At 35.5% G+C, this 72,089-nt stretch overlaps 3 protein-coding genes and 1 non-coding gene across 10 annotated transcripts in view; 3 read left to right on the forward strand and 1 right to left on the reverse strand.

The window, feature by feature from the left end:
* Window positions 1–4,958: 4,958 nt before the first annotated feature.
* On the forward strand, window positions 4,959–5,066 carry LOC130953566 (small nucleolar RNA R71). The gene has a single exon (XR_009075735.1). It is a non-coding gene; the product is annotated as a small nucleolar RNA R71 (small nucleolar RNA).
* Window positions 5,067–17,036: 11,970 nt separating this feature from the next.
* Window positions 17,037–49,741, forward strand: LOC130948450 (uncharacterized). Of its 6 annotated transcripts, none has more exons than XR_009073060.1 (3): window positions 17,037–17,526; window positions 21,248–21,262; window positions 30,468–35,625. XR_009073060.1 is itself a non-coding variant. In XM_057877190.1 (3 exons), exons 1-3 carry the CDS (start codon window positions 17,228–17,230, stop codon window positions 49,354–49,356), a joined length of 444 nt encoding a protein of 147 aa, XP_057733173.1. In that variant the 5' UTR covers window positions 17,037–17,227; the 3' UTR covers window positions 49,357–49,741. The 6 variants fall into 6 exon arrangements, 2 of the variants coding, with proteins under 2 accessions (XP_057733173.1, XP_057733174.1); XM_057877190.1 differs by lacking the exons at window positions 21,248–21,262; window positions 30,468–35,625 and adding exons at window positions 49,108–49,201; window positions 49,306–49,741; XR_009073057.1 differs by lacking the exons at window positions 21,248–21,262; window positions 30,468–35,625 and adding an exon at window positions 49,306–49,741.
* Window positions 49,742–66,799: 17,058 nt separating this feature from the next.
* LOC130948048 (PRA1 family protein D) lies at window positions 66,800–67,927 on the reverse strand. Its single transcript, XM_057876757.1, has one exon. It carries the CDS (start codon window positions 67,721–67,723, stop codon window positions 67,187–67,189), a length of 537 nt encoding a protein of 178 aa, XP_057732740.1. The 5' UTR covers window positions 67,724–67,927; the 3' UTR covers window positions 66,800–67,186.
* A 3,939-nt stretch (window positions 67,928–71,866) lies between these two features.
* LOC130947343 (probable aspartic proteinase GIP2) overlaps window positions 71,867–72,089 on the forward strand; it is a 2,284-nt gene continuing 2,061 nt past the window's right edge. For both annotated transcript variants that reach the window (XM_057876018.1, XM_057876019.1), the window contains exon 1: window positions 71,867–72,089. This exon is cut by the window's right edge. In XM_057876018.1, the coding sequence (XP_057732001.1) occupies window positions 71,917–72,089 (173 nt within the window). In that variant the 5' untranslated portion in view covers window positions 71,867–71,916.

The raw sequence follows: 72,089 nt of genomic DNA on the forward strand, positions 1-72,089 counted from the left end.
TGGAATTTCTGAGGCCGGATTGCTTCGCGGGTTTGGGCCATCAAATCTTGGATAAAGTATGGACTATTATATATTGCTGGAAAGCCCTGGATGTCTACTTTCCAACGCCGTTGAGAGCGCGCCAATTGGGCTTCTGTAGCTCCAGAAAATCCACTTCGAGTGCAGGGAGGTCAGAATCCAACAGCATCTGCAGTCCTTTTTGGTCTCTGAATCAGATTTTTGCTCAAGTCCCTCAATTTCAGCCAGAAAATACCTGAAATCACAGAAAAACACACAAACTCATAGTAAAGTCCAGAAAAGTGAATTTTAAATAAAAACTAATAAAAATATACTAAAATCTAACTAAAAGATATCAAAAACATACTAAAAACAATGCCAAAAAGTATACAAATTATCCGCTCATCACAACACCAAACTTAAATTGTTGCTTGTCCTCAAGCAACTGAAAATCAAATAAGATAAAAAGAAGAGAATATGCAATGAATTCCAAAAACATCTGTGAAGATCAGTATTAATTAGATGAGCGGGGCTTTTAACTTTTTGCTTCTGAACAGTTTTGGCATCTCAATCTCTCCTTTAAAATCCAGAATGGTTGGCTTCTTTAGGAACTCAGAGTCCAGATAGTGTTAATGATTCTCCTAGTGAAGTATGATGATTCTTGAACATAGCTATTTATTGAGTCTTGGCTGTGGCCCAAAGCACTCTGTCTTCCAGTATTACCACCGGATACATACATGCCACAGACACATAATTGGGTGAACCTTTTCAGATTGTGACTCAGCTTTGCTAAAGTCCCCAATTAGAGGTGTCCAGGGTTCTTAAGCACACTCTTATTTACCTTGGATCACAACTCTTATTCTTTCTTTTTCTTTCTCTTTTTTTTTTTTTTTTTTCGATTTTTTTTTTTTTTTGAATAGCTTTTTCTTGCTTCAAGAATCATTTTATTGATTTTTCAGATCCTCAGTAACATGTCTCCTTTTTCATCATTCTTTCAAGAGCCAACATTCATGAACCACAAATTCAAGATACATATGCACTGTTTAAGCATACATTCAGAGAACAAAAATATTGCCACCACATCAAAATAATTAAACTATTATAAAATTCAAAATTCATGCAATTCTTCCTTTTTCAATTAAGCACATTTTTATTCAAGAAAGGTGATGGATTCATAGGACATTCATAACTTTAAGGCATAGACACTAAGACACTAATGATCATAAGACACAAACATGGATAGCATAAAGCATAGAATTCGAAAAACAGAGAGATAAAGAACAAGGAAATCAAGGAATGGGTCCACCTTAGTGATGGCGGCTCTTCCTTGCTTTTGAAGGTCCTATGGAGTGCTTGAGCTCCTCAATGTCTCTTCCTTGTCTTTGTTGTTCCTCCCTCATGATTCTTTGATCTTCTCTAATCTCATGAAGGATGATGGAGTGTTCTTGGTGCTCCACCCTTAGTTGTCCCATGTTGGAACTCAATTCTCCTAGGGAGGTGTTCAGTTGCTCCCAATAGTTGTATGGAGGAAAATGCATCCCTTGAGGTGTCTCAGGGATCTCATGATGAGAGGGCTCCCTTGTGTACTCCATCCTTTGTTTAGTGATGGACTTGTCCTCATCAATGGGGGTGTCTCCCTCTATGTCAACTCCAACTGAATAACAGAGGTGACAAATGAGATGAGGAAAGGCTAATCTTGCCAAAGTGGAGGTCTTGTCCGCCACTTTATAGAGTTCTTGAGCTATAACCTCATGAACTTCTATTTCTTCTCTCATCATGATACTATGGATCATGATGGCCCGGTCTATGGTCACTTCGGACCGGTTGCTAGTGGGAATGATTGAGCGTTGTATGAACTCTAACCATCCTCTAGCTACGGGCTTGAGGTCATGCCTTCTTAATTGAACCGGCTTTCCTCTTGAGTCTTGCCTCCATTGTGCGCCCTCTTCACATATGACTGTGAGGACTTGGTCCAACCTTTGATCAAAGTTGACCCTTCTAGTGTAAGGATGCTCATCTCCTTGCATCATGGGCAAGTTGAACGCCATCCTCACACTCTCCGGACTGAAATCCAAGTATTTCCCCCGAACCATAGTAAGATAATTCTTTGGATTCGGGTTCACACTTTGGTCATGGTTCTTGGTGATCCATGCATTGGCATAGAACTCTTGAACCATCAAGATTCCGACTTGTTGAATGGGGTTGGTAAGTACTTCCCAACCTCTTCTTCGGATCTCATGGCGGATCTCCGGATATTCACCCTTTTTGAGTGAAAAAGGGACTTCGGGGATCACCTTTTTCAAGGCCACAACTTCATAGAAGTGGTCTTGATGCACCTTTGAGAGGAATTTATCCATCTCCCATGACTCGGAGGTGGAAGCCTTTGCCTTCCCTTTCCTCTTTTTAGAGGTTTCTCCGGCCTTTGGTGCCATAATGGTTATGGAAAAACGAAAAAGCAACGCTTTTACCACACCAAACTTAAAATGTTTGCTCGTCCTCGAGCAAAAGAAGAAAGAAGGGAGTAGAAGAAGAAGAAATGAGGAAGAGGGAGATGGAGGTGTATTCGGCCAAAGGGGGAAGAAGTGGTGTTTAGGTTGTGTGGAAATGAAGGGTGTAAAGAGGGGTTTATATAGGAGAGAGGGGGATGAAAGTTCAGTCATTTGAGGGTGGGTCTGGGAGGGAAAGTGGTTTGAATTTGAAGTGTGAGGTTGGTGGGGTTTTTGGGGAAGAGGTGTTGAGGTGATTGGTGAATGGGGGAAGAAGAGAGAGTGATTGTAGGGTCCTGTGGGGTCCACAGATCCTGTAGTAGGGTCCTGTGGGGTCCACAGATCCTGTAGTGTCAAGGAAAAGGCATCCCTGCACCAATTGGCACCAAAATCCACGTTTTGGGCCAATTCTGGCGTTAAACGCCGGGCTGGTGCCCATTCCTGGCGTTTAACGCCAGGTTTTATACCTTTACTGGCGTTTAACGCCAGTTTGGTGCCCCTTTCTGGCGTTAAACGCCCAGAAAGGTGCCAGACTGGGCGTTAAACGCCCATCTGCTAGGCTGACTGGCGTTTGAACGCCAGCAGCTTCTTCCTCCAGGGTGTGCTGTTTTTCTTCCTGTTTTTCATTCTGTTTTTGCTTTTTTTCATTATTTTTATGACTTCTTATGATCATCAACCTACAAAAAAGATAAAATAACAAAAGAAAATAATTAATTATAAATCATTGGGTTGCCTCCCAACAAGCGCTTCTTTACTGTCACTAGCTTGACAGAGGTCTCTCATGGAGCCTCAGAAATGCTCAGAACCTTGTTGAAACCTCCCAACACCAAACTTAGAGTTTGAATGTGGGGTTTCAACACCAAACTTAGAGTTTGATTGTGGCCTCCCAACACCAAACTTAGAGTTTGACTGTGGGGGCTCTGTTTGGCTCTGTTTTGAGAGAAGCTCTTCATGCTTCTTCTCCATGATGATAGAGGGATATCCTTGGGCCTTAAACACCATGGATTCTTCATTCACTTGAATGATCAACTCTCCTCCATCAACATCAATCACAGCCTTTGCTGTGGCTAGGAATGGTCTGCCAAGGATGATGGATTCATCCATGCACTTCCCAGTCTCTAGGATTATGAAATCAGTAGGGATGTAATGGTCTTCAACCTTAACCAGAACATCCTCTACAAGTCCATAGGCTTGTTTTCTTGAGTTGTCTGCCATCTCTAGTGAGATTTTTGCAGCTTGCACCTCAAAGATCCCTAATTTCTCCATTACAGAGAGGGGCATGAGGTTTACACTTGACCCTAAGTCACACAAGGCCTTCTTGAAGGTCATGGTGCCTATGGTACAAGGTATAGAAAACTTCCCAGGATCCTGCCTCTTTTGAGGCAGTTTCTGCCTAGACAAGTTATCCAGTTCTTTGGTGAGCAAGGGAGGTTCATCTTCCCAAGTCTCATTTCCAAATAACTTGTCATTTAGCTCCATGATTGCTCCAAGGTATTTAGCAACTTGCTCTTCAGTGACATACTCATCCTCTTCAGAGGAAGAATACTCATCAGAGCTCATGAAAGGCAGTAGTAAGTCCAAGGGAATCTCTATGGTCTCAGTTTGAGCCTCAGATTCCCAAGGTTCCTCATTGGGGAACTCACTGGAGGCCAGTGCACGCCCATTGAGGTCTTCCTTAGTGGCGTTCACTGCCTCTTCTTCCTCCCAGAATTCGGCCATATTGATGGCTTTGCACTCTCCTTTTGGATTTTCTTCAGTGTTACTTGGGAGAGTGCTTGGAGGAAGTTCAGTAATTTTCTTGCTCAGCTGACCCACTTGTCCTTCCAAGTTTCTAATGGAGGATCTTGTTTCATTCATGAAACTTTGAGTGGTCTTTATTAGATCAGAGACCATGGTTGCTAAGTCAGAATTATTCTGCTTAGAACTCTCTGTCTGTTGCTGAGAAGATGATGGAAAAGGCTTGCTATTGCTAAGCCTGTTTCTTCCACCATTATTATTGAAACCTTGTTGAGGTCTCTCTTGATTCTTCCATGAGAGGTTTGGGTGATTTCTCCATGAAGAATTATAGGTATTACCATAGGGTTCTCCTAGGTAATTCACCTCTTCCATGGAAGGGTTCTCAGGATCATAGGCTTCTTCCTCAGATGAAGCATCCTTAGTACTGTTTGGTGCATTTTGCATTCCAGACAGACTTTGAGAAATCAAATTGACTTGTTGAGTCAATATTTTGTTCTGAGCCAATATGGCATTCAGAGCATCAATCTCAAGAACTCCTTTCTTCTGACCAGTCCCATTGTTCACAGGATTCCTTTCAGAAGTGTACATGAATTGGTTATTTGCAACCATTTCAATCAGTTCTTGAGCTTCTGCAGGCGTCTTCTTCAAATGAAGAGATCCTCCTGCAGAGCTATCCAAAGACATCTTGGATAGTTCAGAGAGACCATCATAGAAAATACCTATGATGCTCCATTCAGAAAGCATGTCTGAAGGACATCTCCTGATTAATTGTTTGTATCTTTCCCAAGCTTCATAGAGGGATTCTCCATCCTTTTGTCTAAAGGTTTGGACTTCCACTCTAAGCTTACTCCATCTTTGTGGTGGAAAGAATTTTGCCAAGAAGGCATTGACTAGCTTTTCCCAAGAGTCCAGGCTTTCTTTAGGTTGAGAATCCAACCATATTCTAGCCCTGTCTCTTACAGCAAAAGGGAATAGCATCAGCCTATAGACCTCAGGGTTAACCCCATTAGTCTTGACTGTGTCACAGATTTGCAAGAACTCAGCTAAAAACTGATGAGGATCTTCCATTGGAAGTCCATGGAACTTGCAATTCTGTTGTATTAGAGAAACTAATTGAGGCTTTAGCTCAAAGTTGTTTGCTCCAATGGCAGGGATAGAGATGCTTCTCCCATAGAAATCAGGAGTAGGTGCAGTAAAGTCACCAAGCACCTTCCTTGCATTGTTGGCATTGTTGTTGTTTTCGGCTGCCATGTCTTCTCCCTTGAAGAATTCGGTCAAGCCCTCTAAAGAGAGTTGTGCTTTGGCTTCTCTTAGCTTTCTCTTCAAGGTCCTTTCAGGTTCAGGATCAGCTTCAACAAGAATGCCTTTGTCTCTGCTTCTGCTCATAAGAAATAGAAAAAGAAGAAGAGAATGTGGAATCCTCTATGTCACAGTATAGAGATTCCTTGAAATGTCAGAGGAAAAGAGAAATAGTAAGAAGAAGGAGAAGGAGAATTCGAATTTTAATAGATAAAATTCGAATTGTGCATTTAGAAGGAGTAGTACTCCATAAATAGAAGGATGTGGGAAGGAGGGAAGAGAATTTTCGAAAATTCAATTAAAAAAATTTGAAAACATTTTGAAAAATGTTAATTGATTTTCGAAAATCAAAGTGGAAAAGAGATAAAGTGATTTTTGAAAAAGATTTTGAAATTAGAAATTAAAAAGATTTGATTGAGAACTATTTTGAAAAAGATGTGGTTAAAAAGATTTAATTGAAAAGTTATGGGTTTAAAAAGATGTGATTGAGAAGATATGATTTGAAAACATTTTTAAAAGATATGATTTGAAAACAATTTGAAAAGATATGATTTTGAAAATTGATGACTTGCCTAACAAGAAAAGATATGATTGAAACATTTAAACCTCTCTCAACAGAAAAGGCAACAATCTTGTGATGTTCAATCAAATCATTAATTGTTGGTAAGTATCTTTTTAAAAGGAAAGAAATTGAATTTGAAAACATTTGATTGAAAAGATTTGATTTGAAAAAGATTTGATTTGAAAAACTAAGAAAAATTGATTTTGAAAACAAAATCTTCCCCCTGGCACCATCCTGGCGTTAAACGCCCAGAATGGTATACATTCTGGCGTTTAACGCCCAAAATGCACCCCTTTTGGGCGTTAAACGCCCAACCAGGTGCCCTGGCTGGCGTTTAAACGCCAGTCTGCCTTCTTCACTGGGCATTTTTGAATGCTCAGCTTTTTCTGTATAATTCCTCTGCAGTTGGTTCTGAATCTTCAATTCCTTGTATCATTGACTTGAAAAGACTCAAATTAAAAATATTTTTTGGATTTTTCTATTAATCAAAATGCAACAAGAATCAAATAACAATGCATGCAAGACACCAAACTTAGCAGTTTGTGCACTACTGACACTAACAATATGAGAATGCATATGAGACACACAAAATACTTCAAGTCAATAGAATTCAAAGATCAAAACAAGAAATATATGCATGAATTCGAAAATTATAACAAAAACATGCATTTGACACTAAACTTAAGATGAGACTCTAGACTCAAACAAGAAACATAAAATCTTTTGGTCTTTTTATGGTTTTATAAATTTTTTTTTTTGTGTTTTTCGAAAATTAAGTGGAAAAAGGCATCAAAATTCTTAATGAGAATTCCAGGAATCAGTGCAATGCTAGTCTAAGACTCCGGTCCAGGAATTAGACATGGCTTCACAGCCAGCCAAGCTTCCAAGGAAAGCTTCGGTCCAAAACACTAGACATGACCAAAGGTCAGCCAAATCTTAGCAAATCACTGCTCCAAGAGCAAGATTGATACGAAATCAACAAGCTCTTGTGGTGATAAGTTGAAACCTCGGTCCAATCAGATTAGACATGGCTTCTCAGCCAGCCAGATTTCAACAAATCATCATGAAACTCTAGAATTCACCTTCAAGAATTTCGAAAAAAAAAATACCTAATCTAAGCAACAAGATGAACCGTCAGTTGTCCAGCCTAAACAATCCCGGGCAATAACACCAAGAACTTGATGTTGTTGCCGGATCTTGGCATCTGATGTTACCACAAGCTTGCTCAAAACATGAACAATCCCCGGCAACGGCGCCAAAAACTTGGTGCGCGAAATTGTGAACAATACTTTTTCACAACTCAAATAATCCCCGGTAATGGCTCCAAGAACTTGGTGCGCCTAATACCATGGCATTACACAACTTCGCACAACTAACCAGCAAGTGTACTGGGTCGTCCAAGTAATAAAACCTTACGTGAGTAAGGGTCGATCCCACGGAGATTGTTAGTATTGAAGCAAGCTATGGTCATCTTGTAAATCTTAGTCAGGCAGACTCAAATGTATATGATGATGATGAACGAAAATAACAGAAAAGGTAAAGATAGAGATACTTATGTATATCATTGGTGTATGAGCTTCAGACAAGTGTATGAAGATGCCTTCCCTTCCGTCTCTCTGCTTTCCTACAGTCTTCATCCAATCCTTCTTACTCCTTTCCATGGCAAACTTGTGTAGGGTCTCACTGTTGTCAGCAGCTACCTCCCATCCGCGCAGTGAAAGCTAATGCAGAGCACTCTGTCACAGTGCCGCCAATCACCGGTTTGGTTCCCTCCCCTACCGGAATAGAATCACTCTTTTGCGTCTGTCACTAACGCCCAGTAGGTTACAGGTTTGAAGCACGTCACAGTCATTCAGTCATTGAATCCTACTCAGAACACCACAGACAAGGTTAGACCTTCCGGATTCTCTTGAATGCCGCCATCAGTTCTTGTCTATACCACGAAGACTCTGATCTCATGGAATGGCTGGCTCGTTTGTCAGACGAGCACTCGGTTGTCAGGCGATCAACCATGCGTCATGCAATCAGAAATCCAAGAGATATTCACTAAAGCCTTGAATGCTTGTAGAACAAGAATGGTTGTCAGTCATCTTGTTCATAGGTTGAAGAACAAGTGATATCTTAGATAAAGAACAAGCGGAGTTGAATGGAAGAACAATAGTAATTGCATTAATACTCGAGGTACAGCAGAGCTCCACACCCTTAATCTATGGTGTGTAGAAACTCCACCGTTGAAAATACATAAGAACAAAGGTTAGGCATGGCCGAATGGCCAGCCTCCCAAAGGTCTAAGATAGCATAAAACAAAGATAGCTACTCAGATGTCGTCTCCAGACTCTCTGACTCAATAGTAAAAGGTCCTACTTATAGAAAACTATTACATAGATGAGTAAATGACATAAAAATCCACTTCCGGGCCCACTTGGTGTGTGCTTGGGCTGAGCAATCAAGGAAATTCGTGTAGAGACGTTTTCTGGAGTTAAACGCCAGCTCCCATGCCAGTTTGGGCGTTTAACTCCAACTTTTAATCCTGTTCCGGCGTTTAACGCTGGAATTTCTGAGGCCGGATTGCTTCGCGGGTTTGGGCCATCAAATCTTGGATAAAGTATGGACTATTATATATTGCTGGAAAGCCCTGGATGTCTACTTTCCAACGCCGTTGAGAGCGCGCCAATTGGGCTTCTGTAGCTCCAGAAAATCCACTTCGAGTGCAGGGAGGTCAGAATCCAACAGCATCTGCAGTCCTTTTTGGTCTCTGAATCAGATTTTTGCTCAAGTCCCTCAATTTCAGCCAGAAAATACCTGAAATCACAGAAAAACACACAAACTCATAGTAAAGTCCAGAAAAGTGAATTTTAAATAAAAACTAATAAAAATATACTAAAATCTAACTAAAAGATATCAAAAACATACTAAAAACAATGCCAAAAAGTATACAAATTATCCGCTCATCACTGTGATATCACATTGTCGATTCAACTGCAAATCCGACACATCTCCATGGAGATGTCGCCTTTTAGTCACGAATAAATGGGAACCCTCTGGTATATCGTGCCTGGCACAAAGTCCAGGATATATTGCCTGCACACTCTTATAATCTGAAAGTATGCGAGCGGGATACTCTGCCATAGACCTCACATCTCAATGTAAGCAAGACTAACCACTGCCTTTATGCTGCCGCCGCAACCTCGATAGGCAGGATTCACCTACTGTCCCTGCCAGGGGCATAGCGTCTCAACAGTCTCAATATAAAATAATATATCAGTGGTTTTAAGAAATCATTTTCAATACTCAGTAAAGCCATCATTCCACTCTGAGTCCTTGACTCGTCTCAAACACCATCAATCTGTATCTCCACAACTCATTAGCTTAAACATCATTACAGTACTCTGCCATCACACTCAACTAATCCATCCTCAATACTCCAAAAACCTAAGGCTCTATCTTCTAAACTTTTGCCAGAAAAATATCTAGTTAAACTCACTTAGGGTATTCTCTATGTTTCAAGGCCTGAAAACAAGTTAGGACACCCTAGATAAGCATTACGAAAGTTTACAAGCTTGTCGGGACGGTAAAACCGTTAATAACAAGATTTTCATTAAAAAACGGGGCAGTGTGCGTACGCATAGAGGTGTGCATACGCATAGAAGGCAAAATTTTCCTTGTTGAGTGCATGCACAGAAAGGTGTGAATGCATCCAATAGAAGGCCCTTCCCAGCACGTGTGTGCGCATGATGCTGTGCGTACCCATAACTTGCAAATTTTGCACTGTGTGTATGCACACCAGAGTGTGCTAGCGCTCCCAACAGTAGGCATCTCACTGTGTGTGCGTGCGCACCGCAGTGTGCGTACGCATGATGATGAGGAATTTATCGTCGATCTAGATTTTCACAAAATAGAATTCCGTTGTTGAAAGTATAGTCTAGACTGACAATTAATTCCCAAATCAAATGTTTTAAATCCAAATTATAATAACTGAGATCAAGAGTAATTCAACCTTAGGTCATCTTCCCTAGGAGTTACAATTAAGTGTTTTTATTGGCTATGAGAGAGAGCATGGGGATTTGTGAATGCAAGAGAGAAGCAAGAAATTAAAATGCAAGAAATGTAAATAATCATGTAAGGAATTAAAGGAAGGAAATTAAAAGCAATGAAATTGGAAATTAAGTGCTAAAAGGGGCTATTGGTGATAATTGGGGAATTAAGGATTCCTATCCTAGTTGTGGACCACAAACATGGCAATTGTGTGGAATAAATCCAAACTAGTCAATCCTCCTTGAGAATTAGTCAAAAGAGCGTAATTGATCTCAATCCATAAGTCCTAGCTAACTCACTAATTACTCAGTGAAAGACTAGCATCAATAGAAACCAAACAAATTAACTATTCTCACACAATGCATAACGGACATTCACAACTCAATTCCACCCAAACACCCAATTTCTCAACCAAGAGTGAGAAAACTTAACATGCAAGAAATTAAAAGTCAAAAGCAATAAATGTCAAAGCAAGTAAAATGCAAGGAAAGGAAACTTCAAATGCAAGAAAACATCTTGGCATGTAATTGAGAGCTAAGGTTACCTATCCTAGCCATTGATAAACCACTATTTTATAGTTTATATTGTGTTTAATTGTGTGGTTTTGTCATGATCTTTACCCACTTATTCATCAATTTAGCATGCATTTAGATTTCCTTCTTGAATTTATTACATGTTTGAAAATTGCTTCCTAGAGACTTTAATTATTTAATTTTAATTCTCCTTTATTCCATTCGATGCCGTAATTTGTGTGTCAAGTGTCTCAGGCTTTATAGGGCATGAATGAGACGGAGATTGGAGAGGAAGCTAGCAAAAATGGAAGGAACACAAGAATTGAAGGAGATAACCAGCGAAAAGTGACGCGGTCGCATGGCTCACGCGACCGCGCGAAGGAGCGTAAATCGCAGTGACGCGGCCGCATGGCTTGCGCGGCCGCGCGGATTGGAAAGCATAAGCGACGCGGTAGCTTGGACGACGCGAACGCGCGTGAAGAGGAAAAGCGCCAGCGACGCGTCCGCATGGACGACGCAATCGCGTGACATGCGCGATCTGCATAAACTGCAGAATCTGAAACCAGCGACTTTGGACCCTGTTTCGGCCCAGTTTTCGGCCCAGAACAGCAGACTAGAGTCAGAGAATATGCAGAAACAACGGGGACACATTCATTGAGTAGTTTTAGATCTAGTTTTTCACTCTCTTATGTTTTTCTCTCTAGTTTTTAGAATTTTAATTTTCAATTGGTCTTAGCATTGGAACATTGGGAAGAGTCATTTCCTCATCAAGACTTCATCATTCTAGTTTGTTCTCTTAACTTGGTTTTATTCTTCCATGTTCTTTGTTTTGCTCAATTTTGTCATTAAGATATTTTTATGATTAATTAATGCAAGGATTATTTCATTTTAATTTAATTTCCATTCCAATAATCATGTCTTCTTTTAATTCCCTTTCATATGCCATGGATTTTTTATTTACAATGAGTGAGTAGTTTCATTACTTGATGGGGAGTTGATTAAAAAGGAACTCTTGAGTTGGAAGGATTGGAAGAAAAATTTGTAATTGGGTTGAATGTTGGATTGCTATCCTGTCACCGACGCCAATCCCTTTGAACTAAGTGGGTTGCAACTTGTGAACAGATCTGGCATTTCCACTTGTTTGACTTTCTCTTACCTAGTAAGAGATAACCAAACGGAACAACTATTAATTATAAATTAATCTTACAATCACACCATCAATGATAGAGATTCTAACCAATCAATTCCCAGTCAAGGTCTTTTATTTTTATTATTTAAAATTCCTCAATTTAATTCCCAATTTACTTAGCTCAACTCTTTTTGGAATATCTGATTAATAAAACAGCACACTTTTCTGCAACTCGTTGGGAGACGACCTAGGACTTAAAACTCCCAGTAATTTTAATTTAAACTTTCAGTGACATTTTTCTAAATTGATAGGCAGATTTTCGGTGAGTTAAGAACTATACTTTCAACGTAACCATTTTAATAAATTTTTAATTCACCAGCTTCTGCACTCCATCAGCCATCGACCACAAACACATGATGATTATGAAGAGTTAATCCTACTTAGTCAACCTTACATCGAAGATAAGTCAAGTAGGCATAGTTGATTTCAATCCCTAAGTCCTATGTCAACACTAATGGGTCACATAGAGTCAAGGGAGACCGAATCAACTAACTACTCTAATGTATCAAACAAGAATGGACATCAATGACTCAAGGATCACCAAAACCAACAATTTCAAGCCAAGAGTAAAGAAAAACTAAATAGAAACTAAGCCAAGCATTTTATCAAACACTTGGTGTGCATGAAAATAAAATAACATTAAATTGCATTAAAATAAATTCCAAAGCTACCAAAGCAAGAGAATAACAATAACAACTAAAGAAAGCAATAAATGACAGGGAAAAATAAATTTGCATTAATTAAGATTAAAATAACAAGAGTGTGCATAACCATAAAAATGACAAAATAAAGAAAATAACAAGAGAAATGAAGAAGAACAAAGATGCAACAACAATAAATGACAAAGAAAAGTAAATGAAAACAAGAATTAGAAGTAGAAATTACAAGAAATTAAACTAAAGAACCCTAATTCTAGAGAGAGGGTTTTAGAAATTACAAGAAATTAGTAAGTATCTTTAAACCTAATTTCCCCCCGCCCCCTCTTCATTCCTCTTCACTTTGGCCTTAAATAGCTTCAAAAAATGAGTTGGACTGGGTTTTGGAGGCCCAGAATTCACCCCCAGCGATTTGCATTAATGACCTCACGCATATGCATGCGTGCATACGCACGACCTACGATGAGTACGCACAGTTGGCAGAATTCCTATCGTGCGTACGCACGACATTTGGTGCGTACGAATCCTTGCACGAAGTCACCGTTGTGCGTACGCACGCATCACTGTGCGTACGCACCTTTGCAGCAGCTTCCAAACTTCATTTTCTTCATGATTTCTCCCTTTTACATGCTTTTCTCTTCACTTCTTCCATCCCATACTTGCCTTGGAAACCTGAAATCACTCAACAAATACATCAAGGTACCAAATGGGATTAAAGTGAATTAATTTTTAGCTATTTTAAGTCCTAAAAAGCATGTTTTCACACTCAAAAGCATGCTATTTAGATGAATAAATGTGGGTTTTTGTGATGAAATCCACTCAAATCAAACCAAAATATATCGTAAAATATGGACTCATCAACGCACGTTTTCAAAAATTTATAGGGTGTGCATGTACAAAAGGCTGTGCATACGCACAAGTCAAAATATAGCCACTGTTCAGAGCACACGCATAGCAGTGTGCGTGCGCACATAAACCAAAAATCACAAATTCTGCAACATCACAGTATTCATATTTTTTACACCAACTTCCAACGATCATATCTTTTACTACAAAATTATGATGTCTACAAAATCTATACCGTTTTAAAGATCCTTGAATTATCTTTAATTTGATACAAAAATCATTCAATTTTAAAAACGATAGCTCAAGATGTGATCTGTCAAAGTTTACCAAAAATCTATTTTTACCAAAAATCTCTAAACCTCAATTTTACCAAACTCTCAATCCAAATTCACTTATTCCACATTCAAAATAAGCCTAAAGTACCTAAATCATATTCATACACCTTTTATTCATTTCATAACTTAGCAACACATAAAATGACCCATTCCATACACCAAATTCTACTTGTAAACTCAATTCTCAACAATTTACATCACAAAATATCATTCTACCATCCTCTATCAATTTCAACAAACCTCATCATTCATCAACAATCCTCAAAATCATCATTATCCAAATCCCACATCATACATCAATGTTATCATTCACCATAATCACCAAAATTATCTAATTCATCATACATCACAATTATCAACAATCAACTTCAATCCTATCCTATGGTCCACTAGCCTAAGTGTCCAGAAATATTACATATTACATAGAGAAAATGAAACCATACCTTGGCCGATTCCCAATATGTGCAAAATACCAAAATTGAGTCCAAACCAAGCTTTCAACCAAATCAAATCACCAATCTCACCTTCAAAGCTCCAAATCAACTCCAACAATTGCAAGAATTCAACTAAAACCATATCAATTATCACAAATCAACATAGAGTTACCAAAATCACAATTTCACAAAGTAAACAGTTTCCTTACCTTTCACGATGGTGTTTGGCGCACAAACCACCAATAGCCCAACCTTAAATACCACCTAATCAATCAAAACACAAAAATTCACTCAAAATTAAAACCTAAATTTTCGAATTTCTTATGGCAGAGAAGAGGAGAGAAAATTTTGAGATCTTACCTACATAAATTAGATGGAACTAACGGGCTCAGCGAGAGTTTCGTGTAGCCGCTGACGGAACGCGAATTGGAGTACCATAGCTCGAGATATGGCCACCAGAAGAGAGGAGTGAATAGTAACTTCTCCCTTTCTCCTCTCAACTCGTGCAGCTGCCCAAACCCTTATGTGTGGGTGTTTATGGCTGAAAGGGTCCATTAATAAGTGTTATATATGTTGGGCTTGGGCCTAACTTGGCTTTGATCCAACCCGTTAGCATTTTTGGCCCATTTGCCCCAACTTTGGGTCAAACCTTTTAAATTAGGTAAGTTGAGGATGAAGGGTTTCCTCTCTTATTGCGAAAGACAAGTTTAAGGTTGAGGATTCTCTCTCTTGTTGCATCAGGGATTGGATAGAAGGTTAAGGATTCCCTTCGATTCAATTTTCAACTGTGGTAAGGACGATGGTTTCGATATTGATTGTGATTATGATTGAAAAGTGTAGCGAAAACTATATCCCAAGAGTGTGTCAGACACCATATCTCAAGAGTGTGGCGGGCACTATATCCCTGATAGCACATTTCTCTCTAGTTGCAAGGTGGAAATGCACACTCTTTCGTATGTGAAAAGATATACTCCTTCATAATTTCTCCAAGATAAGGGGAAAAGACACCCTCCTTTGTTTATATTCCTTCTGAAGATGCACAACCGAGAGGTCATGTCCGAGTTAGCTACCGAATGTGTCGGGTCTAGCAGTTTAACTGACAAGTGAGCTCACAGCCAATAGGACAAGCCTATATTATGTGCATTTATTTGATATTATTTGAGTGTGCATAACTATTTTGGTTTGTCTAACTGACTTTCTGTTAACTGTTAAATGTACTATTTGTTGTAATTTCTCTTTAGTTGTATTTGTTTTGTACTTCTTATTGTTTGTGTACAATTTCACAATTCAGACTTGAGACTTGGAATTAATGGTGATTATGACTATGTGAATGAATGAGATCGTTGGTAGTTCAGAGCATGTTAAAATTAGCAATTAACTCTGTATAGATTTTTTTGTGATTGAAATTACCGAACTGAATACTGAACCGAGTAACTGGATATTGGGAGTAAAGATGAGAATATATTGGAAATGATTGAGGTTAGAGGTAATTGATAACGTTGAGACTTTAGCAAATTGACCCAGTTGGGATTAGTTAAAATCCTGGACTTGAACTTCTGTGAAGTTGGAGAATTACGATTGCCTAGTGGGTTCATATCTCTTTATATAGTCTTTATTTGCAACTATTACCCTACTGGAAACCTTCGCATTCTCACCCATCGTAGTTTTTCTATTTTTCAAATTCAAGGCGTGATGCACCACGATGAGTGTGTGGAATTCTGTTTGGGGAAATGAAGGAGATTCTTTTGAAGTTCATTTTTATTTATTTAGAGTTTTCTCCACTTTTGAAATCTTTTTTGTATATTCATATTAGAAGTTTTTATTTGGAGAAACATGAATATTCTGGTGTAATATTCTAGCCGGCTTTTTCTTTGCTGGTCGAGACTAATAATTATTAAATATCTTATTTCAGAACTTATGTACCTATATATATATATATATATATATATATATATATATATAAACATGTTTTGCTTCTCTATACGATGTTCACTTGCGTTAACATGATTCCAATGTGATTAATGGCTGTCAATTGTTTAAAAATTTTTTTCACATGCTCCTAGTTATATTATTATTCTTCAAATATTATATATGTATCTTCCTTTTAGGTATCATAATGTCTCGCCACATTTAATTTACGATTTAATCATAAAGTTGTGTGTGGTAGGGTGTTACAGAAAGTTTGAAGAGTGAAGACAACATGCTTTTCTATGGTTGCTCTTATCTGAAGTTTTGTAATAGGATTTTTTATCATTGTAAAATAGTGAAATAAGTATATGTATGATTAAGTTTAATGTAAATTCTAATTCTTAGAACTCAAATAATATATGCAATCACATTCAGGGACGGATCCAAGGAGAGACAAGCATAGGCTTTGCCCCCGTCTTTTTTTGAACAAAAATTAATAATTTTAAGCATATAAAGTTATTATATACTATATAATTTTATTTTTTATTCAAAAATAGAGTAAGTAATTGTCTTATATAAATAATTAAATTATTAAACTCAAAAACAAGTAATAATCCTTAAATTGAAAAAAATATTATTGTCAATCACTTTTGGATTAAATAAATTTTTAAATCTTTTAAAATTTAAACTTTTGTTTTTAAATATTTTTTCTCTTAATTTTTACACCTATTATCATATAAAAATACTTTAATATTTATAATAACTAAAACAATGTTTATATATTATAGTACATACATAAAAATAAATTATTTTAAAATTGTCTACTTTTCCCATGATATAAAAATTGTAACATATTAAGTAAATTCATTTAAATGATTATATTTTTATATTTTATACACAAATATATTTTAATTACGTATAACAAAATTATTAGAACAACTTATTTATATTATTTTATAGTATTTTTTATTATATGAAACATAAAAATATAATTTATTGTCATAATAATACACTATAAGAGAACCGGCGCTTAGCAGCGACAAATTGCCTGCGTCTCGCCAGACCACCACAAAGTGATGGAGAAGTAACGGTTCTTGTAGCGGATTTTGTGTCCGTCAAAGACCGGTCAGCATAGCTGCGGTTTTGTGCCTCAACCACTCCAAATTACATAAAGCTCAAATTGACATATAGAACCAAAATTGGAGGAAGTCAGATCCAATTTCCCTCGTTTATGCGCGAACCCAAAAGGGGGAAAAGACGCCAATCACCAGGTTTAAGACTCACTCCCATGGTATACATGCCGTCCATCAGCTACAACCGCTATATCGTTCCAGGTCACAGATCTTCTCAAGCTGCCTCATATCTCCCGCGCACGAAAGGAAGGTGGAGAGGCACGTCCGTTGTTCGTCCCTCCGCCATGCACGTCTCGGTGTCGTCGCGTGGCTTCCCAGCCTCCCCGGTATCGTCATCCTCAACCTTTCCCTGTACCCTGTTGTGCGCCGCTCGAACGCACCCTCTCCTCGCTTCTAGGTTTGCTTTCTCCCATTTTCTTGCTCTTTCAATTTCATCTTGTGTCCTATATCTTTGTTTGAACTGAATAATTTTGATTGTTAATCGAATCTATGTGCACCAAATTCATTTACCCATCAGTTCCCAATTTAGTTCCTAATCTGGTTCGAACCCTAGTCTCAATTTAATTGTTCCCAATCCCTTGCTGAAAATATAAGAGTGATAACGGCTGCACTGTGTTGTTTGGATGTTAGGGTAGCTGTATAGTTTAAATTGATAATTAAAACCACCCAAAGCTATGTGATTAGTACCAATTATCTAAGAGTACTCGCAGGTTTTCCATCTGTGGTAGGTCAATAGAGCAAGAAACCAAGTGAAAAACTTTTACTAAGAAAGATACAAGAAAAAACAAAACAGAATTAGAGTTATAAAAACAGAGTTCTGTGTTCTCTTTTTTTTTCCTGCTGATTGTGTTTTTAGTCACATGAAACTGTTAGATATAATCATGATTGGATTGACAGAATTGTTAAAATGCACCATATTTGCAATGAGCTATATCTAAATGTAGTCTAATATCTAAGATCATGTGTGCTCTTTGTTAGCATTTGTAGCAAAATTCCACCATGGCTAAGTTTATGTATGTAAGTGTGTTTTCCTTTGTAAGCAGTGTGACTTTGAATTGTGTCCACATAACTATAATTCTGGCTGTGAATTGAGTATATTTTTCTGCAATTTTTATCTTAAAATATAACATGTTTAATTATACTAAGACAAATATTAATTTTCATAGAGAAACTAAAAGTAAATCTGGTTTTACATACACTTATATAGAATAATAAAGATCAGAAAACAGATTACACAACTAAAACTAGATCAATAATCTCCTTAGAAAAATCTAAAAAATATGCCATGCATAGATAGACAAATTGAAAAAAAAATGAAATTGCACGAACCTACAAAATCCCGCTTCTCTTGTAGTGCAAGCATAAATATGTAATTGTGAATGTTTTTTAAATTCATGAAGATTAAACCAAGAGTTGCATTGAAAAAAAGAAGCAAGGTTCTCAAAAAATCGGTTGGTTAACATTATATACACCTCCTATAGAAACGTCAGTCCACCTAATAATACATGCAAAATTCTGGTTTAAGCCAAAGCTAATTTAATTATAAGCCACAAAAAATGATTGCAAATAGAATCCAAATAGGACGGTTGTTGCTAAAAATCTGTTTAATTACCCCTTATAGTACTTTAATTTTGATAAATTTTGATTTATGCTCAAGAAGCAAGTAAACTAATTAATTAAGTGGGATTATTATTAAGATTGGCCACCCAATAAAACAACATCAACCACAGTGCTAATTATTATGTAGTGCTAATTTTATTTAGAGAAAAGGATAAACTGATTTTTGACTTTTTAATTTGTGGATATTTAAATTTTTGAAAATTTAAAAATATATTTAAGTCTCTAACCTCTTTAAAATTTGGATATATTGATCTTTGATTCTAATTTTTCCCAATTTTGGTTTAAACCCTTGCCCCAATTTAATTTGTTTGGTATCAAGTGATTAAGACAATCTTGACTATCATGTTTTATTTAGATGTACTTTTTAGTTTTTATTTTTCCTTCTTCAAGAAGGACAGATTTCCTAAATATACTTTGAGGACCACATCTTTTCTTTTTCCAAGTCTCTTTTTCCTAAAACAGAGTTTTGTGTTCTCTTTTTTTTTCTTGTTGATTGTGTTTTCAGTACATGAAACTGTTAGGTACAACCATGATTGGGTTGATTTAATTGTTAAAATGCATAAGATTTGCAATGAACTATATCTATAAAGCATGGCTTTCCTACCTCTCAACATGTCCGAGAAAGAAAGTCATATATAATGAACATGATCTTTACAAATGCTAGGCATCTAATAACATAAAACTTGCTTGTTAAAATACTTTTCATTTAAGGTGTGAGCATTACGCTCTGTTCTCCAACAAAAAAATTCAAATGGTGGCGTATGCTGTAGTGCCACAAAAACTTTCCCTCATTCCTGATTCCAAACCCAACAAACATAGCCAATAAGAACTGATTTATTTGTTGCACAGCATGCACAACATTCATCAAATATATTAATCAAATTGTTCCATAAAAGCACAGCCACAAGATAATGCAAAAACATGTGAATTTGATTTTGAAATTGTCCCACACAGTACAATATGGGAGGATTAACACAAAGCATAGAGAGAATAAAAATATTAAAAACAGCTGACGGTCAGATACAAAATTTGAAGGGGGCATATATCTCTACAAAGTTTGTAACTTTATTTTAGAAATATATGATCCTAATTGTATTTCGACACTTAGAATTAAGAAATTACTTGATGAAATAAAACCAAGCCAATTTTGATTTTTGATTTGTTACATTATTCTTTTTTGTTATAAGATTACTAAATCAACAACATTTTACACAGCATTGAATTTCTCAGCTTGTCATAGTAGACATACCAAGAGCATTTATCATTTAAGAGAGCTTCAAACAAAATTGCATATTGCATAACATTAAAAACATGGTAAATATGTGATCACCTATTAAACTTCTTGTTCCCATTTGTAGAAAAATTCTAACATGGCTTAGTTTATGTATGTAAATGTGTTTTCCTTTTAAGCAGTGTGACTTTGAATTGTGTTACAATTACTATAATTCTGGCCGTGAATTAAGTATATTTTTTTACAATTTTTAGCTTAAAATATAAAATTTTTAGTTATACTAAGACAAAAATTAATTTTCATAGATAAAATTAAAAGTAAATATGCTTTTACATACACTGATATAGAATAATAAATCACATAAAACATAATAAACAAAACTAAAACTAGACCAACAATCTCCTTAGACAAGAAGTAAAAAATATGGCATGCAAGGATAGACAAATTTCACCTCTCTTTTCTCCTTTGCAACTAAATATTATTTAATCTAGCTCATTCTCTAAGTTGTAAATTATACCGAAGATAATCATGATGATTCAGAGTGTTTGAAACTTTTCCACATATTAATAGCTTTATTCTATATGTACTTGTTTTTAAGAAGTATTCCATTCATGTTTTTTTGAACCTTTTCAATTATATTCCAAAAATGTCTTATTAAATTGACTTGAGCTACTACTGCTTTTTTTTTTGTCTTACAAGGGATTTGAACTTTAAAATGACATATATTTAAAATAATTTCTTTTTAAAAAATGGCAGGGATATATAAATGCATATAACATCTCCAATATATTCCCTTTAGTAAGAGTTTTTAAATTTTTTTTTGTTGAACTTGCGTGAAATTTTTATACTCTTATTTTAGGTGTTTCCAAGCATAAAATTATCCTCCATATTATCTAATTTATCCTTTTCATACACTTATTCATAGTTCTATATTGTATGCGTCGAGATCTCATACACTATATTGTAATATTATAATCTTTCCAGTATATATGTTAATAAAAAGGTCCATAAACTATTCCAAACCAAATTACAACATAAGACCAAAATGCCTTTTTCTTCTACATAGAAAATGCAGTTTCACAGTCCTCTAGTATTTATTTGCTTTCATCTATATAAGGCCATAATGCCCATTACTTAATTATTTTCTTATATCTAACTTACATTCCTCTTTTTCTTTTTTTTTTTAAGGAAGGTTTTTATTTTCCATTTCAATTATGGCATTGGACCCAGAGTTTCTTTCTTTTAATAATTTTTTTTGAAAGTGCAGAATTTTCCAGAATGAGTAAGCAACTTTCTCGAGTAATATTGTCGGTGTGTATTATCTTGGATGCCTGTAACTGTGTTTTCTGTTTTTTATTTTAAGAGTTATTCTCCCAGTTTATTTCAAATACTATGATCATATCATATTATACACTCCCTTGTTACATTTATGATTTATTATTTTGTTCTCTTTCTGGTAGTCTGACTATATTAGTTGAATTTTCGTTGTTCTATTATATCATTGAATTAGACATTGATAAGAGTTGGATTTCAAAGCCACGAGATAGTCCAGATTATAGAAATGGCTTGAACAGATTCTTAGATTTTGTATTTGCCAATGCATCATCCGATGGGATGATAGATTGTCCGTGTCCGAAGTGCGGGTTCCGCATTTTTTCAAACTAGAGAGGATGCGTACGATCATTGGCTGATAAAACCCTTTCCCTTTACTTATACATTTTGGCTACATCATGGTAAGAGATGTGTGGTAGAAAGCTCTAGTGAAGGACAAGAAGCAGAACCCGATGGAAACCTTAAAGACCCAATGCTTGACATAGTTCAAGAGGCATTTAACTTTCCAGGACTTCATGGCAATGAAGATGATTCAGTGAATGAACATGCTGGCATGGATCTGGAGGAATTGCTGTTGGACCGAAATGAAAGTAGTTGCGAGGCCCGCAACTTGCAGGAGCTGCTCGAAGATGGAGCACATGAGCTATACCCAAGATGTTCAAAGTTCTCTAAGCTGTCTTTTTTGGTAAGGATGTATCATGTGCAGAGTGAGCGACAAGGCCTTCGGAATGATATTGGAGTTGTTGTCGGATGCCTTTGAGCACGCAAGGATTCTGAGTACTATGCACAATGCCAACACGATCATAAGAAAGCTTGGTATCGCGTACAAGAAGATAGATCCATGTCCAAATGACTGCATGCTATCTAGGGCAGCGACCAAGAGCTGTCTAAATACAAGCGATGTGGAACCTCGAGATGGAAGAAAAAGACTAATAAGAACTCCAGAGTGAGGATTAACAGGGTTGTTAAGAAGAACGGAAAACCGCAAGTTACGAAGACTCTTCGCTACTTCCCCCTTATTCTACGATTGCAACGGTTATACATGTCTAGTAAGAAAGCCGCTGACATGTTGTGGCATAAGAGTGGTTATAGATTTGATGGTATTTATCGGCATCCACGGGACGGCGAGGCATAGAAGGCATTTGACAAAACGTATTCTGACTTCTCCGATGATCCACGCGGTGTTCGCCTAGCCTTGGCCAGCGATGGCTTTAATCCTTATGGAAACATGAGCTCTAAGTACTCAATTTGGCCTGTGGTTCTTATTCCGTACAACCTGCCCCCTTGGAATTGCATAAAATCCACCTCTTTTATCCTCTCCATGATTATTCTTGGGCCTAAAATACCTGAAAATGATATAGATGTCTACTTACAGCCATTGATCGATGAGTTGAAGCAGTTGTGGGTTGGTGTTGAAGCGTATGATGCTTACGAGAAAAAAACCTTTAAAAGGTATGCTACTTTAATGTGGACAATCAGTGATTTTCCAGGCTTGGACAACTTATCTGGGTGGAACACGTACGGTGGGAGAGCTTGTCCTGTGTGCAATTTGGATGCTGAGACTAACCGGCTCACACACAGTCAGAAATGGTGTTTCATGGGTCATCGTCACTTTCTGAATCATGATCACAGATATAGAAAGAACCAGGATAGATTTGATGGAAAGATAGAGGATAGAGGTCCACCTGTCAAACTCTCTGGTGGAGACATTGCAAGACAACTACAGGATGTGTATGTCCACCTTGGCAAGGTGAAATCATTTGCTGGGAAAAGGACACGCGGACAGCAAACCGCCGTACAAGACGAGTCCCCTTGGAAAAAGAGGAGTATATTCTTTGAGCTCCCATACTGGGAAAACAAGGGATTACGTCACAATCTTGATGTGATGCACATAGAGAAGAATGTGTACGACAACATAATTTTCACTATACCGAATGAGAAAGGTAAATCTAAAGACCACCTTAAGGCAACAAAAGACCTCCAACTGATGGGAATCAAGCATGATCTATGGCCACGAGAAGATGGAAAGTACCCATCCGCCATCTTCACTATGACCAATCCACAGAAGCAGGGACGGACTCAAGGGGGGCAAGTAGTGGCCTTGCCCCCCTCCCCCCAACAAATTTAAAAACTCATATACTATTATAATAGATGTATTATATAGAGTAAAATTTAATAATATAGTGATAGTAAAAAGAGTTACTATTCTTTATGTATTAGGATTTAAATTTCTCTATATATATTTATATTATTTGTATTTTTTATTTAATTTAGAGTTTTTTTTTACATCTCTTTTTTTAAGATTAATTTTAACATTTATAATCATATAAAAATATTTTAATATTATTTATAATAATATTATTTTTTCTAATTTTATTTAGTTGTTTCTTTTTTATTATTTTTTAATTAATTTTTACTCCTATTATTATATAAAAATACTTTAATATATTTTAAATTGACATAACAAAATTGTTAGTGCAATGAACTTATATTATTTTATGTCATATTTTTTAATGATATAAAACATAAAAATATAACCTACTGTCACATAAATACTTAATAAAGTAAATTAATTAACAAAATATTTAAAAATAGATAATTTCATATTTTATTAGATGTAAAATCATAAAAAAATTATGAAAAAATTATAAAAATTGACATAATTCTTTTATTTGACAAGTATTTATTAATTTTTTAATTAAAAAACTAATTATAATTATATCTATTATCAAATATATAACATTATATTTAATTATACAAGATTTTAATTTTTGGCCCTTCCACTCTTAGATTCCTGGATCCGTCCCTGCACAGAAAGATGTCTTTTTAGGGACTATCAAGAATGTGGTCTTTCCAGATGGGTACTCTAGCAACATTTTCCGCTGTGTTGACTTAAGAAAACCCAAAAAATATTAAAGCATCGAATAGAATGTAAATGGAATAAAATTGACTAAATTAAACCCAAAAGAGCATGTTTTCATGATCAAGCATAATTTGGGAGGAAAATTCAAAAGTATGCTATTTAAGGGAATAAGTGTAGGTTTGTATGATGAAATCCACTCAATTTTAACCAAAAATTATCATCAAATATGGATTCATCAATTCCCCTACACTTAAGTACTAGCATGTCCTCATGCTAATCTCAATCAAAAGAGAAATGTAAAAGGGCAACAATTTATTTATTGTATTACCTATATGCATGCAACTATCCTAGATATTACCTACTAATATCTACTCTACTGAAATTTGATAGAAACAAACCATGAAATTCCAATCAATCCCAAGCAAGCCTTAGGGCCAAGGCAAACAGTCAATGCACTATGATCAATGTCCCAAGAATTGAATTGAGATTTTTAAAAACTAACAAACAACTTGCAAGAAGATACAATATAAGAGATAAGAACATAGAATTGAGCGATCGAACCCCTCTCCGGATGTGTATTCACTCTATTCGCTCAGTGTTTAGGGCTAAATCACTCAATTCTCCTTTAATCATGTTTTTCAAAGATTTACAAGTCATCTAACAATCAACTAATACTTGATGCATGAAAACAAATATCATGAGGTCTTTGGAGGGTTATAATGGGGCTAGGGTTAAGGTAAGATTCATATGGTTAAGTGGACTTAGTGAATTAGATCTTTGATTAGGTCAAGTGTCCCACCTAATCCGATATCACCCTATGTATACATAACAAAACAACCTAACTTCCCATTTATCTCCTTTCTCACCTTCATTCATGCATTTTCTTTCCAAAATACAAACATATGCATTCTTTATTTAACTTTTTATTTCATATGCTACTATGCACAAGATTTGATTTATTTTTTTTTAAATTACAAAATCAAAATTTCCTTGTTTTTGTCAACAACAAGAGATGTATATGTCTTGAACAATAAATGCATGACTCATTTTCCAAATTTTCACAATGAATACCCCATGTAACTTTATCACCAATGTTTCCCAACAATTTTTTCCCACACTTTGAGTAACACACACACTACTGCACCCAAGCTAATCAAAGAAGAAATCTAAGGACATTAATGGTTTTTCCCTTTAGGGAGAATAATGTAATTAGAATCAGAACAAAAGGGGATTTAAAAGGCTCAAAAAGGGGGTTACAAAGGTGAATGCAAGGGTTGGCCATATGGGTTAGTGAGTACATTTTAAAAAATGGCCTCAATCATACTAAATGCATTCAAACACCAAATATAGGACATAAAGATGCAAGCAAATCTCATATCACAATCAAAAAAGAGTATAGCACACAACAACAATCTTTGTGATTGAAAATGTACAACCATCCATTAGAGCTCAAACCTCACTAGGTATGTTGTTCTATCTCTTTTTTGTATGTTCTATGAAAAGAATACTTCAAACAAGTTGAAAAACAAATTTTCAAATTCAATCAGTGGAACGTCCTAAGAGAGGTTTCATGAAAAATTCTTGTTGTTTTACCAAACTTATTTACTCTACCATGAATATGCAAATATTTACTACTGTAAAACTATAAGCAACTAAAATATATACAAGCAAACCAAGCAAAAAAATGCAATAAGAACAAAAGCACAAAAAAGGAAAACTAGAAAGTATTGCAAAGTGTCTAGGAAAAGAATTTTTTTTACCCCCTAAAGTTGCAGATCTTTCCCCACACTTAATCAATGCATGGTCCTCCGTGCATGCTCATAATCCAGGAGGTAGAAAACTAGATGGGGTTCCACCTTCAGCTGGCAGATGTTGGGCTCGGGTTGATTACTTTCACTGTCTTCCTCCACATCTAACTCTTTGATTGGCAAAGGGGTCCGGTTCGTCGCTCTGACGATGGGAGGGACATGGAAGAGCATTCTCCGAGTCCACCAGTTGTGGAACTGGCGCTTTGCCTTTTTTTTTTGTGCATCCTATAAAGGAGAAATAAAGAAATAGATTTCAAGATCATATGGTAACAACAAAACAAGATCAATGAAGAAGCATAAACAATGTAGAGAAGAATTAAAATTTCTTAATTGAGAAGCTTTTCCAAAATAGTGTGGTTTAAGAGAAGACAACGTGTGCATTCCGAGAGTGCACGTGATTAGAACACACATTGGCCGGTTAAAACGGCAATCACACTACTAAACAATCAAAGCTTAATTCTTCTCAATCAGGTGCTTAAGCTGCAAGTCTAAAGAATTAACATGCAAGAAAACTTAAACAAGCATTAGATGACTTAATTGAATTCCTTTTGGAAATGGTTATTGGGGTTGTGGACATAAAAGTTCATTATTAAAAAGGGTGTACAATAACAATAACCATTTAAGTAAAGTGAAATGTCATTTGTTCATCCCGAGTTGGGCTGCCACTGTCCTGGAATCGTGTGTTTAGCACGCGAGTAGTCACGCGTACGCGTGACTGACGCTCACGTGTCACTGTTCATTTTCGAGAATCCACGTGTATGCGTGGAGGACGCTTAGGCGTCGAATGGTCATTTCTGTTTTCACGCGTACGTGTGATGTATGCACACGCGTCACCTCCATTTCATGTTTTCCATTCTACTTCTTTTTTCTCTCCTTTTCTTCTTTCCTCTTCCTTTCTTACTTTCTTCTTCTTCATTTCTTTCACGTCTCCTCCTTGTTCTCTTTTATTTTCTGCTACTCATTGCATTTTCATACTTTCACTTGCTACGATGAACAATGAAAATTGAATTCAATTAAGATCAATGCATTCATAAACAGTTCACCCATTAACAAAGGATCAAAAGTCATTAAGACATGGGTGTTTGGAACATCAAGTTCAAGAAACAAGGGAATGCATTGGTAAATTCAAGTTGATCATCATCAAAAATCATATTTGAAGTTGCACAAATCATAGAATATGCCAAACAAGAGATAAGTTGAGAGCATATGATGGCCATTTCATATGAATCAAACAAAAGTTTCACGTAGGCATTTCACCGAACACTTGATGATTGGATTTTTTACGGTCTAGAATTTCACAATTGAAGTCTCGTTGCAAGTATAGTTTCTAAACCAACATCAATCCCTTCATACAAACATTTGTTTGTCACAAGTACAAACTCCTAAAATCGATAAACTGAAGTATTTAAACCTCGGGTCGTTTTTCCTAGGAATTGCAATAAAGTGTCCTTGTTATTGGTTGAGTTATGTTTGGGGTTTTGATAAGAGGCATGAAATGTAAATGGCAATGAAAATAAACTAACAACTATGAAAGCTCTTGGCAAGCTTATGAGAACTAGAAGTCCTATCCTAGTTATCCTCCTCAATTGTGACTACAAATTGTTCATTGCTACCACTTAGTTAACCTCTAACCATGGAGGAAAGTCAAGTGGATGAATTAACTTGATTCCACAAGTCCTAGCCAACTCCCAAGGAAAAGACTAGCTTTAGTGGTATCCAAATTAATTAGCAACTTCTAATTATCAATCAACAAAGAAATTAGATAACTCAAGCATCACTAATTACTCTACCTAGGCCAAGAGGAATAAAATCTATACTAAAATCCAACCAAGTATTTCATCAAACACTTGGAAGGCACAAAGGAAAAGCATAGTAAATTGATAACAAGAGTAGAATCTAACAACAATTGAATGTAAGAAATCAACAACAACAATAAAAAAGGAACACAATTATTATGAATTACCTCAAATAGAATTGGAAGAAAGTAGAAGAGACAAGAGTAGATCTACAACAAAGTATAAGAACAACATAAAGAAAATTACAACAAAAGAATAGAAGAATGATGATTGCAACAACAAGGAATTGAGAAGAAGAAGTAGAAGAAAGCATGGATGAAAACCTAGATCTAAGAACTAAACCTAATCCTAATTCTAGAGAGAATAGAGAGCTTCTCTCTCTAGAAACCAACTAAAAGCATGTGAAAACTAAACTAAACTAAATGGTAACTAATCCCCCATTCTCTCCTTCAATCCTTGGGTTAAATAGTAGCAGAAATGAGTTGGATTGGTCCCACAAGTCTTGTGAATTCGCTAGCCACGAGTTTGCATGAAGTGGATCACGTGCACCAACGGCACGTATGCGTACAGTGCACGTACGTATCCTTATATGTATAGCAACTATAGCAAATCCTATATTGTTTCGAAGTCCCGGATGTTAGCTTTCCAACCCAACTAGAACCGCATCATTTGAACCTTTGTAGCTCATGTTATGGTCAATTAAGTGGAAAGAGGTCAGGTTTGACAGCTTTTTGGTTCCATCATTTCTTCATGAGTTCTCCAACCTTAAATGCTTTTTCTTCATTCCCTTGATCCAATCTTTGCCTCCTAAATCTGAAATCACTTAACAAACATATCAATGCATCTAATGGTATCAATGTAAATTAAATTTAACTATTTTAAGACCTAAAAAGCATATTTTCACTCTTAAGCACAATTAAAGGAGAATATACAAAACCATGCTATTTCATTGAATAAATGTGAGAAAGGGTTGATAAAATGCTCTAAATCCAACACAAGATAAACCCTAAAAATGGGGTTTATCAACACTTAATGTGCATTGTGCAAACTTATCACATTTAAGCTCAAATTCAATCAATAACAACCTAACAATTCAGAGAGCAAACACTTTCATTACAAAGATAATTGAACAAAGCAATAAACATAATCTAATGCATTCAACCAAAGTTAAAACAAGCTCAAAATTAACATGAAAAAGAAATAAAAGCCTGAAAATTTAAGGATGAAGAATGCAAGACAAGAAGATGAAAGAATGGCACTTGTGATAGCCGCTGCGAGTTCACAACGGTTAGCTTTGCCGGAGATACACCGGAGTTCCATAAAGGGTGGATAAGCTCACCGGTGGAAGAGAAAGAAAAGAGAAAGAGGAAAAAGAAAGGAAGAAGAAAGAGAGAAAGAGGTGCGGCGGCAGCTGACTGCGGTAGGACACCGGCGGCAGGGTCGCCGGAAGGAGACTGGGCGGAAGGGTGAGTAGCAGCAGCTGGGAGAAGAGAGAAGAGGTCTGCTGGCTCGACAAGGTTTTCTCCCTGATTATCACCCAGATCGACGTATGTGCGTACGCACATAGGTCCGTGCAGACGCACAAGAAGCGAAACAGAGGGGGATGCGGACGCACATAGCATGCGAGCGCTCCCAACAGAAGGGGTGTAACGAGGTGTGCGGACGCACAACGCTATGCGCTCGCACAGAGGACTGAATTTTTTTTTTTGAAATAACTGGGAAAGGGTCATGTGTGCGTGTGCACGGATGCAAAAGTGGCAGGGTTTCATACGCACAGGGCGTGCCAGCACTCCCAGCAGAAGGAGTGCAAGCTGGTGTGCGAACGCACAAGGCTGTGCGCTCGCACAAAGCGCAAGAAAAATAGGGGAGTGCCCACGCACAAAGCGTGCGAGCACTGTGAACAGAGGGTGCACCAACTAGTGTGCGTACGTACATATGGGTGCCCACGCACAGGACGTGAAATATAGAGATTGTGTGCGTATGCAAAATGCCCTGTTTTTGCAAAAAAAATCTTAAAATCTAAGGTACTCAACCTTAGTTCAATCAACATTTCAACCCCAAACATAAAAACATTCAAACATTCATGACCCATAAGCAAATTAACCTATCTAACTCAAAGATTAAACCAATCCTAAGTGAATCAATCATAACAAAAAGCAATTAAGTCAAAGAACTATAAACAAAAAGAGAAGGGTTAGAACAATGTTACCATGGTGGGGTGTCTCCCACTTAGCACTTTGGTTTAACGTCTTAAGTTGGACATTTTGAGGGGCTCACATCAAGGAGGCTTGTGCTCCATTCCTCTTTGATCCTTCACCCATGCTTGATCTTTATTTGTCCTCTGGGGTCCCACACTTTATTTGTTGACACCATTCCTTGTTGATCTTCAAGTTTGCAATGGGGCAACCAACTTCTTAAATTCCCATCAAGACTCCAAATCCTTCTTTAAAAACCTCTCAATTGTGCCTTGCACCATTGATAAACCCCATTTTTAGGGTTTATCTTGTATTGAATTTAGAGTATTTTGATAACCTTTTCTCGCATTTAGCCTATGAATTGGCATGGTTTTGTAATCTCTCCCGTATTTGTGCTTAAGTGTAAAAACATACTTTTTAAGCCTTATTTTGATGAATTCTAATTCCTCTTTGATTCCATAAGATGCCTTGATGTGTTTGCTAGTAATTTCAGGTTGAAATAGGCTAGACATGGATCAAGGGAGCAAGGAAGAAAGTATGCAAGTGGAGAGAAGCACAAAAAAAAACCAAAGAATTAATCTCGACCAAGCACGCGCACGCGCACAAGGCGCTCGCGCGCACATTGCAAAATCGGCCAGGGACGCGCACGCGTACCGTGCGCGCACGCGTCGAAGCTCGCACATGACTTCATTAAAGCAACACGTGCCTGGCGATTTGAGAGGGTTTCTGAACCCATTTTGGCGCCAATTGCTGAGAGAAAGGAATAAAAGGATCAAGGATTGAGGGGAAGGCATCAATCTAGCATATAGTATGCTTAGGATTAATTTTAGAGTTAGTTTAGAGAGAGAAGCTCTCACTTCTCTCTAGAATTAGGATTAGAGTTAGATTAATCTCTCTTCTTAGATCTAGGTTTAATTCATGCCTCAATTCACTTTTCCTTCATCAAGTCTTAATCTTCCCCTCTTCCTCTTTCTAGTTATGTACTTTAATAATTGTAATTCTTCATTTTATTTTGGATAGATTGTTGTTCCTTTGTTTTCTTTCAATAATGCAATTTGAGGTAATTCATGATAATTGTGATTTCCTTGATTGTTGTTGTTAATTCTTTGCAATAATTGTTGCTAGATTCCATTCTTGTTGTTGATTTACTATGCTTTCCTTTTATGCCTTCCAAGTGTTTGATGAAATGCTTGGTTGGGTTTTAGTGTAGGTTTTGTTCCTCTTGGCCTAAGTAGAGTGATTAGTGACACTTGAGTTATCTAATTCCTTTGTTGATTGATAATTAGAAGTTGCTAATTGATTTGAATGCCTCTAAAGCTAGTCTTTCCTTTAGGAGTTGATTAGGACTTGGGGAATCAAATTGATTCATCCACTTGACTTCCCTTTATTTAATAAAGATTAACTAAGTGGTAGCAATGAACAATTCTCATCACAATTGAGGAGGATAACTAGGATAGGACTTCTAGTTCTCATATCTTATCAAGAGCTTTGTTAGTTGTTACTTTATTTTCATTGCCATTTACTTTCATGCCTCTTATCAAAACCCCAAAACAACTCACAACCAATAACAAAACACTTCATTGTAATTCCTAGGGAGAACGACCTGAGGTCCAATACTTCGGTTTATAAATTTAGGGGTTTGTACTTGTGACAAATAACTTTTTGTATGAAAGGGTTATTGTTGGTTTAGAAACTATACTTTACAACGATTTTTCATTAGTGAAATTCTAAACCGTCAAAAATCCAATTCATCAACCATCCTTTGAACTCAGATCTTGAAGGGAAAAACTTAGCTAGCCTTAATCTACCATGCAACCCAACCTTGATCTCTTTCTCACTTAGCACTCCACAAAGTATCCTAAGTTGAGCATCTGTTTCCAAGAAAGCATATTCATGTGAGTTAATGAAGTTAAAGGATGATATTGTTACTCACTTAAATGGTGTGTTGGATGGTTGCTTAAGAAGGGAGACTTCCAATTGCCTTGAAATTTCTGCTCCCTTGCTCTCCTCTTTGATTGCCTCCACTTCTTGTTTAATCCTCACCAATTCTTCAACCAGTTCCTCAACTTCAATAAGCTAAACTTTATCCACTTGTGACAAATCATACTTCAATTCTTTCTCTTCCACTTGGGGTTCCAAACCTTCCCCCTTCCCGCTTTCTTCAATTGAGGTTGGTTTTTCACATTCATCCACAAAATTACTTTGGTTGTGGCATGAATGTGGCAAGTCTAAGTGGGCTAAGACTTCAGTCAAGGTAGCCATAATAGCTTGATGACGCTTGATCGATTCTTGTTGCTCATTATCATCCAAGGGAGGTTGAGGTGGAATAGAAGGCTCATCATATGGGAGGAAGTCTTCATAAATGGAGATTGGTTCATAAGGGCGAGGGCATTGAGGTGGTGTATATGGAGGTGGTTGGTGAAGCTGATTATGGGAGTAATAATGTTGGAGTGATGGTGGTTCATAAGGTGGGTTGTGAGATGGATATGGAAGTGGATCCCATGGAGGTAATTCGTGATGTAGTGAGGCTTGAGGGTGTTGTTGTTGAGAAGAATTTTGACGGTAGGCTTCATAGGAATATGGTGGTTGGTATGCACTATAGGATGAAGCATGATCATAGTGGTATGGAGGAGGAGGTTACCATGATGATTGACCATATGAATGTGGCTCCTCCCTCAAGTGATAGCTCAACCCTTGGTGCCACCATCATTAAGATTGCCATTCCCTACAACATCGTAATAACCAAACTCCAAGCCAAGAGGGTGATAGCTCATAGAGAAGAATAAAAAATAAGAACAAAGAACATCAACTAACAAAAGAAACAAAAATCCTAATTACCAACAAAAGCAAACAAACAATCCAAAAAGTGTCTATTCACATTCTTCACATATTCACAACAACCAAAATTATAGCACTCATTTCACTTATTTCCCCGACAACGGCGCCAAAAATTTGATGTGAGTCAGATCGTCGGTTAGAAATTTCTCTCTTTTCTCCCAAAAAGGGGAGAAAGGAAAGATGGAATTCAACGTTGCATGTATAGTCCCAACCAACAAGGCGACTCGTGAGCCAATGTTTAGATTAGAGATGTCACAATTTAAAACCAATTTAAATCCGGGAGTAGAATCCCGAGTTGTCTCCCAAGAACTAGTGCCAATGAGTGTACCATTTCGGTTATGATAATCAACGAATTTTCAATAAAGAGATGAACAATTAAAGGAATAAAATAACATTAAAAATTGCAAGTAATAAACTAATAAAGGAATCAAAGAACTATCTATGTAATATGGACAAGATATAAAAGTGATTGACGTATGTGTGTGTGTGTGTAATTCAAAGCATAAATGGAATCTTGGCTTAGGATGAGCTAGGGGATCCTTTGTTTGTTGCAACCACAACTATGAAAATTGTAATGGATTAATCTCACTTAGGTAACCCTTACATCGAAGAGTAGGTCAAGTAAGCATAGTTGTTCTTAATCCACAAATTCTAACTCGCTTGCTGATTGCCTTAGCAACAAGTTAGTGTTAGTGGAAACAAGAATAATTAACTATCCAAGAATTATCACTAAATGTCAAACATTCTAACTCTAGGAACTCATATGCTCATTTTCCCCAAGCCAAGAGGTGAACATTTAACACATAATCAAAATTGACATTTCCACAAACACTTGGTGGGCATAAACACAAATCATGACAAAATTGAGAAAGTGCTTGAAACTATGAGCAACAAATGATCAAAAGCAACAATACTAACTCAACCAAGCATATAATAATCATCAATCATCAAATTCATCAAGAAGAAATCAAAATTTCAAAAAGTATATATATTAACAATATGACTTTAACTACAAGAAAGAGTATCAAAATTGTAACTATAAGAAGAAGTAATTAAGAAATACTTACAATGGAGGTAAGCAAAAATCCAAGATCAAAATGCAAATAGCACATGGAATATAAACCCTAATGAAAACCCTAAGAAAGTAGAGAGAAAACTTAGAGAAAACTAAAACTAAAGCCTCCTAAAAATTATATAAAACTACTCCTAATGGTATGTTATCTTCTCCAAGTGTTGCCCCTCCAATATGAGCTCTAGACCATTAGATTTGGGCCTCCAAACCCTTCCAAACACGAGCCACGTGACTTTTTAAAGAATTCATGCACTAGTACCTATGCGTACGCACACTTGGCCGAATTCTCAGGTTATACGTACGCACAAGAGGCTATGCGCATGCACACTTTGTAGTACTTTTCTCCTTTGTTTCTTCATGCTTCCTCCCTCTTGCATGCTCTTCTTCCATTCTTACCAAGCCATTCCTACCTATTGCATCTGAAATCACTCGCCAAAAAATATCAAAGCATCGAATGGAATGTAAATGGAATAAAATTGACTAAATTAAGCCCAAAAGAGCATGTTTTCATAATCAAGCATAATTTACGAGAAAAACTCAAAAGCATGCTATTTAAGGGAATAAGTGTAAGTTTGTATGATGAAATCCACTCAATTTAACCAAAAATTATCATCAAATATGGATTTATCAAGGACCATCACAAAGAGGACATTGCGAAGCAGGACAAGGTCCCAATCTCATATAGACAGTGTTCTGCACAGAGAATTTCCCGATTGGTTAAAGCGTGATGTGAAGCCTGTCATGATCAATCCTGTTATATACAGTATCCTATTGTTTCTATCCCAAACTGATGAAACGTGAAATTGTTCCTGTTCATGTCCGGGGTCGAGCTGTATGACCTGGACTGATTAAAGAACAGTCGACCGACTTCTTAAGGCCTGGAATTTTCCGACCTCTTCTCAAAAAGCTCGGCCAAATCGCTAGAGAAGCCCAAAGAAGGCCGAAATTAAAGGAACCCAGCCCAAATCTAAAGGCGGTTAAAGCCTGCAAAGGTAAAGGCGGTTCCCCTTAAAGATAAGATGACTTCACTCAAAGATAAGATAAGATAACTACCTTATCTCTAGAAAGGTCACTTCACACTATTATAAATACACTGGAGCACCCAGGTATAACTTATACTCTGATTCTACTAAAAACCTGCTAAAAAGCCCATGCTAACTTAAGCATCGGAGTCTCTTTCAGGTACCACCACCCTCTGGTGACGAAGGATCAGCAGCACCACCAAGTCCAACAAGTCGGACACGACAGCGCTGACCACCACCATAGATCTTGTCCGCGATCGACCTACAGTTTCAAGTAACCCTAGGAACAGTTCCCTACTAGATTCCCTTGGGAAGCATCAGGCATTCGAGCGAACTGAAGTGGCTTGCATGTGGCCCCAATGTTCAAGCTAGCCGCTTTATAGCTTACAATGTAAATGGATTTAGGTTTAGGACCTTGTGGAGAGAAGAAGGGCTGAAAACTCAAAATAGTGTGGTTCTTGTCACTTCTGACACTAGAAGTTATGCAAGCAGGCGCGATAATAATGTTGCGGTTGGTGGCATGTCATATTACGGAAAACTAGCGGATATCATTGAGTTAAATTACAGTGGTCAATTCACAGTCGTTTTGTTTAGATGTATCTGGGCAAACACCACATCTGGTAGAGAGGATGACAAACCATACATTCTTGCATCAGAGGCTCACCTTGTATACTATGTGGAAGATGAGGTTGATAAGGAATAGAATGTAGTAGTGCATGTAAAGCCATATATATATATATATATATATATATATATATATATATATATATATGAACATTGTGAGGTGGAACTTTTCCCCCAACCAAGTTTGACTGGGTTGGCTGAGTGTGACGTGGAATGTTTGTTGCTCATAAGGGAGGGCGTTTTAAAAGAACCCACCAATGATTCCTTCGATACTTGCAAAGAGGTTGTTGTTTCTTAAATGTGTTTGACAACAAAGAAGACTAGAAATTGATATGACTAAGTGTTATTAAGATTATATGAATTAATTTGACTCTAGAATTTTCTGGTTTATAATGAATCTGGTATAGAACATTTGCTCCTAATTAAATTTATTTGCCGAGCGTGGTAGTTCATCATTAAATCTATGTGCACAGGGTTCATACTGAAGCTGGTGTGATATATAACGCCTAATTATTTAGTTTTCTACTATTTAAGGTAGTCTATAAATAAATTTATTTGGTAAGGGGTTTATAATAATGCTGGTGTGATACATATGCTCCTAGCAGAATATGGTGCATTTAAACACCATTCTTTTAGAATTTGCTGCTGTACTAGCAATGAATGTCGCAATTGCTGGTGGTTTATAATGGTTTTTTGATTGGCCGAATAATTGTTACGAGTTATTAAGGATTTCAGATATTTGATTTGGCTTTTTTAAATATAGAGCAGCAGGACTTAACTATTGATTGACGGGAATATGTAAGGCTATTTTGCTTACTTGTTTCATGATGGGACTTATCAGGAAAATTGGAAGAGAAGGACTTCTTTCTTTGCAACACTAGCGTCTGGTTTTCCAGGGCAATAGTTCAGGCATCTCCGTTCTCCTTGCTGAAGCACGCAACATTATTTGCAAGGGACTTATGGTTCAACAAGTCGCCTATTCAATCATGGCTGAATGTATTCTCTGCACACTTTCACATAGATCAGGCTGCTAAGTTTGCGCCTGGGCCCATTATGTTGGTATGCTCTGATATGTCTGACAACAGTTTGGTCCTTTTACTTTTTCAAACTGCAACAGTAATTTGAGTGATTTATTATCCTATAAACAAAGGACACTACCCAAGTTCTTACACAGTTTGAGTCTCTCAATACTGTAGGAATTGGAGCAATTTGGAAGAAAGTACCTGGTGCACGAAATTGCAATAACACTTTTGCAATCCCGCACAACTAACCAGCAAGTGCACTGGGTCGTCCAAGTAATACCTTGCGTGAGCAAGGGTCGATCCCACGGAGATTGTCGGCTTGAAGCAAGCTATGGTTATCTTGTAAATCTTAGTCAGGATATCAGAAATTATCAGGATTGATTGTAAAAAGCAAAAGAACATGAAATGGTTACTTGTATTGCAGTAATGGAGAATAGGTTGAGGTTTGGAGATGCTCCATCTTCTGAATCTCTGCTTTCCTACTGTCTTCTTCATCAAACACGCAAGCCTCCTTCCATGGCAAGCTCATGTAGGGTTTCACCGTTGTCAATGGCTACCTCCCATCCTCGCAGTGAAAGCTAATGCACGCACTCTGTCACAGTACTGCCAATCACCGGTTTGGTTCCCTCCCTACCGGAATAGAATCCCTCTTTTGCGTCTGTCACTAACGCCCAGTAGGTTACAGGTTTGAAGCATGTCACAGTCATTCAATCATCGAATCCTACTCAGAATACCACAGACAAGGTTTAGACCTTCCGGATTCTCTTGAATGCTGCCATCAGATCCTGCCTATACCACGAAGATTCCGATTAAAGAACCCAAGAGATAACTACTCAATCTAAGATAGAACAGAGGTGGTTGTCAGGCACGTGTTCATAGTTGAGAATGATGATGATTGTCACGGATCATCACATTCATCCGGATTAAGGACAAGTGTTATCTTAGAATCGAAGCAAGCATGATTGAATAAGAAACAGTGGTAATTGCATTAATCCATCAAGACACAGCAGAGCTCCTCACCCCCAACCATGGGGTTTAGAGGCTCATACTGTGGAAAGAAACGTGTACAAAATGTTATGGGGTCATAAGGTTCGGATACAATGTCAAAAGATCCTATAAGTAGTAAACTAGTGTCCTAAGTTTTACAGAATTGAGTAAATGACAGAAAAATCCACTTCCGGGCCCACTTGGTGTGTGCTTGGGCTGAGCAATGAAGGAATTTCGTGTAGAGACCTTTTCTGGAGTTAAACGCCAGCTTTCATGCCAGTTTGGGCGTTTAACTCCAGTTTTTATGCCAGTTCCGGCGTTTAACGCTGGAATTTCTGTAGGTGACTTTGAGCGCCGGTTTGGGCCATCAAATCTTGGGCAAAGTATGGACTATTATATATTGCTGGAAAGCCCAGGATGTCTACTTTTCAATGCCGTTGAGAGCGCGCCAATTGGGCTTCTGTAGCTCCAGAAAATCCACTTCGAGTGCAGGGAGGTCAGAATCCAACAGCATCTGCAGTCCTTTTCAGTCTCTGGATCAGATTTTTGCTCAGAACCTTCAATTTCAGTCAGAAAATACCTGAAATCACAGAAAAACACACAAACTCATAGTAAAGTCCAGAAAAGTGAATTTTAATTAAAAACTAATAAAAATATACTAAAAACTAACTAAAAGATACTAAAAACATACTAAAAACAATGCCAAAAAGCATACAAATTATCCGCTCATCACAACACCAAACTTAAATTGTTGCTTGTCCCCAAGCAACTGAAAATCAAAATAGGATAAAAAGAAGAGAATATACTATAGACTCCAAAATATCAAAGAAACATAGCTCCAATCAGATGAGCGGGACTAGTAGCTTTTTGCCTCCGAACAGTTTTGGCATCTCACTCTATCCTTTGAAGTTCAGAATGATTGGCATCTATGAGAACTCAGAACTTCAGATAATGTTATTGATTCTCCTAGTTAAGTATAATGATTCTTGAACATAGCTAGTGTATGAGTCTTGGCTGTGGCCCAAAGCACTCTGTCTTCCAGTATTACCACCGGATACATACATGCCACAGACACATAATTGGGTGAACCTTTTCAGATTGTGACTCAGCTTTGCTAGAGTCCCCAACTAGAGGTGTCCAGGGTTTTTAAGCACACTCTTTTTGCCTTGGATCACAACTTTATTTCTTTCTTTTTCTTTTCTTTTCTTTTTTTTTTTTTAAATTTTTTTTTTGTATTCACTGCTTTTTCTTGCTTCAAGAATCATTTTTATGATTTTTCAGATCCTCAATAACATGTCTCTTTTTCCATCATTCTTTCAAGAGCCAACAATTTTAACATTCATGAATAACAAATTCAAAAGACATATGCACTGTTCAAGCATACATTCAGAAAACAAAAAGTATTGTCACCACATCAAACTAATTCAACTAGTTTCAGAGATAAATTTCGAAATCCTGTACTTCTTGTTCTTTTGTGATTAAAGCATTTTTCATTTAAGAGAGGTGATGGATTCATAGGACATTCATAGCTTTAAGGCATAAACTTAAATTTTATTAATTATGAATTAAGAACAAGACTCAAAACTAAATATAAGATTAAACTAGAAAATAAAAATAGAAAACAAAATAAAATAAAAAAAAACGCAAACATAGGCTACTAATGATAGAGGTTTTCACAGAGTTAGGACTCAACAACCTTGATTTTGAGAAGTGGATGCTCCCTCAGCTTGAGAGGAGAGCTTTTGGCGTTTCAATTCTTGGATTTCACGTCCCTGCTTCTCTTGTTCCTTCCATTGTCTTCTTGTTGATTGGATGTTCAATGGGTATGAATTCATCTTCTTCTATCTTCACCCCAGCCTCTTTACAGAGCAAGGAGATCAAGCTTGGGTAAGCCAATTTGGTTACAGTGGAATTCCTGTTTGCAATTGTGTAGATCTCACAGGCAATCACATGATGCACCTCCACTTCTCTTCCAAGCATAATGCAATGAATCATCACTGCTCTCTTGATGGTAACCTCAGAACGGTTGCTAGTGGGCAATATGGAACGCCCAATAAAGTCTAGCCAACCTCTTGCAATTGGTTTGAGGTCTCCCCTCTTGAGTTGGTTTGGGACACCCTTTGAATTGGTTATCCACTTAGTTCCAGGGAGGCATATGTCCTCTAGAACTTGATCCAACCCCTTATCTACTCTCACCATCCTCCTATTAAAGGAATCAGGATCATCTTGCAGTTGAGGCAACTTGAATATTTCTCTTATTTTGTCCAGATGGAAGTATATAACTTTCCCTCTGACCATGGTTCTATGGGTATGGTAAGCAGTTCCAGTCATTCTCTGCTTATCTGTTAGCCACAGATTTGAGTAAAATTCCTGAACCATGTTCCTTCCAACCTTTGTCTCAGGATTGGTTAGAACTTCCCATCCTCTGTTTCGAATTTGCTCTTGGATCCCCGGATATTCATCTTCTTTCAGATCAAATTTAACTTCCGGGATCACTGACCTCAGACCCATTATTTTATGATAATGGTCTTCATGTTCTTTGGTTAAGAACTTCTCTTCATTCCAAAGATTCTTTGGATTATTCTCTTTCTTGCCTCTTAAATTGGTTTGTTTTCCCTTAGGAACCATGATATTGATGAATCTTGGCTTAGTGATCACGGAAGAGCACACCAAACTTAGAGGTTTGCTTGTCCTCAAGCAAAAGAAAAGAAAGAAGAGAGAGAGAGGAAGAGGAAATTCGAATGGTGTGGGTGAAAGGGGGTCCCAAACGTGAATTTATAAGGGTGGGGGAGAAGAATTTTCGAAAAAAATAAAAATTGGAAAGAAGATTTGAGAAGATGTGGAAAGAAATTGAGAAAAGGGTGAGTTTTTGAAGAAGATTTGGGATTAATTTGGAATAGATTTGAAGAATGGTTTTGATTTGTGAAGATTTGAAAGTGAATGATGAAGGGTTGAAGTGCATTTATGTAGAAGGGTATGGTTAAAAAGAGGAAAGTTTGAAAAAAATTGAGTTGAAAACAAAAATGTGGTCCCCCCACCTTTCTGGCGTTAAACGCCCAGAATGGCACCCATTCTGGCGTTTAACGCCCATTTGCTACCCTTTTTGGGCGTTTAACGCCCAGCCAGGTGCCCTGGCTGGCGTTAAACGCCAGAAATCCTTTATCACTGGGCGTTTTTCCAAAACGCCCAGGATGCTGCACACCTGGCGTTAAACGCCCAGAATGGTACCCATTCTGGCGTTTATCGCCCAAAATGGTACCATTACTGGCGTTAAACGCCCAGAATGGTGCCCATTCTGGCGTTTAACGCCCAAAATGCCCCTTACTGGCATTTTTTCGCCAGTAAGCTCATTTTCTCTGCTTTTTGAGCTGAATCCTTCTGTAACTCTGTGAATTCCTTCATTTTTGATACTTGCCTCTGTAAGAACTAATCATACACCTTCCTAATGACTGGGTTGCCTCCCAGCAAGCGCTTCTTTACTGTCTTTAGCTGGACTTTCACTGAGAATTACTCAAGTCTCAGTTTTGAGCATTCCTGCTCAAAATTTCCTTCAAGATAGTGCTTGATCCTCTGTCCATTAACAATGAACTTCTTGTCAGAATCAATATCCTGAAGCTCAACATATCCATATGGTGATACTCCTGTAATCACATACGGACCCCTCCACCGGGATTTGAGTTTTCCTGGAAACAGTTTGAGCCTGGAGTTGAAGAGCAGAACTTTTTGTCCTGGCTCAAAGACTCTGGTTGACAATCTCTTGTCATGCCACTTCTTTGCCTTTTCCTTATAAATTTTTGCATTTTCAAAGGCATTGAGTCTGAACTCCTCTAGCTCATTTAGCTGGAGCAGTCTTTTCTCACCAGCTAACTGTGCATCCATGTTTAGGAATCTGGTTGCCCAATAGGCTTTGTGTTCCAGTTCCACAGGCAAATGACAGGCCTTCCCATACACCAGTTGGTATGGAGAGGTGCCTATAGGAGTCTTGAATGCTGTTCTGTATGCCCACAGAGCATCATCCAAGCTCTTTGCCCAATCCTTTCTTCGGGCCATCACAGTCCGTTCCAGGATTCTTTTTAGCTCTCTGTTAGAGACTTCAGCTTGCCCATTTGTCTGTGGATGATACGGAGTTGCCACTTTATGGCTGATTCCATATCTAACCATAGCAGAGTATAGCTGTTTATTGCAGAAATGAGTGCCCCCATCACTGATTATCACTCTGGGGACGCCAAACCTGCTGAAAATGTTTTTCTGGAGGAATTTCAGCACGGTCTTGGTATCATTAGTGGGTGTAGCAATTGCTTCTACCCACTTAGATACATAGTCCACTGCCACCAAAATGTAAGTGTTTGAGTATGATGGTGGAAATGGCCCCATGAAGTCAATTCCCCATACATCAAACAATTCTATCTCTAATATTCCTTGTTGAGGCATGGCATATCCGTGAGGCAGGTTACCAGCTCTTTGGCAGCTGTCACAGTTACGCACAAACTCTCGGGAATCTTTATAGAGAGTAGGCCAGTAGAAGCCGCACTGGAGAACTTTAGTGGCTGTTTGCTCACTTCCAAAATGTCCTCCATACTGTGATCCATGGCAGTGCCATAGGATCCTTCGTGCTTCTTCTCTGGGTATACACCTGCGGATTACTCCGTCAGCACATCTCTTAAAGAGATATGGTTCATCCCAAAGGTAGTACTTGGCATCTGAAATTAGTTTCTTTCTCTGCACATAGCTGTACTCTTTGGGTATGAACCTCACAGCTTTATAGTTTGCAATATCTGCAAACCATGGAGCTTCCTGAATGGCAAAGAGTTGCTCATCCGGGAAAGTCTCAGAGATCTCAGTAGAAGGGAGGGACGTCCCAGATACTGGTTCTATCCGGGACAGATGATCCGCCACTTGGTTCTCTGTCCCTTTTCTGTCTCTTATTTCTATATCAAACTCTTGCAGAAGCAACACCCATCTTATAAGTCTGGGTTTTGAATCCTGCTTTGTGAGTAAGTATTTAAGAGCAGCATGGTCAGTGTACACAATCACCTTTGATCCCACTAGGTAGGATCTAAACTTGTCAATGGCATAAACCACTGCAAGTAACTCTTTCTCTGTGGTTGTGTAGTTCTTTTGTGCGTCATTTAGAACACGGCTAGCATAATAAATGACGTGCAAAAGCTTGTTATGCCTCTGTCCCAACACTGCACCAATGGCATGATCACTGGCATCACACATTAATTCAAATGGTAATGCCCAATCTGGTGCAGAGATGACTGGTGCTGTGACCAGCTTAGCTTTTAGGGTCTCAAATGCCTGCAGACACTGTGTGTCAAACACAAATGGTGTGTCAGCAGCTAACAGGTTACTCAGAGGTTTAGCAATTTTCGAAAAATCCTTGATAAACCTTCTGTAGAATCCTGCATGCCCCAGAAAGCTTCTGATTGCTTTAACATTGGCAGGTGGTGGTAATTTTTCAATTACCTCCACCTTTGCCTTATCCACCTCTATTCCCCTGCTTGAAATTTTGTGCCCAAGGACAATTCCTTCAGTCACCATAAAGTGACATTTCTCCCAGTTTAAAACCAGGTTAGTCTCTTGGCACCTTTTCAAGACAAGTGATAGGTGGTTAAGACAGGAGCTGAATGAGTCTCCATATACTGAAAAGTCATCCATGAAGACTTCCAGGAATTTCTCTACCATATCTGAGAAGATAGAGAGCATGCACCTCTGAAAGGTTGCAGGTGCATTGCACAGACCAAAAGGCATCCTTCTGTAGGCAAACACGCCAGAAGGGCAAGTGAATGCTGTTTTCTCTTGGTCCTGAGGATCTACTGCAATTTGGTTGTAGCCTGAATAGCCATCCAAAAAGCATAGTAATCATGACCACTAATCTTTCTAGCATTTGGTCTATGAATGGTAAAGGAAAATGATCCTTTCTGGTGGCTGTATTGAGCCTTCTGTAGTCAATACACATGCGCCACCCTGTGACTGTTCTTGTAGGAACCAGTTCATTTTTTTCATTATGAACCACTGTCATGCCTCCCTTTTGGGAACAACTTGGACAGGGCTCACCCAGGGGCTATCAGAAATAGGATAAATAATCCCAGCCTCTAGTAATTTAGTGACCTCTTTCTGCACCACCTCCTTCATGGCAGAATTTAGCCTCCTCTGTGGTTGGACCACTGGTTTGGCATTATCCTCCAATAGGATCTTGTGCATGCATCTAGCTGGGCTAATGCCCTTAAGATCACTTATGGACCACCCAAGAGCTGTCTTGTGTGTCCTCAGCACTTTAATCAGTGCTTCCTCTTCCTGTGGATTTAAAGCAGAGCTTATAATCACTGGAAAAGTGTCACCCTCTCCCAGAAATGCATATTTCAGGGATGGTGGTAGAGGTTTGAGTTCAGGCTTAGGAGGCTTATCCTCCTCCTGAGGAATTTTCGAAAATTCCTTTGCCTCCTCTGGCTTTTCCTGATCAGTTTGAGCATCTTTGAAGATGTCCTCAAGTTCTGATTCTAGGCTTTCAGCCATATTGATCTCTTCTACCAGAGAGTCAATAATGTCAGCGTCCATACAGTCCTCTGGTGTGTCTGGATGCTGCATAGCTTTTACAGCATTCAACTTGAACTCATCCTCATTGACTCTCATGGTTACTTCCCCTTTTTGTACGTCAATGAGAGTCCGTCCAGTTGCTAGGAAAGGTCTTCCTAGAATGAGAGTTGCACTCTTGTGCTCCTCCATTTCCAGCACCACAAAGTCAGTTGAAAAGGCAAATGGCCCAACCTTTACAATCATGTCCTCTATTATGCCTGATGGGTGTTTAATGGAGCCATCAGCAAGTTGGAGGCATATCCTGGTTGGTTTGACTTCTCCAATCAACCCAAGCTTTCTGATAGTGGATGCAGGTATTAGATTGATGCTTGCTCCAAGATCACATAAAGCTATCTTGGTGCAAGTGCCTTCCAATGTGCATGGTATCAGAAAGCTTCCAGGATCTTGAAGCTTTTCTGGTAAGCTTTTTAGAATGACTGCACTGCATTCTTTAGTGAGAAACACTTTTTCAGTTTCTCTCCAATCCTTCTTATGACTTAAGATTTCCTTCATGAACTTAGCATAAGAAGGTATTTGCTCAAGTGCCTCTGCAAATGGAATCTTTATTTCAAGAGTCCTTAAATAATCTGCAAAGCGGGCAAATTGCTTATCCTGTTCCGCCTTGCGGAGTTTCTGAGGATAAGGCATCTTGGCTTGATATTCTTCAACCTTAGATGCTACAGGTTTATTCCTTACAGAAGTGGTTGAAGAAACCTTGTTAGAGGGATTACTGTCAGCACCCTCAGGTGTCTGATTTTCCCTTGGCGTTTGGACGCCAGGAATGGGTGGAAAATGGGCGTTTAACGCCAACTTTTCCCCCTTTTCTGGCGTTTGAACGCCAGAACTGGGCAAGGAATGGGCGTTTAACGCCAGCTTTCCTTCCCTTTCTGGCGTTTGAACGCCAATATTCCTCTCTGGGCTCTTACTGTCCTCAGAGGGATTTTGAACAGTGGTTTGGTTGTCCTCTGTCAATTGTTCCTTGTTTGGCTTTCTGCTCTTTGGAGCAGAGGTATTCAGTGTCTTCCCACTCCTCAGTTGAACTGCTTGACATTCCTCTGTTATCTGTTTAGATATTTGCTGTTTTGCTTGATTTAACTGCAGTTCTATGCTCTTATTAGCAACTTTAGTATCATGGAGCATTTCTTTAAATTCTGCTAACTGTTCTGCCATCAGGAGCAATTGTTGATTAAGCTCATTCATCTGTTCTTGAGGATTAGGATCAGTGACTAAGGCCATGACCTCCTCTTTTGGAACGAACTCATTGCTAGAATATAAGTATTGGTTTCTAGCAACAGTGTCTATAAGCTCTTGAGCTTCTTCAATTGTCTTCTTCATGTGTATAGATCCACCAGCTGAGTGGTCTAAAGACATCTGAGCTTTTTCTGTGAGCCCATAGTAGAAGATGTCTAACTGTACCCACTCTGAAAACATTTCAGAGGGGCATTTTCTAAGCATACCTCTATACCTCTCCCAGGCATTATAAAGGGATTCATTATCCTCTTGTTTAAAGCCTTGGATGTCCAGCCTTAGCTGTGTCATCCTCTTTGGAGGGTAAAAATGATTCAGGAATTTGTCTGATAACTGTTTCCATGTCTTTATGCTTGCTGTAGGTTGGTTATTTAACCACCTTTTTGCTTGATCTTTTACAGCAAATAGAAACAGTAACAGTCTGTAGACATCCTGATCTACCTCTTTATCATGTACTGTGTCAGCAATTTGTAAGAACTGTGCCAGAAACTCAGTAGGTTCTTCCTGTGGACGACCAGAATACTGGCAATTTTGCTGCACTATGATAATGAGTTGAGGGTTTAGCTCAAAGCTGCTTGCTTTGATGGGAGGTATACAGATGCTACTCCCATATGCAGCTGTAATGGGGTTAGCATATGACCCCAGAGTCCTCTTGGACTGATTAATTCCACTTGAGTCCATAATGGACAAAAGGGAAATGATAATAATTGCAAAGAGATAAATTTTGTTTATTTTTATTTTTTTTTGAAATAACCGAAAAAAAAATAAAATATAATAAAAGGAAAATAAAATAAAATTCGAAAATTAAAAATAAAATAAGATCAAAGCAAATTGAGAACTGAATCAATTAGTGAAAAAAAAAGATTTTGAAGACAGCAATTAAGAAGATATGATTGAAAAATTTTTATGAAAAAGATTTGATTTTTTAAAAAGAGGAAAGAGAAAAACAGTAAAAAGACACCAAACTTAAAATTTTTAGAAATCAAACACTAATTTTTTTCGAAAATTTTAAGAGAAAAACACAAAGAGGACACCAAACTTAGAATTTTTATGAATCAAAGAGGGACTGAGACTATGCAAAAACGAAAATTTTAAAAGAAAAATAAAAGCATGCAATTGACACCAAACTTAGAATATGAAACTAGACTCAACTAAAAGACTCTAAACCAACAAAAATAAAACAGTCCTAATCTAAGCAACAAGATAAGCCGTCAGTTGTCCAAACTCGAACAATCCCCGGCAACGGCGCCAAAAACTTGGTGCACGAAATTGCAATAACACTTTTGCAATCCCGCACAACTAACCAGCAAGTGCACTGGGTCGTCCAAGTAATACCTTGCGTGAGCAAGGGTCGATCCCACGGAGATTGTCGGCTTGAAGCAAGCTATGGTTATCTTGTAAATCTTAGTCAGGATATCAGAAATTATCAGGATTGATTGTAAAAAGCAAAAGAACATGAAATGGTTACTTGTATTGCAGTAATGGAGAATAGGTTGAGGTTTGGAGATGCTCCATCTTCTGAATCTCTGCTTTCCTACTGTCTTCTTCATCAAACACGCAAGCCTCCTTCCATGGCAAGCTCATGTAGGGTTTCACCGTTGTCAATGGCTACCTCCCATCCTCGCAGTGAAAGCTAATGCACGCACTCTGTCACAGTACTGCCAATCACCGGTTTGGTTCCCTCCCCTACCAGAATAGAATCCCTCTTTTGCGTCTGTCACTAACGCCCAGTAGGTTACAGGTTTGAAGCATGTCACAGTCATTCAATCATCGAATCCTACTCAGAATACCACAGACAAGGTTTAGACCTTCCGGATTCTCTTGAATGCTGCCATCAGATCCTGCCTATACCACGAAGATTCCGATTAAAGAACCCAAGAGATAACTACTCAATCTAAGATAGAACAGAGGTGGTTGTCAGGCACGTGTTCATAGTTGAGAATGATGATGATTGTCACGGATCATCACATTCATCCGGATTAAGGACAAGTGTTATCTTAGAATCGAAGCAAGCATGATTGAATAAGAAACAGTGGTAATTGCATTAATCCATCAAGACACAGCAGAGCTCCTCACCCCCAACCATGGGGTTTAGAGGCTCATACTGTGGAAAGAAACGTGTACAAAATGTTATGGGGTCATAAGGTTCGGATACAATGTCAAAAGATCCTATAAGTAGTAAACTAGTGTCCTAAGGTTTACAGAATTGAGTAAATGACAGAAAAATCCACTTCCGGGCCCACTTGGTGTGTGCTTGGGCTGAGCAATGAAGGAATTTCATGTAGAGACCTTTTCTGGAGTTAAACGCCAGCTTTCATGCCAGTTTGGGCGTTTAACTCCAGTTTTTATGCCAGTTCCGGCGTTTAACGCTGGAATTTCTGTAGGTGACTTTGAGCGCCGGTTTGGGCCATCAAATCTTGGGCAAAGTATGGACTATTATATATTGCTGGAAAGCCCAGGATGTCTACTTTCCAATGCCGTTGAGAGCGCGCCAATTGGGCTTCTGTAGCTCCAGAAAATCCACTTCGAGTGCAGGGAGGTCAGAATCCAACAGCATCTGCAGTCCTTTTCAGTCTCTGGATCAGATTTTTGCTCAGAACCTTCAATTTCAGTCAGAAAATACCTGAAATCACAGAAAAACACACAAACTCATAGTAAAGTCCAGAAAGTGAATTTTAATTAAAAACTAATAAAAATATACTAAAAACTAACTAAAAGATACTAAAAACATACTAAAAACAATGCCAAAAAGCATACAAATTATCCGCTCATCAGTACCGCAAAAAAATTGGCTTTGTGTTCATAACAAGTACAGACAAAAAGCTATCGCACCAAATACTGGAAGAGGTGAAGGTAAGATTTGGATTTAAGAATCAATTAAATCATCATGAATTTTTTATACAGTAATATTATATTATTTGTCCCCCCCCCCCCCCCCCCCTCTGCGGAGATTTATAGAGAATTATGTGAATTGGGAATAAGACTTTCAGGTATATATATATAGTAAGCTCTGGTCAATGTATAAAGTCTCTTTTCAAACCTAGTTATTGAATCTTGACTCATAACAAGGGTGCTGAATAGTACGTATCTAACAAGGGTGCAGATATATTGTACGTCTAATTCTATTTTATTGGGTTATAAATCTTGAACTCAAATATTTGCCAGCTCGTGGGTTGATGTGTTGATGACATATAATAGAGGACTTTATAGCAATGGTCAACACCATAAATCAGTTATTAATTATTAATAATTAATCACCTAAATTAAAACTTATACTGAACTTACAGGCCTATGGATCCAACTATACAATGGCTCTATTATAGGTAATTCTATTGCATGGCTTCTTTAGTCTCCAGTCTATATATGCCAAGGCCTGCATGTATTGCTGTTGGTCTTCCAATTCAGAACATAGGTGCTCTAACATGCAGACCTATGTTGATGAATTAGTGCTGAAAATTATTAAGATTTAGTCAATTGTGTGGTAGTGGTAATCTGTCAATGTAGTAGTTCCTATGTTGACTTATTGTGGTTGATTCTTATAAGCTATTTATTTTCACCCTGCAAGCTCGATAGCATAGAAAGATGGGTTGCTTTATTTTAGTTATACACCTGTTAACTTACTCACCGGTCCATTTAAATGCTGTTTGGTGAATTTTTGTATTCCGGGCCAATCATTAATCTAAAGAGTCCTTCTAAATATGCTGTCAATCTCTTATGTATGTACTGTTGGACATTTCGTAGACACGCTATGAGAATTCTCTTTTTGTTGACCTTGATATTACGTCTTGGGAGGAATTCATCCTTATTAAAGGAAAGCTTGTACGACTTTGGGACCGTAAGCCAAACTATAAATTGACATTGTGATGCTTAACCATGGTATTTTTTTTTTCGTATAATTGGTAACACATTGGATTTACTTGGCTCTGGTGTAACTTTTAGGTTTATCTCGAGAGAATGTTCAAGAGACTCCAGAAGAAACAGGGGAGGTAGTTCAAGACTCAATGGAGGAGGAAGACGTTGTGAAAGACGATACTTTCGAGGAGGTTGTTTTCACGGTAAACAATGTTGCAATGCTTACTTTTGACCTCAATAAAACACCAGAAGAGAATAGAGTCTTTTGAGTCATGTTGTTTGAACTTGTTAATTTGATTTTCTAAGATACATCTGATTTTTTACGGTCTTTGAGTGGATTTGGTGATTGAAAAATTGGCATGTCATTAATATACTCGACTTGAATGATTTGTCTTTTTAGTTAGTGTGAACTTAATGCAGTAGCAAGGAACACTTTCAAGATTAAAATTATGTTGACTTCATGTATCCTACTCAGATTTTTGTGACTTGAAATTGTTTGAGACAAGATTCAATTGACAGTCAAGATTATTCTTTCATTAATTTTTTTAGTATGAAATAAGGGTATAAAAAATAGAAAGATATTCCCCGTTAAATAAATCTGCTATAAGATAGTACAGCTGATTATATGTTGCTGACTACAAGGCTTATGTCATTTTAGCAAAGTAATGAGCACATATACTTATTAAAAAATTTTTAAGCACAACATCTTTTAATTATTAAGATCTTAGGACAAAAGAAATTACTATAAAACACCTGATAGAAAGCACAAGTATATCATATACTTAAGAGTTAAGACATAACATTTCTTCTCTCTTTCTTTTTCTCACATATTTAAAATCGGTTTTCTCTTTCTTTCTTTTTGGTTTTCTCTTTCTAATTAGAATTTATGATTTTTTTTCCAAAACAGGGTTTATAATTTGTCTTTGTTCTTCAATTTTGAAAATTTTGGATTTAGTGGGTGTTGTGATATATAGTTTTAACTGTGAGAATAGTAGGACAAGTAAATACCACTTTCTTTTTCTTCAAAATATTTCAATATATAATTTTATCTCTCGGTACCATAGTTAATACTTATAATAAATTTTTCATACTTTTTTTTAATAATATGCTTCTCTTATATATTTTTTAGGTTATTAGGCGCGACATTATTGATATCTCGTATGTAACAATTATTATTATTATTATTATTATTATTATTATTATTATTATTATTATTTAATTAACATTATTAGCAGTGATATATATCATAATTTTTGAATAATTTTATTAACATTATTAGCAGTGATATATATCATAATTTTTTATTAGGTTAACGAATGTGAAAAAAAATATGTTGTATATTATTCTTTTGAGGCTTATTTACATTGAGTGAAACCCTTCATTGTTATCATCATTAGGAGAGAATAGAATTCATTCTTCTAATGTTCAAAATCCATAAACTCCTGCCACTCTCCTAATCCTAATTTCTTTCACCGCTAAATACTTCCACGAGAAACACCTCCAGCCATTGCCGTTGGACCCAATTTCTTCCTCCAATCATTCTTCAGATATCATCAAGTTGGAGTAGCCATCAACGTCACATAGCCAGAATTCATCAGCGTCGTCCTGCCGTGTCTACCTGTCAAGCAGCTACGTCGTGAGGTGCTCCTATTTTGTCGTCGATAACCTTTCTCACGCTGCCGATAAGCACCAATAGTTGACTTTGTATGGTTGCTAGTTTGCCCATTGAGAGTTCACATGTTACTTAACTCTTATTTATGGATTTAATTTTGTGTCTCTATGAACAAGTTCTTCCTTTTGTTACTGTAATTTTAGTTTGAACGCACTAATTAAAAAAATCAACTTCAAAAAAGCAATATTGCCATACTGGACTTATATTATAAGACCTGAATTTTTGAAAATTAAATAATTAATTATTTATGAGTTAATATATTATATTAAGATGTAGATTTTAAAAAAATTATTTTTAACAAAAATAATTAAATAAAATTTTATGATTAATAAAGTTTAATTTAATTATTATTTATTTTATTAAATTTAAATTATTTATTAAAAATAATTTAATAAAACAAAAAATAAATTGAATTTTATTATTATTATTATTATTATTATTATTATTATTATTATTATTATTATTATTATTATTATTATTCCATTTCTTATTACATGGCAAAAGTGACTAACAGACTAAGGGAAGTAGGGAACAAAATGAAGAGAAAATGAAACGTGATGCATGTATATATTTATATAACCAATGAAACGTTTCATTTATACATATAACACCAATGACACATATCATTTATTCCTTAATAACCATCATCCCTCATTCTCTATACTGAACACAAAACGAAAACAAAGGAAAAAGAGAGAAATGACCGTGTGGGTGAGAAAGAGATTTTCATGGAACCTCAAACCTTTGGCACTCGATTTTTTGTGATTCGTAACTCTAATATAAAATTTAGTCTAGTAAAAATGTTTGTATTTTTCTTCTCTACACATTAGTGTTACTTTTGTCCGGTAAAAGTTGACGGTGACATAGTTTTCCTCTTCTTCTTGAGTTTAGTTAATTGAAATTCTAAGAGGTACAGACGATTTCTGCTGACGTTTTCTTCTTCAGCAGCTCGATCAAAAAACTTCTCCAAAATTTTCGTTGATTCTAATTTCATACGAAGGTAGGAATTTTATTTTAAAATTAACTGTTTTAATTTATGAATATCATGGAAGTCTAGTGAATATTTGCAAATAATTTATGATTGTTTGGAATGAATGGATGATAAGTTTAAATTGTATTTATAATTGAATTTGATAAATACGTGTTTGATTTCTTGTTGTTTAGGAATACTAAAAATTCTTATTAATGGCTTGTTATAATAAATATTTGATGAGTTGTGGTTGTTAATGGTGATAGATTTGGTATTGCTTGTTGAATGGGAAATATAAATTGAGTGTGAATTAAAATTGTAATTGATGCTGAAAACTTTGGTTATGTCAATGTCTTGGTTGGATTGTTGATTTGAGAAATATATTGGTTCGATTCAAGATCAAAGGATTTGATATTCAAAATGGGGTTGAGAGATTGTTTGGTTGGGACTGAAAGGGTGGCAAAACTCAAATTTTAGAGGAAATGCTACCAAATTTTTATATAATTCTAAGAATTTATTTAAAGTGTTATTTAAAAGCAAATCTGAATTAAAAATATTATTTGATTTTGATTTATTATGAAAAGAGTTTTATTTTCAATTCGATTTATTAAGAAAAGTATAATGTTTTAAACTCAATCTTTTGAGAAGGAATTTTGCTTTAAGTTATGTTTTAAGTTCGGTTTGATAAGGAAGAAAAGAAGAAGAATGAAAAGTAAAGGAATGAGAGATAATTAAAGGAATCTCTGCCACAGCAGAGCAGAGAACAAAGATTAAAGGAATATATTGATTAAAGGAATGTCTGCCACAGGAGAGCAGATGCGACTTTGTTTAAGCCTTAGTGCCAAATGTATAGTGGGGACGCCCACACACTGAGAACTGTTTTCCATATGTAAGCACATTGAAAGTCACACTGTATGCGTCCTAGCCGTAAGACTTACAAGCACACTGGATGCATCTGGAAAGCCATATCTGGGACTCGTGCTTGGGTAATGTTGGAAGCGGGTAGAAAACTGACACATGAGCTTATGACCTGCATTAGGAATAGACATGCATCATGTTGTTTGCACATTTGCATTAGATTGTGTTTACCTGTATTATTTCTTTGTGATTGTGCTGTTTGTCTTATTGCGGCTTGCCTGTATGTTGAACTAAATCTCTTGCTTGTACTATTAGTTTGTGAATATATTAATGTGACTAGGAATTGACGTTTTGATTGAGAATTAATTATGTGGCTGAGAAATGGTTAATGTGACTAGTCTTAGATTTAAAATTCGTTTTGGGTTTTAGAGATTTTGAAAGAGGTAATTAATTAGTTAAAGTAAAACAAAGAGTATTTTCAAAAGGTTTCATAAAACTATAGTTTCCTTGAGTATGTTATTAATTATTCGCATTTTATTCATTACTTTTATGGCATTTTCATTCCCTACTGAGAACGTGTGGGTTGTTCTCACCCCAAAAATCTTCCACCCTTTCAGCGACACAGGTTCGAAGACTCAGTTTGAAGCTGCGGACGATTATTAGTTTTATTTGAATTAAGTTATGTGTTGAGTTGCTTTCATAGAATTCCCTTGCCTTTGTTATTAAGATTTTATTTTTATACAGAGGGATAGAAATTGTATCTAAATTTCTTTTAATTTCTTTTGTACAATATTTATTATTATTAATTATATGATTATTATTACTTGGTGTTCTTTGATGATTGGGTTTGATTAATAAAAAAACACAAGTTTCCGGCATGTTCTTAAAATTGAAACGCAAAATCGAACTAAAGGCTCAATATTAATTAACGAATAAGGAAAACAGGTTAGTAATGCCTCACTTTTGGTACGATCATGACGTGCTAAAAGTTAGGGTGTTACATTATGATATCAGAGCAGTTCGTTCCTATTAGATCATTAGAAATGGACTGACTATACTTCACTGCATACTCTGAGTGTCGGTCATATAATAGGGCTTGTCTTAATGACAAGAGTTTGAGTTTTAGATGCATGACTGTCTATTGATTAACGCTATTAGCTTACCATTACATATCTGCTGATATTAAATCTAGCCAACTTAATGTTGATGGTTTATGTGTACGGGAAAATTAATAGGTTATTATAGACGAATTGGAATCGATAGGTAATTGGTACACGGAATTGTGATCACACTTTTCACAACTCTGGTACAACTAACCAACAAGTGTACTGGGTCGTCCAAGTAATAAAACCTTACACGAGTAAGGGTCGATCTCACAAAGATTGATGACTTGAAGCAAGCTATAGTCATCCTGTAAATCTTAGTCATGCGGATTCAATTGGTTATGAGTTTTGATAATTGAAAGATAAATAAAACGCAAATTAAAATAAAAATACTTATGTAATTCATTGGTGGAAATTTCAGATGAGCATTTGGAGATGCTTTGTTGCTTCTGAACCTCTGCTTTCCTATTGTCTTCATCCAATCATGCGTGCTCCCTTCCATGGCAAGCTGTATGATCCTCTCAGTGAAAATTGTCTAAGTACGGTTTCTGCACGGCTAATCAACTGTCAGATTTCTCGTCTCGGATGAAAAATACCAGGTACAGCTACCGCACGACTAATCATCTATCGGTTCTCACTTGTGTCAGAATAGGATCTTTCTATCCTTTTGCACACTGTCACTGCGCCCAACATTCGCAATTTTGAAGCTCGTCACAGTCATCCCTTCCCAGATCCTACTCGGAATACCACAGACAAGGTTTAGACTTTCCGGATCTCAGAAATACTGCCAATTGGTTCTATCCTATACCACGAAGGTTCTAACCTCACGGACTCGGTCCGTGGATCAAAGACCCAAGAGACTATACTCTGGCTGTCGTCCAATGACTACATTGAACATCATTTAGACCGCTTGTGGTTGTCAGGCACGCGGATTTTGGCTAAGCGAGTAACGAAGATAGTGGGTGATTGTCACGGGTCAGCCCCTTCATTCTAATTTAACTGAATTAAGTATGAGAGTATATCTTGGAGAAGAAGTAAGCGTGAATTGAAAGAGAAACAATAGTACTTACATTAATTCATAAAGAACAGCAGAGCTTCGCACCTTAATCTATGAGGTGTAGAAACTCCACCGTTGAAAAATACATAAGAGAAAATATTCTAGGCATGGCCATGAGGCCAGCCAAGCATAAAGTCTGAAAAAAGGGTCCAAAGATCAAATACAATAGTAAAAAGTGCTATTTATACTAAACTAGTTACTAGGGTTTACAAAAAATAAGTAACTAAGTGCAGATAGGGCAGAAATCCACTTTCAGGGCCCACTTGGTGTGTGTTTGGGCTGAGCTTTGAAGCTTTCACATGCATAGGCAATTCTTGGAGTTAAACGCCAGCTTGGATGCCAGTTTGGGCGTTTAACTCTAGTTCTGGTGTCAGTTTCGGCATTTTACGCCAGAAAAGGGTCTTTAGTAGGCGTTTTAACGCCAGTTTGGGCCATCAAATCTCAGACAAAGTATTAACTTTTATATATTGCTGGAAATCCTACGATGTCTACTTTCCAACGCAATTGAGGTCGCGCCAATTGGGTTTTTGTAGCTCAAGAAATTCCACTTCGAGTGCAGGAGGGTCAGAATCCAACAGCATCTACAGTCCTTTCTCAGCCTCTGAATTAGACTTTTGCTTAGGTCTCTCAATTTCAGCCAGAAAATACCTGAAATTACAGAAAAATACACAAACTCATAGTAAAGTCCAGAAATATGATTTTTACAAAAAAAAAAACTAATAAAAATATACTAAAAAGTCACTAAAACATGCTAAAAACTACCTAAAAACAATGCCAAAAAGCATATAAATTATTCGCTCATCAGTAATGAATAATGTGAGTCACGTGGTTCAGGGATGCTAGGATTTGCTTTTCGTGCTTGGTCTCGACTTATGATTCTCATTTACGTCGCTTAGGTTGGCATATCGTTTCTTTTTTATTACCCTCATTGAAGTTCATTGACTCAAATTCCTTCCTTGAACCCTGATTTGACCATTCTCCGATCATATTTTATTTTTCATCCATAATCTTGTTTGATTGTATTCTTGAGAGTTTATTTGAGTCTTTCAAAAATATCCGTCTTTATCATTGATTATACTTTTGTTCATGAATCCTGTGCTCGTTGATCTGATCTTGAACTTATTTTGGCGTAACGCATGATCCTTAAATTTCAAGCGGTTTGAACCTTGAAAGTTTCGATTCAAATTAAACTAACTGTAATTTGATTCTATTACTTCATGTCTAATGTATATCTTGATCTGGCCATATTCTTGATTATCTTTTAAATTCTCGACATCATAGTCCCTAACCTTAAATTCTTCTTCATGACCTGTGTAATTCCTTGACGTGTTTGAGTGCGTGTTAGAATATTAGGGTTTTTGAAATAATAAGATCGATTGATTACTCTGTTGTTTGACGACAAGTGAGTTTAAAACCTTGATTAAATTTGCTGGAAGTTAAAGTTAACAGTTGAGCGAGGATAGAGATGAGAATTCGAAAGGAATGGAAGTTGAAGAATTCTTAATATGAGATAAGTGTTGGGAATGATGTTGGATGTTTAAGAGAATTTAAGATGAAGTGATATGTGAGTTGGAGCACACTAAAATTTTTTATTTGTCAAGAGAATAAGAGCGATTGAGCGCCATCCATATTATCATAATACGAACCCATCAAACCTGTTTTGATATTTTTGTACCCTATTATACCCTCTTTCCCTATTTTATAAGTAATTAAGACCATGAGGCTTTTTATATCTAAAGCAATTTTCGAGGACAAAAATTTTTATAAGTGGGGTAGAATATAAGATCCTAAATTTTTAAAAATTAAATAATTAATTATTTATGAACTAATATATTATATTGAGATGTAATTTTTAAAAAAATTATTTTTAACAAAAATAATTAAATAAAATTTCATGGTTATTGAAGTTTAATTTAATTATTACTTATTTTATTAAATTTAAATTATTTATCAAAAAATAATTTAATTAAACAAAAAATAAATTGAGTTTTATTGTTATTTTTATTATTATTATTATTGTTATTATCATTTTTATAATAATAATAATAATAATAATAATAATTATTATTATTATTATTATTATTATTATTATTATTATTATTATTATTAAACTACTACTGCTGCTACTACTACTACTATTATTATTAGTATTATTATTACATGGCAAAAGTGACTAACAGACTAAGGGAACAAAAAGAAGAGAAAATGAAACGTGATGCATGTATATATTTATATAACCAATGACACGTTTCGTTTATACATATAACACCAATGACACATATCATTTATTCCTTAATCACCATCATCTATCCCTCATTCTCTATACTGAACACGAAACCAAAACAAAGGAAAAAGAGAGAAATGGCCGTGTGGGTGAGAGAGATTTCCATGGAACCTCAAACCTTTGGCACTCGATTTCTTGTGATTCGTAATTTCAATAAAAAATCTAATTCAGTAAAAATGTTCGTATTTTTTTTTTATATGTTGGCGTTATTTTTGTCCGGTAGAAGTTGACGGTGATGTAATTCCTTTTTCCCTTGAGTTTGGCTAATTGGAGTTCTAGGAGACATAGACGATTTTTGACGTTTTCTTCTTCAGCAGCTCGGTTAGAAAGCTTCTCCAAAATTTTCCTTGATTCTGATTTCATACAAAGGTAGGCGATTTTATTTTGAAATTAACTATTTTAATTTATGAATATTATGGAAGTCTAGTGGATATTTGCAAAATATTTATGATTATTTAAAATGACTGAATAATAAATTTAAGTTGTATTTGTGACTGAATTTGATGAATGCGTGTTTGATTTTGTGTTGTTTAGGAATGCTGAACATTCTGATTAATGGCTGGTTATAATGAATATTTGTTGAGTTGTGGTTGTTAATGGTGATAGATTTGGTATTGCTTGTTGAATGAAAAATATAAATTGAGTGAGAATTGAAGCTGTAACTGATGCTGAAAACTATGGTTATATCAATGTCTTGGTTGGATTGTTGATTTGAGAAAAATATTGGTTTCAAGAGCAAAGGATTTGATATTCGAAATGGTTGAGAGATTGTTTGATTGGGACCCTGAAAGGGTGGCATAACCCGAATTTTAGAGAAAATGCTACCAAATTTTTATAAAACTCTAAGAATTTATTTAAAGTGTTATTTTAAATCAAATCTGATTTAAGAATATTATTTGATTTTGATTTATTATAAAAAAGAGTTTTGTTTTCAATTCGATTTATTAAGAAAAGTATAATGTTTTAAACTCAATCTTTTGAGAAGGGATTTTGCTTTAACTTATGTTTTGAGTTCGGTTTGATAAGAAAAAAAAAAGAAGAAAAACGAAAAGTAAAGGAATGAGAGATAATTAAAGGAATCTCTGTCATAGAAGAGCAGAGAACAAAGATTAAAGGAATATATTGATTAAAGGAATGTCTGCCACAGGAGAGCAGATGTGACTTTGTTTGGGCCTTAGTGCCAAATGTATAGTGGGAACGCCCACACACTGAGAACTGTTTTCCATATGTAATCATATTGAAAGTCAAACTATATGCGGCCTAGCCGTAAGACTTATAGGCACACTGGATGCATCTGAAAAGCTATATCTGGGACTCGTGCTCGGGTAATGTCGGGAGCGAGTAGGCAACCGACACATCAGCTCATGGCTTGTATTAGGAATAGACATGCATCATGCTGTTTGCACATTTGTATTAGATTGTGTTTGCTTGTATTATTTCTTTGTGATTATGTTGTTTGTCTTATTGCGACTTGCCTGTATGTTGAACTGAATCTCTTGCTTGTACTATTAGTTTGTGAATGTATTAATGTGACTAGGAACTGACATTTTGATTGAGAATTAATTATGTGGCTGAGAAATGGATAATGTGACTAGTCTTAGATTTAAAATTTGTTTTGGGTTTAGAGATTTTGAAAGAGGTAATTAATTAGTTAAAGTAATACCAAGAGTATTTTCAAAAGGTTTGATAAAACTTTAGTTTCCTTGAGTATGTTAATTATTTGCATTTTATTTATTACTTTTACGGCATTCTCATTCCCTACTAAGAACATGTGGTTTGTTCTCACGCCAAAAATCTTCCACCCTTTCAGTGACACAGGTTCGAAGACTCAGTTTGAAGCTGCGAACGGTTATTAGTTTTATTTAAATTAAGTTATGTGTTGAGTTGCTTTCATATATTTTCCTCGTCTTTATTATTAGGATTTTATTTTTATACAGAGGGATAGGAATTGTATTTGAATTTTTTATTTCTTTTGTACAGTATTTATTATTATTAATAATTATGTGATTATTATTACTTGGTGTTCTTTGATGATTGGGTTTGATTAATAAAAAAACACAAGTTTTTGGCATGTTCTTAAAATTGAAATGTAAAATCGAACTAAAGACTCAATATTAAATAGTAACTATGGAAAACAGGTTAGTAACGCCTCACTTTTGGTACGATCATGACGTGCTAAAAGTTAGGGTGTTACATGTATACCATATTTCATCAAAAAGCTCTTGAAATTGTGGTTCAATGAACCCTTCCTATATGAAACTTTCTGCTTCACTTGAGTGTGGACTCCCTTGATTGACTTCCTACCATTCTTCTTCATGGTGTTCCACTAAGTCCTTTGGGAGGAAGTTTTCTTGTTCCTCTGTCTCCTCAATTAGCCTCTATGGATATGAGATTCTAGACTCACATACCTCCACAACCTCCTTCTCCATTGAAGTTTCACTTGATACCAGGGTCTCTTCTTCCACTTCCTCACTCACAGATTGGTTTTCATCCTCAACGCTTGGCACTCCTAAGTATCTCCTGCTTTGCTCTAAGTGCCCATCCATCTTCTTGAAGAGGATTTCTTTCCAGGATTGTTTGTGTCTTTCCAAGAGTTGTTCTTATCTTTCAAGGACTTGGTCTCGGCTTTCCAAAGATTCTTTGTACCATTGAAGGTAATCCTCAACTGCTAGCTCAAGAGATGAAGGTTGAGAGTAATTTTGATGACATGGATGTGTTGTGGTGAAGTTGTGTTGAGGGACATGGAATGAGTTTTGTGAGTTGTGAAATGAATGTTGTGGTTGATGAATTGAGTCATGTGGATTTTGAAAAGAATTTTGTGTTGAGGTATATTCAAGTGATGAAGAATTTTCAATTGAAAAACTGGAAAGTGAAGTTGGGCAATTTTGCATAAACGAGTTGAAGATTTGCTTAAGTGATGATGGCTCTTGATAAGTGGAGTATGAACTATTGAATGCTCTTTGATTTTGACCTTCCCAAGCACAACTTGAAGAATTGTTGAATTCATCACAGTATGGATCATTTTGTGGTCCTTGGGAGCAATCTTGCATGAATTTATTGAAAACACAATCAAGAGATAATGTCTCTTGATGAATAGAATATGGAGCATTAAAATCTCTTTAGTTTTGACCTTCCCAGCTACAACTTGAGTAGTTATTAGATTCATCATAATATGGTTCATTCTGTGTCTCTGGGAGGTGTTCATACTCCATCATTCCTTGTTGATATTCTCAACCACCATTAGGATCATGACATAAATCATATTGTGATGGTGGGAAATATCTCCTGTCTTGATCACTTAGTGGACCTGGAGCATCTCCTGATTGCTCATATTCTATCATTCCTTGGTGATATTTTCAACCACCATTAGCATAATAATATGAATCATTTTGTGGTGGTGGGCAATATCCCATGAAATTTGTTTGATCAAAGATGAGGTGAACTCCATTTGAATTTTGTAAAACACAATCACCAATGAAAATTGAAATTCATGTCATAGATAAGAATTTCTTAGTGAGGCGATAACACAAACACCTTAGTATCAGCAGAAAATAGAAAATTAAAAAGAACTTAAATGACAAAAACAAAGAAAATGCTAATCTAGACTTATCACCCACTTAATCATTGTCGATCCATATCAATCCCCAGCAACGGCGCCAAAAACTTGATGGGAAAAAATTAGATTTCCGCTCAAACTAACCGGCAAATGTACCAGATCGCATCAAGTAGTAATAACTCATAAAAGTGAGGTCAATCCCATATGGATTGATGGATCAAGCAGCTTTAGTTAGGTGATAAATTTAGTTAAGCTGACAGTGATGAATTGAGTGGAGATGGATCAACAGAATTAAAAGAAAGCAGAAAATCAAAAGCAATTAAATGAAACTCAAAGTAATCAAATGAGAAATTACAAAAACAAAGATTCATCAGGGATTGGAGGTATCATAATCCATCATGAATCAAACGGATCTCAACTTATCTCTCAATCATATGAATAGATCAATGGCAGATTGAAATTGATTGGATCCCAATTCCTTGGCAATCCAATCTATCTAATCACAATCAATCTTGCCAATTCCTTGATCTAATTGTCATGAGAAGAGGTTAAGCATTTTCTCTCATCCATAAACCACATAGACTCTCAAGATCTCAATTCCTCCCGAATGGTATTGATCAAGAGAGTTATGAGAAACAGAGCTTCAGTTCTAATTTCTATGATTCTCCTTCCGAGGCTCACATGGAAATTCACAGATTCAAACCCCCTTCCAGAGTGAATGGCTCTCAATCAAAACAGAAGTTATTTCTTAGCTATCCAGATGAATTGAGAAGAAGAAGATGTTCATTTAATCATGTGAATTAAAATAGAGCTCCTCCCCCTAATGAATTGGGGTTCAGTGAGTTATAGCTCAAAGAACAAGTGCAGAGAAACTAAATTACGAGAAAGTAAATCAAACTGATGAGCATGAACGGAAATATAAATTGGCAAAAGAATAAAGGTGCAGGAAATTGAAATTTGCATAGAAACAGAACTCAATACAAGCTTAAATGTAAAATTGCAAAGAAGAAAGTGTGTATCAACAGAAATAAAACTCTAAACTAAGCTCTCTGGAGTCTCTAATCCTCCAAGAGAGCTCAAGAGTCTCTAATCCTCCAACCTCTGCCTTTTACTCCTACTCCTCCTGCTATTCTCTACTGCCTTCGAGCCTCCTTTCTTTCTTCAAATATTCTTCTATTTATAGTCTTCTTCTCTTCTTCAATTGGGTCTTCAGTGTACTTGGATTTGGACCTTGGCCTTGATTGAAGTAGTGAGAAAAAACTCTTGATGACGTTGACCTTGGTTGTTACTTCATTCAACGTTTATGAGCTTGCATGGTGCCATTTGAAATTGAGTTGGGCCTTAACATTGGTGGCAATGTTTGTGTGCAAACGTTGAGCTCAAATTTTGCATAAAAAAGTGAAATCTGGGTGCTGCCAGCAACATTTGACTCAACGTTGGTGTACCAACATTTGTGCATCCATGTGTGCGCGTACACCACGCATACGCGTGAAGGCTGTGTTTTTGCGCATCCACACGTGCACATACACCACGCTTATGCGTACATTGCCATTTTTTCATTCCGCACGTACGCGTCATAGATGTGTGCGTGTCGATTAAAGTTTCTCAATTCCAAATTCTGGGCTTTTCATCGCGGACGTTGGAGGTAGTGTTTGATCAACAATGTTTTCTCCAACGTTGGCCTCTCCTTCTTTTCTTCCTTGCTCTTCCTTGGCTTCTTTTTACCTATCATCAACCAAACAAACTCATCAAAGCCTTGACATAATTACAAAATCATAAATTTTAAATTAAAGAAATAAAAATCAAATAAAAGAGAATATTGAAAGGGGAACTGAAACCAATATTCTGGGGCCTTAAACGTTCTGTCCTTTGTTGCCGACAAAAACTCACTAATTTCTTCGGTGTACACATTCTTCTTCTTCTCAACTTGGGACCCTAGAAAAAAAAAATTGAGATATGGAATTTTCTACCTAGAAAAAAAAATAATGCTCCAATACTTTTTTTTTAAAAGAAGAAGAAAAACATAATCAAACCATGTGCAGGTTGCTCAGTCTGGATGGCCATTATCTCTATTTCAAATAAGCAAGAAGAAACACAGGAAAAAAAGCTTAGAAACTTGGAAGAAGGGATAAGAAACTCTAGTAAAAATGGGTGCGACAATAACCTAAAACAAAATGAGTTTATATAGTACAACACCAAGTCCTTGTCGTAAAATTTGAAATCGTGGAGTTCTTAACTAAAATATGTTCCAGGAGGATTTATCATTATCTGTATAAACCAAAACCATACCATTCTTAGTAACTTTCCAATTAATCAAATTTATGCCACCAACTATATGCCATTAGTGTGCTTACCAAATTCACCCATCTATACGTCATAATAATTCAATAACACCTGTTTCAATACTTGCAAGAATTTTCTTTTCTGAAAAAAAAAAAAAAAACATTCCATTTATATTTCTATAACCGACAATTTGTTTGAATTCTTATAACATTATCTTTTCCTCCTTACTAGAAACACAGTAATGTCCCTACATATGTAAATAAATTCTCTCATTTCATTTATTTTTATATGATAAGAACATCATATCGAGGGAAATATCTTATTATCCCATCTTATTAATTATGATAATGAAATCATACTCGATCTTAATTATTGTCAAGTAGAAAAATAAATTGAGTTGATTAATAATTTATATTATGTTGTATACTTATGTGTATTAATATTTAATTAATACATGCTAACTAAGAATATTGAAATTTTTATTCTTTTTAATAATTTAAATAGAGTAGATAATCATTACATCTTAATGATCTTAACATGTTATTGTGTCCGTTCTCATATAATTATTTAGTAAATAATCTTATATTTTATATAAACTAGAAGGTAAATCCCTCTATATACATGCAGATAAATATATAAAAAAAGATAATATATTTTTATGATAGGATAATTTTAAATTAGTTGATAGTGTAAAATTATGCTAACTAGCACATATAAATTAAATTTTGTTAAACATATGATCTTGTAAAATAAAATGAAAAATTATATTTAGAGTAAAATATTGTTTTAGTCCACAACTTTTAAGCTAAATTTTAATTATATTCTTAACGTTTGAAATTTCATATTTTCATCTTAGACGCTTTATTTTGTCTTATTTTAATCATTTAGTCAAAATTAAAATTTTTCTTCCAAGAGATATCTTTTTTCCTCTATTATATATATCTTCTTTATTTCTCTCATTATTATGTTATTTTTGCTTTCAAATAATAATAATAATAAAATAATAATAATAATAATAATAATAATAATAATAATAATAATAATAACAACAACGATTACTACAATTATGATTTTTGCAGTTATCTAAAAAAATAAATAATGGAAGAAATGATATTTTGAAAAAAAAAATAAATTTTTATTATAAGATTAAAATAAGATGAAATAAAATGTTTAAGATAAAAATATAATATTTTAAACGTTAAAAATAAATTTAAGACTTAATCCAAACATTATCAACTAAAGTAGTACTTTAATCTTATATTAATTAACTTAAGTTATATTTAAGAGAAAATATATCTCCAATTTAGAATAATTGTCCCTTTATTTTTAATTATCTACATAATTTTTTTTAGAATAATATAAAAATATAAAAGTTGATTTATGCAATTAACTTTTGAATAATTCTATGGTCCAATTTTATGGGAGAATTCCCACGTGACTGCTTCAACGTAGTTTGTAATTTTTCAGAGGCCCTTGTTTTTTTTTTTTAAATTGGAAAGCCCCTTTGTATTGCTTTTGCTTCTAATTCGGCTTCACACGATCCGAATAAAACCATACGGGGGATAGCATTAGATGTTGCAAAACTATATTGGGATCTGTGGGAGTTGTCCCATAAAGTTGTTCAAATAGAATTTTCAATTTTTATTTGTGTAATATAATTATATAAGTATTTCGTCAAATGGCTCCCAAGGATATTACAAATTTTTTTTTTTTTCAATGGAAAATGCATATTGCTAATGAATACCACAGAAAAACTTGATGTTTTTCATGTATTATCTATATTGAAAACAGGGCGGATCCAGAATTTTTTTTAAGAGAGATCGAAAATTAAATATTTATATAATTAAATATTGTATTATATAATTGATGATATTATTTTTTATTTTATTTTTAATAAAAAATTATTAATAAGTGCTATATTAAAATAGAAAGTTCTACTAAAAAATTTTTTTTATTATTCAATTAGAATTTGTTATCAAAATTAAAGTATCTTTTTATATGATAATAGATTTTTTGGTGACTATATAATAATAGATTTAAAAGTCAAGGAAAAATTTAAAAAGATACAAGGAACAATAAAAAAAAAAAGAATTCATCAAAACAAATGGTTAATAAAAAAATAAAGAATAGAAAGAACAATTAAAAAAGATTTATTGATCAAAATATTTGACCTAAAAAAATATAATACATTATTGATGTTTAAAATACAACAATTGAAATTTAAACCCAGGTCATGGGACAAAAAATATTCTAATTAGCCACTAGACTAACAATTCAAATAATATACAGAAGTTAAATGCATCATCATATAACTTTCAAAATTTTAAAGTTAAATGCATCATCATATAATATATAGAAGCTTCAAAATGTTTAGGACTGCCGCCTTCTAAAACCGCCCCTGATTGAAAATAACTTTCGTATGTTTATATTTTTGTGGATTTTCCTTTTCGTAACTTTTCTTTTTTGGTGAAGCATTTATACGAATTTTTTAAGTAATGGATTTTTGGGCTAAACTGTTTGTTGATGCACTTGTAGTATTATTTGCATGGTTTGCCAAGACAGGGAAATATCTTGCATCATTCATGCATAAAATCGAAATGAATTTCCTACACTGTTTTCTAATTCGAGCTTTCAACTGATAAGAATGAAATCGAAATACAAAGGAAACTCGTACCAACAAAGCCTCTCATCATATAAGCAGGAAGAAATAAAATAAAATGCATTTTGAGAGTCATTATCCTCATCCTCCTCACTAGATTTTCTTTACAGTTTTTATACAAAAAAGTGTAAAAATAAAACTGGAATGCTTCTGAAATTTGCAGAATAGGCACAGAAATACAGAATATTGTGCGTATTATATAGCAGTCACACAACATTGTGTTTTTGTGACAACTATTCATAAAGAGATCTTGTTTGTTATAGCATCAAAATTAATTCAACTTGGATACTAGAAAACAGATCTTTCAAGAATATGACACTAACAACTATGGTAAGGAAGTGACGAGTTCATGATAACATTGCAACAATCCACCACAATAAATCATCTTTATGGCAAAATACTGTCACAGCAATGCATGCAAGAGTACATAAGCTACTCCCATCATCTATACTTATACTAGTTTTAGTTTACCTGCTTGGTCATCATTTTAACACTTCTAAGGGTAGCGTCTTGAGGGGAAGAGAGGAAGAGGAGGGCTTCAAGAATCTTACTTCTCCTCCAAGACCATAACTCTCAAACACTGGTGAAGGAACCCGAAAATATCTACTATTTGTATCAATCAATCCTCCTCCTAGGTCAAAACGCTAAACAATAGAAATTCAAAAGCACAACACTTAATAGAAATGGCTAGGTCAAATGTTATCAACTAAAACATGCAAAAGCTGAAGCAATTGTTCGTACACAGGCAAAGTAGCAGCCGTTAGCTTAATTTCATCAAATTCCTCAAATAAATGGACAGAGCAACCGATGAAACATACAAAGGTGATAGAATCTTCATGAATCAGGAGCCATGCTATATTCCCATAATCCCATTCCACCATATGAGCAAGGTGTGAGAGATAATATACTGGTACTGCAACATTAACCTTGACATACAAATAGAGACCTCTCTGTTTTCGAAAATCATTTCTCCTAAATCTAAATACCTTATCAGAAACCAGCTAAACTAGAAATGCAAAAGGTCATCTCTGCAGAATAATGTAAAACTTTCACAAACCTTTCAACTATGGAAACATCTCAATTTGCAATACCAAGTTACGAACACACTGAATAGCACAGAGTTAACAGAGACAAAACCATTTAACCAACCGAGATCAAATATAACATCAAAGTGTAAACAAATTCACAAGCCGAGCCAAACACAGACTCGTGCAATGCAGGGTTTAGGGTCCAACAAACAATCATACATACATTCACCATTAATCCATCATATTAAAGAATATTATGAACAACAAAACCCAAACTTCCTATCAAAAACATGTCCAATTGTTAACTCATTCATGAAAATTGCAAAGCACAATCAAGAAGACAGGAAAATTGGAAAATAAAGGTACAATTATAAGACACAACTATCTATATTTATGAATGAATTGCAACATGAAGGGTCACAGTTTTCAACTACACAGTCAAAAGAATCTTTACCCCCCTAATTCCAAAATCACACAAAATCCCTGACCGAAAATTCCTCAAACAGGTGCATAGGAACCAGCATTAGCACCGCCACTAAGCATAGGACCGTACGGAGATTCAGTATCATCAGCAACAAGATCTTCAGTCCCTCTCAGCACAGCATGGATGAAAATCACAGCAGCACCAACAAGAAGCGACACGACGAGATTAAACCAGACGTTGGCGATGAGGAGAACAACAAGGGTTAATACAGCGAGTGCCAAAACGACGGCGCGGTCGTCCAAAACGACGAGGTTGAAGAGGTTTAAGGGCTCGTCGCGGGAGAAGTAGAGGAAGTACCAGAGAGCGAGGAGGAAGAGAACGAGGATTAGAGGGAAGGGACGTGAGAGGAGGGAGAGGATGAGTGACAGGAAGAGGAGGATGGTGTAGTTAAAGAGGAAGTAGGCGAGGTTGTGTGACACGCGCGCCGACGCGTCTTGGAGGGAGTGGGGGAGGGAGAGGGCGTAGAAGGAGAGGAATTGGGACCAGGGACGGCGCGTGGAGATCACGCTCTGCCCGGCTTCTTTGAAGTGAGTGAGGAATTCGGATGACATTGTTGAGGGATCTGAGCAGGAAGGCCAAGGGGGTTTCTTGTGCTGGTTTTGGTGGAATCGTGGAAATGGAAAGTGTGTGTGTCAATGGTGTCGATGAAGGCAATGACTGCGTGCAAGTTCGCTTATTGGGATATTTTTGTAAAATTGGGTCTATGACTTTCTCTTATAAATTGGGCTTTCATACAATTTCAATAACACAACATAGCTTTCGTCCAATAAAAGGAAAATAGACAATCACCAAAAACAAAAGTAGATACAGGAAGAACCCAAGGGAATCTACTATCTAGGCTGAAATACTTGTGGTCAAGTGGAGAAGATAAATCTCGAAAAACCTGCAACAACGAGAGGGGGAGACAAAGGCACAACTCGTTGGTAAGGGACATTCATCATCTCATAGCTAAACATTGGGAGATCAAAGTCAAAGACACACCCAAACTTGGAAATGCCTGTGTATATTGCCTTGCAAAAATTAGCACCAGTATGCTAGTAGGTTTTTTTTTTTTCTTTCTTTGGACTGGCAATTCGGCTTTTTTTTTTTAAGTTATTAAAACGGAGCCGGAATCCAGAAAAGAAGAATTATAAAGAAACTAAACGAGGCAGAGCTGTCATATGTTCATCATTTACAAATATCCTAACTATCGTCCTAAGAGGAGTAACTTAAAAATAGAATTCTGGGTCTAGATAATTTTACGTGCAAGACAATCGGTGCATTAGTTGTTCTTTTTATAAATATTAACAGAAGACATTTAAATAGAAACAAACAAATCTTTTGATATCTTTATGGGATAAAGGATTGTTTTATCCAAACGAATCTAAGTTATAATTAGTTGCCTATGTATATGCAGAATATTTGTCTGATTCACACAAAAGAAGATCTCAAAAGGATACCTATTCACATATGGTGATACAGTTATATTATGGAAGTCCACAAAACAGAAGATAGTGGCGACATCCTCTAATCATGTTGAAATACTAGCGATACATGAAGCAAATTGCGAGTGTTTTTGACTCAAGAGTCTTATCTAATATATTCTATCATCATGTGAACTGACTAATAAAAAAATAGCTCCAACCAGGGACGGACCCAGGCATTAGAGGAGGGGGCACTTGCCCCCACTAGGTTTTAGAAAAAAATATATATATAAAAATTAATATATTTGTTTTAATGTAATTTATTTTTGTTCCACAAAAAATTATAAAATTTTATTTTGAGATTCATGTTAAAAATAATTTTTTTATTAAATTTAACGTAATTATAATTTATTTTATTAAATTTGATTTAATATCAAAATTAAAAATAAGTAAATAATTACTCAAAAAAAATTAATAAACAGTAATAATATTTTTTAATTCAATCAACTCGTTAATTATCAAATTAAATCTTTTTTTAATATAAATAAAATTATCAGTATTTTTTTTGTCTTAAAAAATTAGTTGAAATAAAAAATATTTATATATTAGTTAATATCCTTTATTTATAAATATTTTTTAATTTTATCTTTTAAATAATCTTGCTTATAATACTATTTTAGATTAAAAAGTATCTTATGTCATAAATATTATAAAAATAATTTCCTAATTCAATGAGAGGTCATTAATATTTGAAAATTATAATAAGTAGTAGAACAATTGTTTAAAAGCAGAAAGTAATTTTGATATATTAAAATATGTATCTTTTTTTACATAGTTATTTGATTATTTATTTTTTTAGATAATTATTTACATGATAAATATAAAAAATATATTTAAATTACAATACATAATTAAATAGATTTATAAATGTTTTAATCTAACATATTAAAATTAAATTAAAAATATATAAAAAATTAATTATTTCAAAAAGAAAGAAGAAAATAATTGTAAATTAAGTTTTTATTATTTGATATAAACATATTTTTCATATATAGGTTATTTTTTTATGGTATTTATATACAATTATAGTTTCAAATTATAAATGCTAGTGTATTAATAGGCGCTAACATGTCAATTGATTCAGTCTTTTATTATTAAATGTATATAAAAATACATAGAAATAAAATTAGGTATGATGAAAAATTATTTATAATTTAATTAAAATATTTTAATTTTAAATTTTAGGAATAAAAACATATTTTTTTTATAAATTATATATAATAAATAGTATTTTAAGAATAAAAGTGTTCACTAACTTTTTTTAAATTTTATATCTCTATTATATTTTTAATATAATTAACAATGTTCAACGAAATTTATTTTAAAATATATTTTTGCCCCCACTCTTAAACTTTTCTGGATCCGTCACTGGCTCCAACTGTTTTTATTGAAAATAATACAACATGCATTGCTCAATTTAAGGGTGGATACATCAAAGGTGATAGAACGAAACATATTTGTTTACAAATTCTTCTACTTGTGATCTTCAAAATCATAGAACAATTGATGTGCAACAGATCCGTTCAAGCGATAATCTAGGAAATTTATTTATAAAGTCACTTCCAAAATCCTCCTTTAAAAGATTGGTACATCAGATTGGGATACGCCAATTTTGAGATCTTAAATAATGTCGACAAGAAAAAGAGGTTGTACTCTTTTTTCTTTGGTCAGATTTTTCTCTCTATTAGGTTTTTCTTGACAAAGATTTTAACGAGACAGTTCTCATCACAAAGGATTATGTACTATTTTTTTTTCACTAAAATTTTTTTTATTAGATTTTTCTTTAGTAAAATTTTAATAAAGTATAATCCTAAATAGAAATTCATTAATTATTTGACTTTTTAAGATGGATGACTCAGTTTTTCAATTAAAAAAAAAAAACTCAAATTCTCAAAATGAATTAAATTAATAAAGTTTGAAAATGTGAATTTGGTACTTGTATAAATAAGGGGATAAGATCTTAGACAATATACATACAAGATCAATATAAAATACCTTTTTCTCTCTTCTTATAAGAAGATGTATGCTGTAACATATTATTAGTGAATATATTAATCATCACAATTATATTGAGATAATAATATTAATAAATATTAATATTAGAATTTTTTATTTATTTTTTTTATTTTATATTTATTTATTTTTTAATTATTTATTTTACATCAGTTAATATATTTAATAATGTTCCGAAAGCACAAGATACGAAATAAAAGATTTTGTTGTACATTCGGTTTACTCCTCTTAGAAATTGTATTAATCTAATGTGGTCAAATATGTCAACGTCAACTATAGCAGCGGATCGGATGGTCCCAATCGGTTACATCACGGAAGGAAGAGCTTGTTAATAAGGATAATCCCATTTTATGAGTATATGCAACAATCTTTTAGGTAGGGGTTGATTTTAAATGAAATTTAGGTTCACAATAAATCCGTTTCTAACTTTATTTATCAAGTAATAAGAAATACAGTGAAACATAAAAAAAGAACTAATTGTTTTAATGTATGAAATAAGAATAATATTAGAAATAGTAAGATGCAACAATTCACTAAAAGAATGACGGAGCAGTCATAAAAGGATTGTTTCGATAAATTATTCAGTTTTGTGTTTATTATTTTACTATTAGCTCTTGTGGGTGTCTTCCTAAACCAAACGCTAGAACTTGGGTATGTAGTTGCCACTGTTGACACTTATTAGTAAACTGTGTGCTCCAAGTTGCGTACATGACCAATTTCACTAATTCAACGGATCTATCTCTCATCACCATCACACCCCTGTTCCCACGAAGAAATTAGAAGTCTTATATATATATATATATGATGGCGACTACAGGATTATAATGGTTATAGAACTGTTATTAAAATTAAAATTATATTTTTTATATATTTTAATCATATATACTTTAAATTTTTTTAAATTAAAAAATATTGGTAAATAATTAAAAAAATATTATTTTAATTTTAAAAATAATTGTTTAAAATATTATAACTATCATAATTACCATAATATAAACATTACGAACAAATATTATTTTAATTTTAACATTACTCTTGAAACACTAAAAATAATTGTTTAAAATATTATAACTATCATAATTACCATAATATAAACATTACGAACAAATATTATTTTAATTTTAACATTACTCTTGAAACACTATACTTACCATAATCATATTAGAATGAATATATATATAGAAGTAGCTTCACTTTCCTTAACCATCAATTCATCATACCAGGCCTACCTTATCCTATCACATGCTTGTTTTATTTTCCAAAGTAACATGATTTCCTCAATTAGAATAATCCTCTCTCTTGGTTCCTTTCTTCTATTATTCATCTCTTCCACCACAGCAAAAACCTCATTCAGACCAAAAGCACTTGTTCTACCTGTAACCAAAGACATATCTTCGTCTACACCCCAATATGTAACCCAAATCAAGCAAAGAACACCACT

The sequence above is a fragment of the Arachis stenosperma genome, chromosome 9 (genome assembly GCF_014773155.1).
Source record: "Arachis stenosperma cultivar V10309 chromosome 9, arast.V10309.gnm1.PFL2, whole genome shotgun sequence".
NCBI classification, from domain to species: domain Eukaryota; kingdom Viridiplantae; phylum Streptophyta; class Magnoliopsida; order Fabales; family Fabaceae; genus Arachis; species Arachis stenosperma.

What these genes read in the sequence shown, in the direction of transcription:
- LOC130948048 (XM_057876757.1), bottom strand. Translation starts at nt 67,723, where the DNA reads ATGTCATCCGAATTCCTCACTCACTTCAAAGAAGCCGGGCAGAGCGTG.
- LOC130948450 (XM_057877190.1), top strand. Translation starts at nt 17,228, where the DNA reads ATGCGCGAACCCAAAAGGGGGAAAAGACGCCAATCACCAGGTTTAAGA. An exon ending in CACCCTCTCCTCGCTTCTAG is followed by an intron (nt 17,527 to 49,107) that starts GTTTGCTTTCTC and finishes GACATTTCGTAG; the next exon opens with ACACGCTATGAGAATTCTCT. An exon ending in GCTTGTACGACTTTGGGACC is followed by an intron (nt 49,202 to 49,305) that starts GTAAGCCAAACT and finishes TGTAACTTTTAG; the next exon opens with GTTTATCTCGAGAGAATGTT.